We start from the raw sequence: 65,729 nt of genomic DNA, 5'->3' as shown, positions 1-65,729 counted from the left end.
ATCACTGTATAGTGAGACTTGTACATTAAATGGCTAATACATTGAATGGCTTTGCAGTGAGCATTCACCAGCAAGGTTAATGAAGTTCATTCAAACCGTGATAAGGAATGTCTTAGCTGTGCATAATTCAGCAGTGTTTAATGTTTTGCCTCCCAAGTAAACATCTGCAGGGTGATGCTGCTGTTTGCCCAGCTCCATGAACAACAGTCACGGTGACTGGAATTCTTCGAGGAAAATCTTACATGTTGCTGCAGCACTCACCACCGTCCATCAATGAATCTTCTGAATATTGTCGGATCCGATTTAACGGATCCATTCTAGTTGGACAATAAAATCCCAATGCTAACAAACTTGACACTTTGTCAAGTGCTATTTTGCTTACAAGAAAAGCAATACACTTTACCTGTGTTGTAAGCCTTCTTTGCCTATTTGGATGCTTTTCATTTTCTTTGTAATTTATTTTTATGTGCAATAAAATGATCAAATGTAGAGACTTGTCTTTGTTGGCTTATGAGGATCAGTAGAACTGAACACTCATTTGGGAAAATTACTAAACAATAATATGAAAGGCTCCTTAAATTATTGAAACCTCTTTATCCATATTTATTTATCCAGCTTGACAATCACATGAATTTGTTCAGTGTTGAAAGAGAAACAATGCAAATGAAAATAATTCAAGCTCACCTTAATACACCTCCATATTCAATATACTGAATACTGAATGTAATGTAATAAAGTTGTGTAGCAATAACAATTCATTGATGCAATGTACTTTGAAGTGTTTTGGCTCCATCCCTCAATCCTGATTGCTCTTTATGTAATAGAACATCAAATAAGGACAGAGAGCATTTTACACAGCCAGCTCAATATGCTGAAATGTGCTGGATGCTGTGAAAGAGTTGCCTTTAGGCTTCTACAGTATCACCCCTGGACTAAGGATAAAATTACTTCGAAGTTGTAAATTTAAGTGAAATTAACTATGAGGTACAAATGTGCAATCTCAGATAACATTTACATAAGACATAACCCAAATTTGTGAATCGAAATTCACAACCAAACATTTGGCAATTACAAAGTGATGCAAGTCTCAGCATGTTTGATTACATTAGCATATGTTCTCCAAGTAAATGCTTTGAAAATATTGTATTCGTTGCTTTGTTTCCAAAAGTCAAACAAGCGCATTGAACTTGCTGAAACCTTTAGCACTATTGCATGCATTCAAACACAACAAAACTGAAAAACAGTAAACAGAAATACAACACATAACTGCCCCTGAAATGACCTTTGAAACACAGCAGCCCCACAATGGTGGTTCTGTACTGTAAGGGACAATGATAGAAAAAAAGAAAGGTTTTCTATTGCAGTAGCTTTTGTATCCATCTGGGCTGTGCTCAAGTACCCAAACAACATCGACACACTACGTCTCCAGTTTGGTAGCTAGACCGTAGTTTAAACAAAGAAAAGCAGTAATATCAGCCCTAATGCACAGCACAATAGTTCCAAATCCATGGTGTAGCACTGTCGGTAATGCTGGTGTCAGCTTTTGGTTCTTATAGTTTCTTCAGGGTAATTACACCAGAATTATAAGGATGGTGACATTCTCTAGCCATAGAAATGTTTACCTTAATCACGTAATTCACTCACTGCCTGAACACTAAGTAGTCAGAAAATAAAGCTGTGTGTAAGGTTGGAAATGATTAAATAACACAGTGCCACTTAGGCAGCAGACTTTTGCTGGCATTTTGCAAAGTAAGCAGTGTAATCAAGTGGCACACATCCAGTAATGTCTTTTGCTGAAACTTCTACAAGATACTATAATAACAATGCACAACGTTTGAATTTATTAGTCATAAAAATAAAAATAAATCTTCTTTAAATAACTCATGAGTTAAAGCTTTGTGAATAAAGTGCTCATTGTGTCTTTTTCTACATCAGTATTAAAGGGATCATCTCAGAGTTCATAGTGATTTCTTGTAACATCTTTAACATGTCTATAAGGCATGGTTAACCCTCATTGGATAGTAATTAGGTAGTTTGTTGGTAGTTACATGACAACAGTTACATGACAACAGACAAGTTTTCATAAAAAAAATACAAGCTCACAATAATATCCCTAAGCTATCTTAAACAGCTCTAAAATAAGCAATGTAATGGTTTATTACAAAGAGAGAATAATTCCAAAATGGCAAACTGATAGTAGAAAGCAAAATATTCACTTTTAGCATATCAATAGTATTGCAAACCAACACACAAACCAATGCACCCATTGCAATACCATAGTATCGTATCAGTACTACTATGGAATTGTTGTTGCCATACTGCTCGTGCTGTTGTCAGCCAAACTTACTTGACCAATAGCACAAGTGCATGATGTCATATCTCGTTGTATACTAATTAGGTGAAGTCATTTGAACAGGATTTGCCTTGAGCTTCAATATTCCTTTTCTGAGTACATTCTTCACGTCCACGTGTGTAGTGCTTGCTGCAAATTGCCTCTCTTATAAAATGCACAATTACCATCCCAGTCATAGATTATAAGGTAAAAAAGTAAAATAAATCAATAATATGAATATCAAGCTGCTAACTGTATTGCTGCTTTAGGTAGATGAACCCACTTTGTTAGAGCAGCAGTCATTGTTTGTACTACCTGTGCCACACTTCTGTTGAAGCACATCAAGGTTCCTGAACAGCCAGTCTCTACACTTTCTTCATTTTATTAACAAGCCACCCTGCTGCTCCAGTTCGCAGTTTCAATATAACTGACTAGCCTGAGCCAGCTGGCAGAACTTATGGATGAAATTACTTTTATTTATGTATTAGTTTCGCTTGGCAGTTTGTTGAATATGCTTTTTCCCAGTCTGTGGCAGTTTGTATAATAAAAAGAAAGAACTGGCATGTGTTCTGTCTTTGGTACACACTACTTGAGAAATGTTGGCAGCAACACATATGTGTTTATTTCTCTTTGTGATCTTGCAATGTGTTAGTTTGGTAACCCTCTTTGGCACCTCACTGTCCAGCCTTGTATTATCATGTCACATTTCCAAAATACTGATTTTAACTCATTAGCACAATGGCAATGAGTACTGTAGCAGATTTTATGCAAAAGTAAAACTACTTTAGAGATGCCCATGGAAATTATTGCATATGCCCCAATTTCCATTCTGCATACTGTATGTTTCCATAGCTACAGAACAGAGCAGGTTTGAGTCCCAGTTGTTGTCTCATAAATAATGGTTCACTATGAACCCCAATAGATCTTGCTTGAGAGGTAAGTAATGTTAATTGCGCTTCCAGAGTAATTATACAGTGACACTAAGTACAGCTGGTCTTTAGATCACTTTTACTGAGGCAGCTCAGTGTGGCTTGTCTGCCATCAGCTTGATTGGCGATCTAACTTTATGTGCATTTTAAGCTGTCCAAAAGCTTCTAATCGTTTTAATTACTATTCAAATGAATATCCTCTAATTATGACCTGAGACAGCCATCGAATTTCACTGTGGACAAAATATCCAGTCCAGTGAGGCTAAACAAGATATTCTGTGATATTTTGTGTTGCACCAGGTTTTCTAACCTTTGTAATAGTGTACCAAAAAACATGATTTATCATTTCTCAAATTTGAAAGTGTCTCAGGTGACACATTAAGTATCCCTAACTACATTGTAATTAATTGTAATAACCCATTAACTATGCACACTGTTTCGTTGATAAATGCAACATGCTAAATTACAAAATGAAAAATGTTGGCAGTTGTTAGCTCCTTTTGTATGTACACTGTATGGTTGTGTATTAACAATATCATTACTATGTAATTATGCACTGTAATTACATTGTAGTTACACACTCTTAATGTATGATAAGCCAAGTTCCCTGACATACATTTATGGCCAAAAGTTGTGCATCACCCTATAGAATCAATTTTACTAATTTTACTTCATAAAGTCAAATTGAACCTGCTGAATAATGGTACGTTAACATATTAAATTACACATCGCTTTGTAGTTTTCCATATAAAAAAATGACAAAACTGAAATACAGTACTACTATTATGGCTTCCGGTAGACTTTTGTGATATCATTTTGTAGTTTCTTTGATTACATGATATTAAATAAAGGATCTAAATTATGTTTATATAGTTTTGTTTAATTATGTCTCAATCCTAAAATTCTAGGTGATGCAAAACTTTTGGCCGTAGTTGCAGTGTTACTAGACAATTGATTTTGTGAGAGGATTAAGATCTGTTAAAAACATTTATTAATTTAAGTACATTCTGAAGTGAACATCTTAAATGCAGGGCTAAAATTCCTACTGGTTGGAATGTTAAATCCCTCGATATATTAAGAAGGAAATTCCAAGCAAGTTCAAGACAAAAATTTTGATATTTAAAATGAACACAAATCTACCGATCTGTACTGGTCAACAATAGAGTTTTGAATGATGAAGTTAACCTATAGCAAATGTGTTCCTAAATGTGTGCTTAATATCCTTAAAACAGGTGTTCTTAGTTATTACAGACTTCTTTTACTCAAAGAATCCTCTGTTGGTTAATATTTCAGTGTGATCTCCATATACTGATTTTGCTTAATGGGAAGTGCTCTTCTCAATACAGGGGAAATATTTAATTTTCTTTTAGGTTGCTGTTTCCCTTAAGTTTTTGTATTTTATTGTATTTTTTTGTTTCATGTATCCTGAATGTTTTTGTATACATAATGAACTCTTCCTCCTTTACAAAATCTGATTCCAAGGCCTTTCAAGATAACTGTACCCCCTGAGTAATTAGTTTCAGGTCAGCAAAACAAATCTCTGCCGCTTTAGGAACACACTCAAGATGTGACACAGCCATTACTTTTGACTGGCTTTGGCAGGAGGAAACCTAAAAGAACGTAAGAGCTAACGCTGGTTGTGGTTAATATGGTTTCACCTGAGAGCATGATGTCATCCAGCATCTGCTTTAGCTGACCCAGAACAGCCTAAACAACTGTTTATGATAGATATTCTGGTAATCAGATACCCCTCACTGTAATAATAACATGCTTTTATTCATAACAACTAACTTACATTTTAATGTGCCAATGTGGAGTGTTTATAAGGAACATAGGTGCCATTAAATCAAAGGCTACAGAGCTGCGATAGCTTAATTTGGAAATAGTTAAGCACCACCATCATTTTGATTTATGCCCTGTACATGCTGTAACGTATTTGTGAGGACAGATTTGGTATCTCCCGACCTGACCTGAATAATTGCGTAAGATCCCTGCTTTCATTTTATTTAAGATTTGAGTGTAGCTTATTGCAGTGTGGCTTTCTTTCTTTCTTTCTTTCTTTCTTTCTTTCTTTCTTTCTTTCTTTCTTTCTTTCTTTCTTTCTTTCTTTCTTTCTTTCTTTCTTTCTTTCTTTCAGGAAAAGAATCTGGCTTTTCTTGCTCAAACATAACTACTGAAACTGTTTTATCTCTGCATCTTTAATTTGTTTGTTGCCACAAACACTAGCCAGTCTAGAGTTATACCAGCTTGAAATCAGAATATTATAGTGCATTCGTTACTGCCTTTGGTGTAACCTCTGACATTTGAGTAGAAAAATATATTTATTCATTTTGGAGTAAACGATTCAATTATAAACTAATTTATGAGCAACTATTATTTTAAAGTGTGAACACCATAAATGTATAACATGTAGTATAAATCCTCTGTCTAAACTGAGGTCAGTAAATAATGCATCAGTATCTCTACAGCATGATCACAATGCTGGGGTGGTCTTCCCTCCTAATGCATTCTCTAATTTTAGTGTGACTAAAATGAGCAGAGAAATGAGTTGAGTAACGAGATAGCTATGGAGCTGCTGGCTCTAAAAATGTCCATCAAACAAGGGAAAACAAAAGTAAATCAGGCTCTACCCATAGCCTGTGGGTAGGAATGAAATGACTTCCCACAGTTAAATTTCCCAGCCCTTCAAGCTAACAAGGGGATTTTAAAAACAGGTAAAATTATGCAAGTGTCAGATGCTGGAAACATATCTTCTGATCGGTTGCTATCCTCTAACTAAACAGTCAATTAAAATATTATACTAGTATACACAGAGTGCTGTCCTGCTAGTACCCCATAATAATGAAACCAGCATAAACTTGTATATTTCAGTTATTATGTTTAATATGGAGATACCTTTAGACTCAAGGCAGCATAGGAATCCTAATGATTTTGATATGTTCTGTGATAGCATTTTCAGTAGCTCTAGTGTAATGTTTATTAGATTAGGTTTTGTATGCGCTTGTGGTTTTCAGGTTGAAACATAGATGGAGAAAATATTCCATTATTGCAACCAATTTGAGCCTTATAACCATGTTGAATCCAGCATACCTCTTAGACCCTGCAATATAAAACAGCAGCTTTCAACTTCATTAGTGCAGAAACAGTCACGTGAGAACTAGTGCCAGAAATATGGATTCTCTCCAAGTGAAATTACTTTAAACATTTACAGCCTAGAGTTGCAAAAATGTGACACTGCAAAGAGGTACAAGTGGTTTTCAGTAGTGTGTTTAATATTTTGAAATGTTTTGAAGCTTATCGTACCAAGTAACCCTCACAGTAAAGTAGTGAGGTCACACCATTTATTTTATGTTATACAGGTTCTACTTTGAAGTTTCTTTATTTAAGAACTTGTTATTTAATGTATGGTATGTCTAGTAAATATGCCAGCTATTAACAGTCCTGGTTGGTTTAATGGTGTGTAATCTGAGTTTTGAGGGTTTATTTTACTACAAAGACCAGCTGACACAGATACAAGTTTGCATCAAAAGCAGGTTAAATAGCTGGTGACAGGGACTGACACGAGAGGGGATTTGTGTTGTTTCTTTAAAGACTATCTGTCATGAGCAGCTGTTATATACATGTAACAAGATTTCATCATGCTGCTTGAAATAAAATGGACAGGCTGCTTGCTGTTTTAAACATGTTTTTGTTATTCACTGGGGGAGGGGGGATGGAAGGTCCTCTGCTCTTTATGATGCAAACTAAATGTAATTTTGACATTTCTTTATACTAAAAAAAATAAATAAAAAAAAGCACATCTGTTATTTAAATTAGAATGTAGTGTGTATACAGTACCTGTACACAAAAAAACATGTTTTCATTGTATACCGTTTTCGGTTGAACTGTTTATTAAATAGACAGCCAATTGTAAAATGGAAATCTTGAAGTTCTATAGAAAAGTGCTGTGTTATACATATAACCTTTTTGAGAAGTATTTCTAGTCAGTTAATTATTTTTAGATTAGTCTCCTTTTTAACCTTTCTATTACCAGAGTGGAAATGCTGTTAACATTTCACTGAATATGTATTCTTGAATTGATAAATGTTTATGGGTATTAAATTATATTGAGTTATACTGGACCAAAATGTGAGGCAGTTTATATACATAAGTTATAATGTAATTCTTACTTAATAAGGGAAAGCACTCTGCCACAGAGCAGTGGAGCACATTGGTGATGTCACAAAGGAGCAGCTACCTGAGGCAGCCTGGCTTGCAATTGCTCTGGGTAACTGTCACTGTATAACCACTGACCTCTAATAAAAAAAATAAATAAATAAATAAAAAACTAACTAACAATAGTGTTGTCTGTTAGTTCTCAGAATTTAAAGAAAGGCTGGAATGGTTAAAATAAGTTACCTTGACGGTCAAGTTTTTACAAGTGTGGACCATTTTTAATATATGAATATCTGGTTGATTCTAGATAGACTTTTGACTTCCATATAAATGAAATACCAGTGTCATCATACCATACTTGTAAAATCGGATTACTGTAAAGAAACAGGTTCCATTCATCACAATTTACCATTTTAAATGTACTGTTTGTATTATGGACATTAAAATAAAGTGTGCAGGTTTGTATTAATCTTGTGATACCCACCATTGTTTCCTATATCTGGGTTGGATTGATATTGTATGTAATCCAGATAAGAAAAGGAATGGACTGGTACCCATTTCTTGTGCTCTCCTTAACTGCTAAACAAGTTAGAGGGTGATATGTTTTCCAGTACCTACTGTATCCCATTGTATCATAACCAGGCACTTATTCATACATTTAGAGGTAAAACTGAGTAGATAAGCGCTTTAGCTACTGTATTTTTATGCCCCAGTGCTATAGTTTATATCTGCAATAGAGCATGCCATGTAGCCAGTGATTCTTGCAGCATTAAGTAGCACAGCCAGCTGATAGACAAGAACTCACCCTACATACTAAACTGGTGTCTGCATGACAAGACTTGAGTAGGTCTTCTCCTTGTCTTACATTCACTGACATCCAGACAATCTTGGCCTGGTATTGGGTCAATAGGCACACCATTCATATCTCCCACATGACCTACAAATAGAAAAAAAGGGAAACAATGAAACAAGGAATAGATATGGAATTCTCATTGTATCCGTAATATTAACAGAATTCTCTGAATCTCACAAATTTTAGAAGAATATCTTCGAGTTATGTACAAAGTAGCAATTGACTTTAAAAGAAGTGCACATTATATAAGGAGGTATTAATCTATAGGCTGCTCAGTCATGCCCGTTATACACATATATTCAAAACATTACAGTATATGTAATATTCATACCGATGCAGCCACTAAATGCCACAGGCGTAGGGATGACATGTCATTGTATAAATGATTATATATATATATATAACCAGAGAGAGAATTGGGTACTGGCAGTGGCAATAAATTTAGCACCACCTGAAGCAAAATATCTAGAAAAAAATAGAATACCAACAATACTAAGAACATCTAGAGCAAAACGTCCCGATAAATAATAAAGGAAACTAAGATATGTTTCAATTAGAAGACCTTTAGGCTTTTATTTTATTTTGTTTTTTTTAGTATTTCAAAATTTAGCAATATTGAGTATTTTATAGTGATGGAAATATGAGCCAACATATGTAGACATCTAATCAAAATATGTGTTTTTTTTTTTTTTTATATATACTTTGTAAGAACATTGCTATCTAATTAAGTGGTCTTTTAGCTGGTAAATTATATTTGGAAATTATATACAAGAAATAAGTCACTCGGGGTATATCCACACAAGCTACATCTTACCTATCTGACACACAGTACAATGGGAAACAAAACAACGCAATTAAATAAACTGAATTGATTATGCCCTGAGTTATAATGTACCTATTCAGAATGTTACTTTTAGCCGAATAACATTTTGGATAAACTGAATACAGCTCGGCAGATCAAAGTGTCCTCTTATAAACATGGTCTGCTGGTCGTGTCAAAGTTATTTCCATTGTAGTTTCTTTGCAGTTGCTGCTCGACCTGCAGCTCAAAGCTGCTTCCACAGCCTTGGTATAATGCCAAGTCCTGTTCACAGCCACAGCTTGAATCTGAATTTGGGTGACAGCCACAAAGCTTTTTAGTGGTAGCCTCTGCCTCTTCTCTAATGTATCCTTCGGACTGACCTCATTTATCTTGTTGACAGTTCTGAGGTGTTTTGTCACCTACACAGCTGACCAAAATGAGCAAATATCGGGTAGCTTAAAAAAGACACTATGGAGGACTGTAATAAAGCACTGCCGTGGAGAAAATAAGACAGACTTGCATAACCCTTAGCGACAGCCAGATAAAACACAACCATACCAACTAAAATATTTCACATATTACAAAAGAGTTCTTTTCTTTTGAAGACCATGCTTCCTATTCTCCCTCTCAGGCCTTATCCGTCCCCAGATTTCATTTTAAATTCCAGCTCTCAGAAGTAACCTTCTTTACCCACAGTCCCTCTGAAAACCATGTACATCCCTTGTTCCAAAATAGATAGTATGATGTGACAGAAATACAATGGTTCTTGGTGGTAAATCTCCCTCCCGACCTGTGAAGGCTCTAAGTAACGGGAATTAAGTACTCTGGACTGCTTGGCCTGACACTTTGTTCCGAGGGTTAAAAGGAAGTCGGTCATGTAGAAAAGAGACGGAGCTTCAGTACAGTAATTCAGTGACCCGGAAGGGAAATGATGTGGCAGCCGCGGATAACAGGAGCGGCTGCAATCGTTTACCAAAGGGTCATGAGTAACGGTATAAATAGCGGTCAAAGCGATGCATCTGTTCCTTTGTTTGGTTTAAAAATATTTGAACTGTAAGGACTGTGAGAGACCATGTGAGAAATAAAAACATTTGCGAGTGTTTTGTTTTGTTTGTCTGCAATTGTTTTGTGTTATATATTACTAGACGGCTAAATACGATTCCAGAGCTGTCGCCAAGGGCCAGCACTATCCCAGAACAGCACTGCACGATTGTCATGAATAAACTGTATCATCCACCACAAGCACTACTGCACGCACCCAGGACTGGTGACCGTGTCAGTATTATTGTGGGGCAGATATTTCTGTTTATTATTTGGAACTGCAACCCGTTATTATTTACTTCACATAGTACACATTGTTGTTTATTGTCAGGGTCTTATTATTTGGTCACCAGACCTGGATACAATAAAATACCTTTGCAACTGGATTATAACTTTCCTTGTTTGTTTATTGTGCACTGCATCACTCCTGTACTTGTACTCAATCAACGACTTTGCCACAGATGGTCAATGCTTTTTTTTTTTTTTTTTTTTTTTTTTTTTTTACTCTGAATGGAGTAAATAGCAATTCAAATTCTAAAATGAAAAGAAACCACTTTGATTAGAATTATCTAGTAAAATATTCAGTTAGTACATGAATGTAGAGAAACAGATTAAGATTAAGTACATAGATAATTAATACAAAATTGTAAATTAAATATATAACAGGAAACAAGACACACTACCATGAAATAGTTCCTTGGAGAATATCACCCATAAAAATCCTTAATTTGTACACTTTGGGATCATGTTGTCCTGGTGTCGCCATTTCTATCATTACTTACAACTGTCAGTAAAAATGTAAGTCCAATATCACCATTCTATATGCACTGCCAACCATGCCACCTTCTTCCCAGTGGTCTACTGCTGCTATCTGCCAAGTGTTACTGCTCTTTGGTGCACAGCTCTGGCATCTATGTGCACTGGTCCAGTAAAGACATCGATGAGTAATGCTTTATGGCCATGTGTGTGCTATTTGCATGAAATGGACAAGTGGCAGTAAAAGTGCCAATTAAACTTTCCTTTGTTTCTCCAGGACTTTTTCCAAGATAATTATTGTACAGTATTTTTCTATCATAATTGTTTTTCCATTTCTGCAATGAGTGGGACAAAAAAAAAAATCCAACATTTTAAACCATCATTGTGGTTTAAATGACATGCATCCAGTTCACGTCAGGCTTAGCGGTTATAAAAGTAATGCATATTCCTTGTTTAGTTAGGTATTCCCAGTCAATCCCATTTACAGTTTTCATTTTGGAAGGGGAAATATTGACATTTACAGTCAAAAATTCTCTATAACCATTGGCTCAAGCACAATATATAGTAGGAAGGCTTCCATTCAGATCCTACCAGTTTGTTGAAATTCCTCCTCTGTCTGTCAGTGATTGGTCTCACATTGGAACTGGTCATTTTCATTAGCTCAGTCTTTCTGACTCAAAGTTGTGCTTTGTATCCACTACTTTAAACACACAACCATGACATATTCAGTAAAGCTTTCTTCAAATAATACTTTCCATAATTACATTTGACAATAGATATATTATAAGTAGCACAGAACCTCATATAACTCAAACATATATAGAATAATAGATGGGCTTCAGTGAGTTACCCACACAGGTGGTCCCATAGGTTATAAAAACAAATAGATTATACCAGGAGAAGTCACTCGATGTCCTTTTATTAAGGTAGATGTGTGAAAGACACTACTAAAGGATTTGACGGTGTCTTTTGATACTCCCTTTACCTTGTTTTAGGTGTCCGTTCACCTCTCCCAGTTTTTATATTACATTGTTAATCATAATAACACGCGTCTGTACTCTGGTGACCCCGGAGACATTTAATTTATTAAAGAAGACGAGGTTCAGCAGTACAGTTGGGTTTTTTTAAACATAGTTTTTTTTAGGCGTTCTATGTCGTTATCCATTACTGCTTCAGCTTTATTTGAATGATTGCCTTTACCTTGTTTTATTTTCCTGTTCCTCTCCAGTCACCCTGAGATTCTCATTGTTAATCATTAATGAACATTTCTGTACTGTGTGTTGTCGAGTGAAAACGAGACATTTTGCTTTTGAATTTAAGTGACGGTCTCGAGGAGCCAAATAGGTCAAATGGGTCAAGTATATTTTCGTCTAGAGGAATTATTACTTTTTTTATGGCAATTCTGTGGTATTATCCATTTTTTTAGGATGGCTCAGGATGCAAATATAGCCTTCATCCATGTATTATAACTGGATATATACATAGTATTTAATACAATTTTAGATATATACCACATGGTCGCCAAGAGAACAATGGCAAGTAGCTTGAAATGTGAAAATATAAAAGTGTCTGATGTAAAACATCAGCCTGTGCCATATGAGATGGGTTTGTTTACAACAGGGGGGTCTTTCATGTGCCCCTGAACCAGATTTACAATAAACAAATGTATCTACTATGCTGAGATGTTAATAGGTGCTCAACTGCCAAGTTGGGTTTACAGGATGCCAAATTGGAAGACAGTAGGAAACAAGTGCTCCAGATAGTGATTAAAAAAAAAAAAATGTCTGATGTATAAAGTAATGATTACCTGCTATTAACTCACTTTTAAATATTAGACTTGTGAGGGACAGTTACACAAGTCCCCTGTAATAACCAAATAATGATTACAAATATAAATACATTTTATTATTTTATTCTGCATGCTTCTCACAAAAGAGTATTTTTAATGCAGGTATAATAAATTCCCCAGTATAATAACAAATTATTTGTTCCTGTTTAGATCCACTTTGTACACGGTTTCATGTTCCCTCTCAGTCACCTCAATATTGCTTTTACACCAGAGTGTAAGAATGCATTAGTTCAAGAGAAAGAGGCTTTAAAATACATATGTTCTTATTTTTAATTTCTGTGTTAAGGTGCTTTGACTATGAGTTCAGGAGCAGCTCTTCAGTTCCCATTGCCTGCCATAGACAAATGTACAGCAATATAGGTTAGATGACTGCAAGTCTCTTTATATTAGTAATCAAGCACCAGTACCTAAATTAAAAGAAAACTTGTTTCAAAAGTGGCGCTAGCTCTTCTTTCTACAAAGATAGTTTGGCTAATCTAGCCTAGGTTACATGTATCTGTGGTAGGCAAATAGAACTGAAGAGAAGTGTCTGAACTTAGGTGGAAGTTACTCAGATTTATCAAAAATAAAAGAAAGAAAGAAAGAAATATGTGGGCAATTAGAACCATTTGCAATAATTGCAAACATCATGAAAAGGTTAGGAGGAGTAAGAGTAAGCTCTGGAAAGATTCTGGTTGGGGGATCTCAAGCACAGTAGAAAGAAAGTTGATGTAAAGGAAGGTAAGTAAGCTAGTCTTAGCTGAGTGGAGGACAGAGAGGGGATGATGCTGGGAATCCAGAATTACTGTCGAGCCCTCTAAGGTGTTGTGGGCCAGTCGATGAAACACCAAGGATGGAAGGTGCCCACTTGAAGACCCCAGAGAAGTACACTGCTCAGTCCAGATGGTTTTCATGCTGATGCACGAGGGAGGTCGCACTGTGGTTGATCCCTGGAGCCAGCATTACACTTCAGCCATCAACACCAGGCAGAAGGACATCTACATCATCAGATGAAAGGAAACGCAGATGGATCACATTAGTTTACAGTAAAAGAAGCTACGCCTTAGTTGGTACTTATCTTGGTGAGAGCTGAGTCCAATATTAGCAGGAAGTTTTAACACCTACTGTCATATAATGGAAATAAATAATCAAAGAACATTTGCATGTGTGCTGTACACTCATTAAATAGTTGTATTTTACTATGATTTAACAGGTAATTTTCATGAAAACAGTTAATTTATTACTTAATACTTATTTTTTGTATCATGGAATTAAGAAAAATTCTAAGCAACAGTTAAGAAGGATTTATTTAGCTTTCATGAGCGCTTTCTTTAAATTGTACTCTTCTAATCAGTTTTTTAGATAAAAAAAATGTGCTAAATAAATTCAAGCGCCATAGAACAGATACATTTATCTCATGAAGCATTGAAGTTAGCCTTTTGAAATAACATCAGCAGTAAAGCATAAATTATCAAAGCAGAATGGCTACCAGCATTTGTATGGCTTTCTATCTGTAAACATTTCAAACTGAGTCTGTGAAAAATATCCCTGACCTCAGTAGAAACCCACTGTGCATTGTATTGGTTCTTCTATTCACTGAATACATCCTTATGTTCAGACCTACTCCCAGTGGGAATGAATATTATATTGTGTGTGTGTGTGTGTGTGTGTGTGTGTGTGTGTGTGTGTGTGTGTGTGTGTATAGATTAACACATTTTTAAATAATTTGATCGCAGGGAACATAGAGATACCTGGTGGTTGCATGCTATCATGCCATGTATTATTGCCATCTTGAGATATTCATCTTCTATTGTGTATCTATTTTTAAAACACAGATGACAAAACCTACCAGGATCCTTTCTGGTTTTTTTTAACCCCTCCAAATTCATATTTGTTACTGTTAGCATAGCTTAAAGATGATTGCCCTTAATGTCTATTAATTTTGGATACAAAAGACATTTACTTTTTGAATGCTCTTTTGTGATGCATGTGCTGTATGTGTTTTCCATCACTGTTTACTATAGTAACCAAAGCAACAGATTGTAGACCCAGTGCGAAAAAGAAGTGTCAACAAATTGCTTCTAATAAAATAGATTTTCCTTTAGAATGCAGTAGTTTAAAATGTTTGCTGATTTAGAAGTATACAGACAAAGTCTGAACATTGAAAAACTAAAATTAAAGGTCAATTTGAGCAATGTAATCATGCAATTGTGGCTCACTGTAGGAAATACAGCTTTATGTGACAAAGGTAAGAAATCCTTTACTTTATTCCCACCATCCCCTCTCATTCTTTTGCTGATCATTGCTTCCCTACATGTTCCTGTACTACAGCCCTTTCTGTTTGATTTTGTGGGTTATTAATGGAATTTTCCTAACTTCTGCATTCTCTTTTTTATAGCTTTTAATTTGGTTCTCCCTGAACACTCCCTAGATGCTCAGGCCTCCACACTTGTGGTCGTCTTAGGCCTCCAGATTGCAATTTTGACACCAGAGATCACGACTACGGGCCGAATGCATTTTCAATTATACAGACCACTTAGGGCAGTGAGGATCATTTGGAATGACATGTATTACTAAGTATACAAAATACCCAGCTCACCTGTGAAAAACCGAACAAATAGTTACTTCCTTTTCAATTAACCAACTTTGTGTGCTCAATACCTGTTGCTGGCAGAAAAGGTGTAGCTACTGTAAGAGCAAAATGGAAGAGCATTGTTCTAATCAAGCTCTGCTGAATAACATTGTATTTCCTGCAGGGGGACTCAAAAAGAAAAGCACCAGAAAGTAATAATCCAATGCAATAAACGAACCTGGTTGTAAACTTCCAAGAAACCATCTACAGCTAGGATTATTTAATGCTGACAGCATGAGCAATTTCGAGTTGGAAGGTGCCATTGCCATCTGAGACACCTGCTGAGCCAGCCTAAGCGACTCATTGGATTCCCTGTGGAGACCTATATGGTAAAAGCAAGCGCTCACAATGCACCCAGTGCCCTGTCAAGCCTGTCCTCCAAGTAATTAATCATCATGTCAGGATTCGGAACATGAAGTCACATGCAACATAAACACTGAATCATGCTTATTGTCGCTCAGATATGTCCTGGTGACATCGTCATTATTTTTAACTGTGTGTCAGATGGTGAAAAGCATTTATTAGACACAAGCTCGAGACACCAGACCCAGCACTGGGTAACTTTTTGCAGGGGTTGTTATGATATAGCCCATCATTAACCCACCAGCCTGTGTGGATAGGTTTTAAAACTATAAACGGCTGTTACTTTTTCAATGCTAACTCGAAGACATGGCTTCATGAAAGCGATCAGTATGGGTTGTAACTCTTTGCTGCAATATATTAACTGAATGTTGCATTACTAAGGTTGGACAAATTAAAAATAAATAAATAAATAAAAACACCTGCAATTTGTAGCTCACACTTTTTGTATAGTTGCGCTGTCCTTTACAGCATATATACCTACAACTGTTACATAAACAGTTTTTTTTAACTCCCTTTACACACATTTGTACCTATTGATCATTTTAACTGGCTACCATTTTGCATGCAGGCCTGTGAGGTTTTTCCATTACCTCTTATTCCTGACTCTTGAGAGATCGTGACCTTTAAAAACTGTTGACTCCATCAGCTGCAGGGTAAAGCACAGCATCAGGTGGAGTCAGTAGAACAGAGCTGCAAGTTATTGCAAACATGAAAAGTTAAAGGAAATGAAAACAATGAAATGGCCTCCAAGCCAGGTAGACATCTATTTTGTAGTCCAGTCCAGTTGTCACCTATACAGTTTAATATAGGGTCTAGGACCTTTGCTGAAACCAGACACTTTAAATTTAATTTTTAGCTACTGTTAGGGTGCTTCTACTTGTGTGCTGACCACTATCGCCATCTGTTGGCAGTGTACTGAAATTAATTGTATTTGGAAAAGGTAATATTTTGAGTCAACAGGAGAACATATGGTAAGTCCTACAATAATATATGCATTTTCTTGATACTTGGGGGTAGATGTAAGGATACATGCAAAGTAATTTGCGGGTGCAAACTCCCCATTTTGCAGCCACAATTATTTGCACTGCGCCTATATTTACATCTACTCCTTGATGTTTTACACATACAGTATATAGGTAATGCCGTAGATGAGCCTGTACTGGATATGTAGACACAGATATTTGTTTTTAAATGAGTACACATAGTGGTAGATGTAGACATAGTGCAAATAATTGCTGATGCAAACTTCAAATTGTGGAGCACGAAAATACAAACCAAAAAAATAATATCTCGCTCAATCCGGGTCAAAGTGCTTCGACCCACGTAATGAGGTTGGTCGGAATTGTGACCTGGGTAGCCAGAACCCGGGTCAGGACCCGGGTAGGAGTGCCAGTGAAAAAGGTGCTTAAGTAGTGCAGACAGCAGCACTTTCACATGTGCAGGGATAGCAGTCCCTAGATTGACGCTGGGGCCTAGCTCATCCCTCAATTCAGCTATTAGGTAAAGGATGAGCTGCTGAGTGAGATGCTAATGCTTTAGCATCGCTTCCTTCAGCACTGGGGGTAGTGCAACTATACGGGTATCCTTACATCTACCCCATAACTGTATTCTTATTAATTGTTAAAAAGTACTTTTTTCGATGTTTGTTGATTAAGCAACAAGAATGAAAAAAATAAGTGATACTAATGTAATATTGATATATTGCTTTGTTGCTATACTATGAGTATACTTAAGACATCATCAGACCTAATGTAAACTATAAGAAATTTCAGACGCACCAAAACATGTGTTTCAACATAAATAGACAATTGTTTCAGGCCGTGCACTGATGAAGAGGGAATATCTGTCTACCCACATAAAAATAATTTTCCCATAGAGGCTAAAACTGTGGGTGCAGTATTGAGAGTAGCACTGAACCACCACCTTCACATACTACTTTAACTGCCTCTCATTCCAAACAGCAGCCTGCAATTGCTGCTGTTGCCCAGAGGGGGAAAAGCAAGAGAAGGAAATACAGTACAGTACAGAAGGCATCCCTAGAACTATTTCCAGTGAAGGTTCTAGAGAAATGACCATGCAATTAACTGCATTCCTAATAGGTCTGTTGTGTGGAGAACTCTAAAACAAGGAACACCATCATTCAAGATGTTCTTGCATGCATCTACTCTTTTCTAGGAGTAGACGTAGAGGCATTTTATCTAGTTTGAATTAATCAAAAACACTGAATCTGAAAATCTGAAAACACAGACAATCTGGTGAATGTGCTAGGGGCTGCCTTCTCTCAGAAGAGTGAAGTCTGGCCTGGGTGTGACAGCCCTGCTCAGACCGGTGCTCGTAGCACGGGACTAAAGGTTCAATTAAAAACAGCAATACAGCCAAGCAAAATACAGAACATATCCTGTTCTGTATTACCTGGAAACAGAACATTGAACTGGGAACTCTATTGAATACTTGAAGAGAAAGTAGAGTGGTTCTGAAACATGTAGCGTTATACATCCCCACGTGTTGCTACAACTGTTTAAATAACATACCTGTCATTTTTTTTCCTTGTTAACCTCCTGACAACTTTATACACTATAACTTTAAAATCTGTTTTAAAGCTCTTTTCAAAATGGCCTCTGTAGCGCACTGATGATAGTGTAAGGATTACTGCCCACATTGTCAAACAGATAACACAGCAATAATCATCCATGATGTGGTACGGAATAGACAAGCCACAGTACTTGTTATTTTATTTTTTTAATTGCTCTTCCTGCAGCCCATCTAAATCTCAACCACAAAGCACACCATTTGTGGCTGCAGGTTTGTAAGCCAGGCAGTTATGAGGTCCACAGAGGATGGGTGTTGTATCTGGTTATGTTGGGGCTTGAATAAATTTCTTTATTGTGCAGGCTAAAAATGATTTGGCATTTATATAACATTGAAAAATATATGTATTGTTCACAAAGTAGTTGGTGTAGAACTACTGGTATAAATGTACAACTGCTCTTATTATAACGTGTACACTTCACACATCTGTGCATACATCTGGAGAGAGGCTTCTCCAACTGTAATGAAACTTAGTTTAAGTTACTGAGAGCATCAGATTCAGGTATATAGAGATGTCTGTCTGCTCATCAATCTACTGTTACACATTTTTATATGTATCTGGAGAGTCGCTTATCAAATTGTGATTAAACATTTCATTGGTAAGTCTTATTCTGTACAATTGTGTTCATGTTGTTGATATACCTGATGGCCACCACCCTTATCATCATACTGACAGCTCTAACTAGGAATTTAAAGCTGGTGGGTTTGATGGCTGTTTATGAAAATATTAAAACCATCGAGGAAGATTGTTTTGTATTTGTTACAAAGATGCATTTAAGTGAAAAGTTTTTTTTTTTTTTTTTTTTTTTTTTAAACGGAATGGTGTTCTGCTGTGTGTAACGGTACAGTTCTAGTGAGTAATCCATTCTCAGTAGCAAGCCAACGCAAATTTTTTGTTTGCTTGTTTTTTTTTTTTTGTTTGGTTTTTTTTGTATGTTTTAATACTAAAACTAAACCAAACAAATGTATAAAGCCTATACAAAAAGGCATAGAGAGAGCATTGTATTTTAGTTGTGTTCGTGAGGCATATAACTTTCATTGGTTTCATGTTTGTAATGTTGGTGAAAATTATTCAAATAGAAATGATGTCTCTTCTCATGAACAAAGACATGAAAGCAACGGCAACTACAAAGCAAACACAGCTGCAAACTTGTACCAAAGAAGTCCCGTGTACTCTCTAATAATAAATCACAGCCTCACTGGCGGCGCTACGACGTCTACTGTTATTCACGAAACACTGGTAGGCAAAGTGGTTCAAATTCACTACACAGAAAGTACGCAGCGACCCTTTGCGCACAGACATCTTACCGTACCGTATGCAAGACAGTTTCTATGAACCTCCTCTAAACAACATGGCGCCACGGTTTGCAGCTGTAGGGGGATAGAGACTAGAAAAAAAAACATATAAAGCAGAGCAGTAGTTATTTTATTTTATTTATTATTTATTTCTTTTTTTTACTCTTTCAGACTGCAATGTAAGATAACCGGGCATTCTGCATAGCATCATTCTCCAAGCACTCTTAGTTGTAGTGTGTAAACACGCGGCGATGCAGTCGAAGCTTTAGCACAGAGACTTGCGATGACAGGTTGCGTATAGGGTACTCACCTGTTATGACAAGGAAGTTATTCTGATGATAGAGCTGTCTGACTCCTAGGGAAAAGAGCGAATAACTTGATGTCTAGAGAGGAAATTAACTCCAGATACAACAGATGCTATGGGGAACAAAACGTGCGTTACCATTAGGCATAGTTTCCAATAACGCATGTCCTCTGGGACACATAAAGCAAGATATCTAATTTATTACAGTCAGGGTTAGAGAAATAAGTTCCAAAATGAATGAAGACAGTTTTTCTTCCCATCCTCAAGAAGAGAAAGAAAGAAAAAAACTTCCACCAATATTGACTCCTGCATCTCGAGTAAGTGATAAAAACGTATTTATGTGTTGCCTCATTATTTTTTTCTACTAGCTTAACTAAGTAACTTAGCAATGGATTACATTGTGAGTCATGTTTGTGTAATATCTGGAAGGCTACGGAGTACAGCCCATGTTAATTTATGGGGAATTGAAAAAGAGCAACAGCCGTCGAGCTTATTGTCTGTTAGTTTGTTTGCAGTTAACAAATTGTAGTAATTACATAATATTATACTTTGCTATTGATAAACAATGTATTTATGTATTTATTTATTTAAAAGGTGATTAACGGTGAGTGTTATGTATCAAATCGTTGTCTCGAGGGGACAAACAGGATGTAAAATGTAAAAATTGCAAAGTACAAAAACAGTGACACAAAGTTTGAAACAAAGTATATATATATATATATATATATATATATATATATATATATATATATATATATATATATATATATATATATATATATATATAGTGACATACAAAAAAAAAAAAATTGGAGGGAACGTGCTTGTTAAAAAGACTACTAAAATGTACAAAAACCAACCTACAATGCTGTGTTGCGTTCAGTTTATAGGAACAATTACTTTTAGTTTTGGATTATACCATTTTAACACAAAAATAAATACATAAGATTCAGTTTGAATTTTTTATAATACAACATTTTCTTGATTAGTGTTTTGTTTCTTCTTTTGAATAAAACAAATGTCTTAGAAAGTGTGATAAGCAAGGGGTATGTTAGCGTCTGTATGCCTGTGTCGATTATTCTTTAATGTTATTAACTGAAGCATGTCACTCCCAATGTCATGTGTTTTGTATGCTTTTCAAATGCGTACACTTGGAAACATTTTATTGAACCACCAGATCTCTTTCTTTTAGATCTATTTCCAGCATGCGTTGTTTTTCACGTTCACCGTTGTGAGAAAGCCCTTTCCACCATCCCCATTTTGTCCTACAGCAGTTTATCACGTCACACAAAGAACTGTCACTGCATCAGCTGAAAAAATCAGTTTGAATTGGGCAAGTTCCATCTTCTCAAAACCAGACTCATTACTGACAGAAGGAGTGTCTGAACCCGAGGTATCTGGTATGGGGTTAAATAAAAATACGCACAGTAGGGACGTCTAACTTTTTTAAAAATTATATATATATATATATATATATATATATATATATATATATATATATATATATATATATATATATATATATATACTATACGCTTTTTTTAAGAGTGTCTACAAGCCGGTGCTGGGTCAGTATTTATAGCGTTTTCTTTGTCAGATGTCTGAAACTGAAAAGGGCAAAGGAAATTTAAAACCATTTTAGCACAGACATTTTGTGTAATTAGCTGTAATGTCCAGGCTTCTTGCATATTTACCAGTACCTTCTATATTATGCAATTCAGAATCTCAAAGGTTTTCACAGAAGCCTGCAAAGATAATTGTTGGCATTCAACTGCAAACAGATGTTGTTTCTTAGGCTCCTCCCCTTTGGTTTCCTTGGTTTCTAAGGGCATACAAAACATGTTTAAAAACAAATTGCATTATCAAATACCTATTTTCAGTGAAAATCGGATGTTGTTTTTTCATGTTGTTCCCACTGATTTTGTTTCAAGTACATGTTATATGAAAAATATAAGGTGGTAGACCTCCAGTTTCTCCTCTTCTTTATACATGCTACTTTAAACTCTTTCAGCACAAAGTATCTCATTTATCGTTTCAGTGTATTGTTTAAAAAGGCAAAACAAAAAAAAAGCAAGCAATGTTAAAAGAGTTAAAAAAGTGTCTTGCACAAAAAGGACCATCCTCCTGCGAGAAGTGTTTAGTTTATTTTATTTTTAGCTGGTATAATATTACCTCATCTTCCACCCAGGATTCAACAGTGTTTGTAACATCATTATGGGGGGCTGTTGATTAAGGTAACTGAGTGTGCTTAAAGCTACAAAGTAAGATGATTCAGGACAGGACAGTCAATTTTCTTTGAGTGGTTGTTAATTCCTGATAAAAATGAGAGTAGATTAGCAGCCCCCGTACAGCGTATCATTTTTCTTTAAAGGAAATGCTGTAACTTTTAGTTTCCACTTGTGCTTGTTTAGCCTACTATCTTGCTGTAGTTACCAGTTTAATTTTGGAGATGTCTCTCAGAATGCATTTTAAAAAGGAAAGTGTAAGTGTGAGCTACTTTTTTCCAAGAATAGAGGCAGGCAGTTACATTCAAGCAAATTGCTAGTTTTGGCAAGCATTTCGCCTTTTACAAGACCAATGAAAAGGAGAGTTGTAATGCTGATTTGAGCCAACAGAAAGGAAATGGTGTAATCCCAGAGCATAACAGCCACACCAAACCCAGTAATTCAGAACATTGACAAACCAAGGAGACAGTGTGCTGCAGTATGGATCAGTGTAGAAAACCGGAGCAGAAAACGTATGTTTTTTAATGAATTGAATATGCTTTTTTCTGACGAGAACTGATCTTTAATATTGTTAATCAACCCATTGCAGCAAACAGAAATGTTACAAACTGATAAAGTAAATAATGTTGGAAAATACAGTTTTAATGTGCTGTGCAGAAACACTTGACCCCTTCAAAATGACAGAGGCATTGTTGTGAATTTCTCAGAAATCCTTGACGTGGCAGTTTAAGTGGCCTTATTATATATTAAGTGGCCTTAATATATAATTGTCAAAATGATGCCTTAACCAATTCTGGCATCTTATAATATGCACTAAAATGAATGTTTATATTGTCTAGATTTTCAGATATTAATATCTGTTTAATATTCTGTTACTAGTGTTATGTAACACATATATATATTATATATATATATATATATTATATATATATATCATATATATATATTATATATATATATATGTGTGTGTGTGTGTGTGTGTGTGTGTGTGTGTGTGTGTGTGTGTGTGTGTGTGTGTGTGTGTGTGTGTGTGTGTGTATATATATATATATATATATATATATATATATATATATATATATATATATATAGATGATTGCATTAGATTACCATTATAGTTAAAGTTAAGGAGTCATTTTATCTCAGAGAGCATTTTCCATTGGACAATGACCACTCTGCTTGGATTCTGAGTGGCTAAGACATCTCTCAGGTTCATGAAAAAATAAAGAAATAAAGCCTTTTATTTTCATGTCAGCTGTTAAGCATATGCTTACTGTGACTTTGCTTTCCACTCTCCTTTTTAGCTTCCTTTTGTCAAGATGTCAAAGCCTGCTGTCTAAAACGTGGCACTCAGATTACAGTCTATAGTGGTTAGAAAGCCTTTTCTGGACAATCAGCGAAAAAAAAAAGATTGTCGAACACACACCACAGCAATATTGGAAAGCTTTCAAGCTTCAGTTCTTTTTTTGGCATTCTTGTAATTGGCCAATTTTCTATATCCCAGTAACCTGCCACTCACTCTCCGGGCTGACATATCTTAGTCTTCGTATATATTGTACTGTATTGTAAAATGATTTACCACACCAAGAAGCCGTCAAAGACAGTAATCTTTGAGAGCAATTTTGGACAATTGCAGGGTTGGAAATTGTAGGATTTATAGGCTGTAAGTAAATAAAAAAAATTTTCTGACTCTTAAAAGAATGTGCGATAGCAGGTTGAAGGCTTACAGCAAAATGTAGTTGTATAGTATAAGTGTAGCCAAATATATGCAAGCAAGGAGTTACTTGGTCAAGCAACTACTGTACATATGCTGTTGCAAACTTATTTGTATCAATATAGAATCATTGGCTATAATAGTTAAATAAAGTGCCACTATAGGTTTAAACCATATGGCATTGTAGATCAAACATTACTAAAGTGAGTCAGAGATCTTCCAGTGTTTACCTGCCATGAAAGCTTTCTGCATCATTACTCAGCTCTATAACAGCTATCACACAAAACAATGACATAGCTATTTACAGGACCTATACCGGGTGTACTAATTACTTCATTCATGTGACATGTTTTTGATGTAGGTGCATATTAGAAGAACAATATGAAATATCGTATACCTGAAATGGAAACTTTAGTAGGATGGTCTTTATTGACAATAGACTGCTGGTGGTTTTTAACACAGGCCCTCTCAGGCAAAAATTGCTGAGCAAATACATTAATAAACAAAATTGTAATTCATATTTGTGTACCCAGATTAGACTGAAGTAACCGGACACCTTTGTTATAGACTAATAAATCATTCACACTGTGTGGAACAATGGCAGATGCTTAAAGGGGTTTTATTGTTGTGGACCGTAGTGACCTTAGTGATATAATTGTATTTGTTAAAGAGCCTGGGGAAAGCCTCCCTCGACTACATTTTCAACAACCCCTCTTGAGATTAAGGACTTCTGTGTGTAGAAAAAAGTAGCATAAATATAACCTATATTTAATATACAGTTTAAGTAGTATTTTTCACTGAAGAAAAAGCTGTCCAAATGTGCAAGGTGCATGAACAGTAATATTTAACTAGGTGCAGTGTTAATCTGCACATACACTGCATTTCCAGCGTTGAACAGGTCTTTGGAGGGTTGTTTTTTTTTTTTTAATTAAAAGCTAACCTCAATATCCTGCAATATTTGATGCATGTGATTAGGGAATGTTTGTTCAAAATGGTTTTTAGGTGATGTTGTTTGTGTTGGATAAAGCCAATCCCCACTGCATTTACAACAACATAAAAGGAACACATGTTGGTGTGCCACTAATGTGCATGTTTGTAATTAAATGTTTGATTTTTGCATGGCAGGGCACAGACAGAGCGACAAAAAGCCACTTCACCTTCAGTAGTTTCATCTCAACCATCAACCAGAAGAAAGAAGCAGCTAGCAGGCCAAATCTGACAGCACACCTTGTCAAACAAAATAGCAAAAGTGGTAAGAAAATGTACCTTATTGTCTTACGTTTGATGGACAGCAGCTGATTCTTATAACGATGAATCCAAGGTCTATACTGATGATTTGTATACGGTGTATTTTTTAATCTTATTGTGAGCACTACTGTTTTTGGTGATGTGCTGGATTGACAACACCGGAAACTGAAGTCTGTTTAACATAAAACTTATAACAAACGTTTCAGCTAATGTCTTTAGCATAATTAAGCTGGAGGTCACCCCCTTCTTGAGGATAAAGGAGCCATTCAGTCTCTATGTCCAAACCGGGGTCCATCTTTTCAGATTGCCAAGGTCCTCATTGCTACAGTAGTTGTGCCAAATTGTCTGGTTGTTTTGAGAGGAGGACTACTGGCTGGAACAAGCTCTTTATGTGTGATTCTTTACCTTAAAGGTTTCTGTTGGGAAAGGCTCTTCTCTTTTGAGAATAGTAAGCTTGCCACTCGCCATGAGTACCATTAGGCACAAGAAGCTGGATTATTTTCTTACCAATTCAACACTTTGAGTTGTTTATGCCATTTAAAACATTTCTTCCTAATTGATACTTGTTTGATAATGAGATTGTTAAGCTTAATTCAAACAGTTAACATGTTTGTCTCTCATATTGTGAGAATGTTGTCATGAGTTCCTCTGAGTACTGTGTTTTAGATGTGGAACATGAAAGTGGCATTAGAAAAAATAAATAAATAAATAAGGAATGTGAACAAGGAACGAAGAGTAAATTTATTGATCATTTTGCCGAACCTAAAGTAGATGCAGACCTAAATATCATTGCCAGTGATTGGTTTTCAGGAAGTACTCAGGCAAAATGTAAGTGGGCAGGAAGCTTGTTTGAACAAAGGAGATGCAAAAGCTGGGTTTAAATCTAACGTCCGTGTAATCGATGGAGATTTACTAAGAGATAATGAAATTGCTATTGTTGTTGAACTTGTCCAGAAGATATGTGAAATAAAAAGGGGGTGTTTATGTGGAAATTAATTTGTAATTATGAAAACTGTTTTTTTTTTTTAAAAAAAACATTATGTTAATGTATAATTGTTACTTTTAGAAAACAATATGAAGTGCTGAATTGAAATCGCAAGCCCTTTTCTAAGTGTTAAGTTTGAAATGTGTAATACTGTAATGAACTAATTGTTGAAGTGATTGTTGCATACTAATATGGTATTCACTTTTCTGTTGAACAGTATATCTGCCCTGCACTCCCCTTCTTTTCAAAGCCACACAGCCACGTTTAGTTAAAAGATTCATAGATTAAATCAATTGAAAGATCACAAGGTGTCGTCACAGAAATGTTTTAAACATTGAAAAGCACTCTGCTCACCCATGTACAAAAGCCACTAGTATACAGAATTATATCAAGCATAAAAAATGTAAATGCTCAGATCTTAAAAAAAGACTTGCATTACCTCCCTTTCAAGAACTTCAAAGCAAGGCTTTTTAGCAACTTATTTGAATTTCAAACTGACACCATTCAGCTTCTTTGAATTCATTAGGCTCTCTTTCTGCTTTTTGCTTTTCTCTACAGACAAAATGAAACACCTATAATGAACAAATTGTAATAAAACTGGCATAAGGCTGTTCGAGTCACAGGCTTCAAGCCTTTCATCAGATCTTTAGTATATACTAACACATCTGTATGGTTTAAAGATGCCCTAAATGTTTTAATGGTAAAACCCCCAGTGCGTTGTGCATTACCATGATCAATGTATATAGTGCAGGTCACTGGAGTTCTTCTTTCAATACAGCCTTAATTGTCCTGCGATATTTGCTAAGTGTATTTAAAGGATTGTTTTCAGAAGGGTTTTAATCAGGTGGTTTAGTTTGTGTTGGACGCAGATGTTCCAGACTGTATTGAAGAGCTGGAGTTTCCATGGCAACATATGTATGTCATTCTTATAGGAACTGTAATTTGAAAAGCATTTCTGTTTGTATTTGTTTATATAGTCCATACATTGGTATGGCAAAATGCAAACACTGCTTTATTATTTAGTATAATCTGGCAAAGATGTCCCTAACAAAGAAATATATTTTAAACATGTATATATGATGCTTATTGTAGACTTCTGGTGATATAGCAGATTATTTTTCATGTTATGCTTTTGCTTTATTTTTATCTTATGCCAGTGAGAGAGCTGCCTCCCATCGTTCCTGATGTCCGACAAAAACAGCGGCTCTCCATCGAGACTCTCCCCCCAGAGATGAAGGCTCCTATCCCCCCAGAGCCTGTCATTCCAATCCGCACAAAGACAGTCAAAGAGTTTCAGTAAGCCCATTCTATGCTCAATACCTCTTTCACTAATAAGGTATTGTAGGTTTAATACCATTGTACAACTTAGAGTCATGCAAATTGAAGCAATAACTCTTATCATAAGTGTCTGTTTATATTGTTAATTCTAGTAGCCTGGATGTACTAATATTACTTTTTTTTTTTTTTTTTAATTATTACCATAGGTTTTGTAATCTCTGACATGGTGTGCTCTTTATTGTACTGTATCTCACATTCTTTGACAAGCACCATCTTGACACTCTGGCCATCGCTGGACTCTCTGCACTGAAGCGTAATCTCCGAACACAAACAGGCTTCGAAACGTACTGCCCAGGCTTTAATATGTACTACCCAGAGACATAAGACACGCTAACTTACTTTTGTTGTTTAAGTTCTTAGCTTAAAACCTGTTTATTCATGCCTATGACTAACGGTGTTGAGGTTGTGTGCAGAGCTTCTTTTGCATGAAAGTCTGAACTGGTTTGGTTGTAATATTAACTTATTAGACAACATCATTTCTGCATGTCATTTTGTTCAGGAGAATTCGCTGAAGAGTTTTAGTTCAGTGTAGTCATAATGGCGTAATTGCTGAACTGACAGGAAGTAGAATTTTTGTAGTTTTTTTTTTCTATAGATACTAAAAAGTCAATATAAAAAACACTGCTATTTTGTTAAAGACGTTATTATACATGCATGGCCTTTTGGGGGGCGCGGGGTTCACTGTAGTTAAAAAGAAAAGTTAAAAGAAAGTAATTTCCTTCTCTGAATAGTGTTGGTGATGATGTCACCAATGTGACAGACTAAGTAAGTGCTGTATTTGTAAAAAAAAAAAAAAAAAAAAAAAAAAAGATGCTTGTTTTATAAGCTGTGATAACCTAAATATTCAATTCATTATGTTCTGTGTTCCAGGGAGGATATGGAAAAAGCAAAGACATCAGGGGACTGGAAATCTGTGCATGATTTCTACCTCACTACATTCGACTCTTTTCTGGAATTGAACGCAGCGTTTAAGGTATGGACAATCAGAGTGACAGTAGGTGTTTTCAGCATCCATTTGATGTTTTTTTGTTTTCTAGTTTTTATTGAGGTCTTCTATGTGATTGAATATTTACATTTAATCAGCTGAAAGTGTACAATTAATTACACATTTGAGGTACACTGAGTTTTCTTGGGTTAGAGATGATGTGTACTACATTCCATTTAAAACCAGTGTCAGGCATTTTTAAAGCCAGCTTGCTTTAAAATCTAAACAAAGCCATATAAGCAGCTAAATCTTGGTTGCATAGCTGCCCACAGAATATGACCTAATGACTGGCAGTGATTCACTGTTAATTCCAGTCTGCGCCAATAAAAAATGCAAAAAATCAAATAGGATTTATCGGTCAAAAATAAGTCTAGAGAAAATAGCTTTTATCATTCACCACCACCTGTATTAAAAATAACAAAAATATGTTTATCTTTCAGAAAGATGCAAATGCTCCATTTAACACCATTGAAGATTCAGGGATTAATGCCAAATTTCTAAATGCTGTTTATGATTCCATACTTAGTACCGTAAGTAAAGAAAAAAATCAACATATACAATATATTTCATGCAAACTTACACCAATGAGCTATATTTGTGTGTAGAAAGTGATATTGTATTGCTTCATTATTGCTGTGTGGATTGCATTTTTAATTATAATGTGTTAAGGAGGTTCTCTCGTTACAGGAAGGTTTTAAAAATCGATAACCAATATAAATAGGGAGATATTTTCATGTGTATTTAAATAAATGTGTAATGGAACAGAGAAACAGACTTATGTATTTAAATAGTATATTTTTTGAAGCTATCCCAAACAATGTAATGAACACTACACGTAAAGGTAAGATTTTATCGAGGAATACAATTATTTTATAAAATAACATAAAACTAACAAGAAAATACAGTCATTTTGCCACCTGCAACTAAACAGTTGCTTGGTTTTATTCCTCTCAGAAATGTTGCCCTTACATTGCTGTCCTTAGAAATATGAATCTCTTAGTTTAAAATGATGCATCTTTGTTTTCCATTTGTAGCCACCGGACACACAAAAAGCTGTGCTGAAGGGCATCATTAACAGTTTATTAAGAGAATGGAAAGGGTATGTATCAATTCTGAATATGTACCTGCTGTTGTTAAGTTAGTGCTCTGGTATAAAGTAGAAAATAGTAAAGATTCAGCAACAAGCAGCACCAGCCATTTTCAACCACGCTATACGAGAAAGGGAACTCATGCTTAAGCTTTTAAAAATACAGTGCTCCCTCGCTATAACAATATATAGGATATATAGGAGCGTTATATCCGAAGAGCGTTATAAACGGGAGAGGGGATGGGGAGGCGTCGCGGGACACGTATTAACACACATCTGACTAAAATACAAAATAAAATAACTCCCTGTCTATGGTGCACATATAGTGAAGCAAAAATGTAAGTTTCTGTGAATTAACCATGCATAAAGCACCATGTAATCAACACTACATTTTTTTCCAAAAAGGTAACATTCCCACTCATGAATAATTTTAATTAGCAGTTTTTAAACTATAAATAGCCTGGCTAAATGGCAGTTTGAAATGACAGACAAGCAAACCAAGTGCGAGAAGGAGAGCGGGTCGGGCGAGGGGAAGAGGGAATGGGCTCGTGCCAGGTTCGGCTGCCGGAGCGGGGGCTGAAGCGAAGCTGAAGCGTCTCATCTCCCTAGAGAAAGCTGCAGCTCCTCTCATAGCAAAAAAGTAAATGCAGTAGGAAAGATAACCATGTCATAGGCCTAATATTTATTTAGTTATAAAACGAATGCTGAATAAGAAGTCTGTGTTATAAAGTGCCAGCGCAGCTTTTCTTCAGTTCAGATACAGTATCAAAAGGGAGAGACAGAAACAGAAGAGACTGAGAAGTTGCTTGTAGTTTGAACAACACCGGTACTGTATTTACTGTAGAAATATTGCATGAATCACTAGTATTGGGTATTGGGGGGGACATGCTGTAGTAGCATTATATCCAAGGCACATTATAACATTATAAGCCTTATAGCGAGGGAGCACTGTATATCATTATGTTGTGTGCGTTAAATAAATTGGCCAGGCAATGTGATGTTCCGTATTCTGTCTTTAAGCTATAAGTTATTGAAATACAATTGTCTTGATGTTTTCTGTGGATATGCAGAGACCCAGACCCAGCATGTAATAAAAGGCAAAAGCTTGGCACATAGGCTTTTGTGGTTTACTGAGACTAAAATAGCTAATAATTAATGTCTGAAGGGCATGACTCAGCCCAGACAAACCTTAATGAGTAACTTTCCCTATTTGCCAGTCTATCAGAGCGGACAGGAGGGAAGTCAAAAAAGGACTAACTGTGACAGAAAGCTAGGTACCATAATGGGTAATTTCAGTTGATTTTATGCCACTAGAAACTTATATTATAGTAGCTGGGGAGGGCTCTGCTTATTCACAGAACAAAGGCACCATTTAATTTAACTTTCTTTTCAAACGCATGTTGTCACTGTAAAAGAACCAGGGTTCTCAATGACCATCATATTTTATTTAAATGTATTTGTTTGGGAACGTATAAATAATTCCTTACTTATTACCACCATATTGAGGATTAAAAAGGCCTATACAGCCTGGAACAGGGTTGGAGGAATATCGTCAGACGCCTGTCTGATAATATAAACAGTAATACTGCCAGTCTTTAACTCTGTACATGTAGAACCCCTCTTGTGCCTTTCCCCCCATATTATAACCATTGTAAAGACATGGTGAATCCGGTTAAACCATGCCCACTGCACGAAATCAAAGTAAACTACAAAACTACTGTAGTAAGCTTCATTAGGGTAGGTCCACAATGGTTTTAGCTCATCGTTTGCTTTATTTAGATTTCAAGGGCCATGTACTTTCTTGGCAGTTGTCTGATTCTACCACATTGTATAATTGCATTTTTTTTTTTTTCAGTGCTCGGACTAAAGATGACCTTAGAGCCTACTTTACACTTGTACAGGTAATGAGAAATAGTTTTAAAATAAAATGTTATGTGGAGATACTACCTGAGGTGGGTGGTAAAATGTTGGCTGACTACCTCTTACTTTAGTCATAAGTGTGCCGTTGCTAAAAAGACATACATACTACTTCTATAAGCCTATAATAACCAGAGGACACATCTTGTGTCAGACAGCTCCAATGTGAGCAAAGTACATGTACCAGTGGTTTTAAGAGTAAATACTAGTTTATTATTATTATTATTATTATTATTATTATTTATTATTATTATTATTATTATTTACCTTTTGCGGTAATACATATATTTATACAAAACATCAGAAGATATTAAAATGAAAACAGGATAAAACAGAATACTGATGTTTTTTAATCCATGGTGAATGATGACAGCAGTGGAAGTTTTCTACACAAGGCCAAAGTTTAGCGAGTTTTATAACAATTCTTAACTAGCCAAGCTCTGCTGATTATTTTCTGCATCAGCCTGGTAACTCAGTTCTTCTGTATTAGGCTTCTAGATATAGAGTCTTATGTTAAATCAAGTGCTTAGTATGGAATTATAGGCTGACCCTGTTAGCATAGCGGTACGCATATCTGCATACACAAGGCATTTAAAGTTCACAAAGCATAAATCTGTATCTAATATGTGATATATTTCAGCAGTAGTAGTGTAATAAAGGGGCATAGTAGTTTTGGTTGCATTACAAAAAAATTGTATATATTGTCCATATTGTCCATATTGTTGCCCCAGCCGGGATAGACAGTGATTTTCTCTGTGGGACAGAAAAAGAACAGATAATCATTAAAGAGCTTTACCATATACAGTATATAGAGGGCATTTTCCAAGAAATTAAACAAATACAGGTTGTATAAGTGAAATTAAATGCACCTGTATGTCTGGACTGTGCTTGACATTGCTTCACGTTTCACTTGTGACTGTCCAGACTGAGTTATTTAACTAAATGCTGTGCTTTCATTTTGTAGAATCCTCAGTACACAAGCACGTCAACGTATGTCATCTTCGCTCACTTGCTGAGACAAATAGCCACCTTGGCTGAAGCTGACCACCATTTCTTAGTTCACTGGTTTAAAAAGTAAGTTGTTTTTACACTATTCACCTCTCCAGTACTACAGTAATATCTGTGTCATACTCATTGTCAAACTAAACTGATTGGTCCTATTCAAAAAGCTTTACAGGACTGCTTGTTTGGGAATGTTTTTTGAAGAGTATTTATAAACATCCTACGTTGAAGTGCTTCAAAATTAAAACAATCCTCTCTGAAACCCTCTTTTGAATATGACCCAATGTTTGTAGCACACAAAACCCCTTTCACCTTTAACAGAGAGGGCTTATTGGTTTATTGTCATTTTTCAATGCACTGTTTAACTCGAAAGTAAACCTCAAAAAACATTCCTTTAAGTTCTGTGAATAGGGCCTTGTCATCTTGTGATATGAACCAGTGAACAAAACTTGTTCAATTACTTTTTAAAGCCCAATTCAATTCCTTCAGTTAAGTTTACAGTTCATGAAACCTCTTTCAGTTGTTTTAGAGAGGGTCTGGTGTGTTCTCAACAAAGCACTGCTTAACACAAGAACATTTTTATGAGTACTGTTTTGTCCTAGGGCGGCACAGTGGTGTAGTGGATAGCACTGCTGTGTCACAACACCAGGGGTCTAGATTCGGATCCAGCCTAGGGGGTCTGTCTGTGTGCATGTTTTCTCTGGGTACTCTCATTTCCTCCCACAGTCCAAAGATTGGTTGATTGGTCACTCTAAATTGCTGTGTGTGTGGTGCCCTGCAATGGACTGAGGTGTGGTCCCGCCTTGCACCCTGTGCCTGCTGGATTAGGCTCTGGCTCACCACAACCCTGTAAAAAGAAAAAGCAGTTATTAATAATGAATGTTTTGTCTTAGATCCTAAATACCTAAGCTTATATGCGTTTGACAATGTTAATTAAAATATACCAGTATTCCCACACTTTAGTAACATTTATTTATTTTTTTTTAGATAGGTTGAACTAAATGTAAAAATTTGAAATTATGTGTTTGATTATGTGAACATAGAAAAAACTGTATGACTTTTACATCAGTTTTAGTGCCTGTATGTATTAAACTTTTGTATTTGGTTTCTTTTTTCACATTCCTGCCAGCTAAGCACCATGAAATTGATGTTTTATTTGTTCCTCAACATTCTGTGACATTTTTTTGTGCACAGTAATGGTTTGTTTCTACTGGTGCTCAAAACATCTTTTACAAAAAAAAAGTAAAAAAGAATGCGCAGTTTTCAAAGAAGAACTTTTATAATACAGTATATCTTGCCTGTTTGTCAGGTGGGCTGAGTAATTGCATTGCTGACTGCTTTGTTTCCTAGGCTTTCTCAGAGGAGGTTCAAACAGCTGGTTGACAGATTGCTTCAGTTCATATCCCTGCGACTCTTTCCAGCAAAATCTGAGGAGCTTCCACCAATGGGGAAATGCACCTGGTGGAATCCTTCCGCAACCAAAGTCCTTGCTTTACTCAGTGAGTGTTTACCGTATTTAAATTATTTTATTGCATTTGCAATTTAGAAAGTAACCACATTCATTTATAGATGTTTTTCCGGTTAACATTTAGCTGTAAGTAACATTTAGGGCCATATTCATAAAGTAAGGATTGGGAATTGCATATAGTCTCTTGCCATTGTTTTTTTTTTTTCTCTAGTCCACATTAACATATGATTGTGTCTTATTTATCGGTTCTTTTTTATAGGCTGGTGAAGTTTGAATCACACATGTATTTATTGTGTTGCTTGTATTTGTAATTGTTTTATTGTCTACCAGGACCCCGTTGTAAATGAGGCCTTGTCTCAATGGACAGATCTGTATAAATAAATACATTTGTTTTTGTTAAACAATCTACCAACTGCCAATGTGACAGAAATAGCACAAAACAACAAATATGCGATGAGTACCTCTTAAATTGACCTTGTTATTCATTTAGAGCATTTGCATGTTCTTTTCAGAAAGAAATGGTATAAAGTTATCACAGTGATAAATGCTTTGTCAATATGGCCCTTGACATTGTGACTGCCGTGCAAAAAGTAAATTTGTGTAAAAATGGCACTTTAACACCGTTCTGTATATCAGTATTGGAAAGAGAACTGGAAATGTGAACGGCTTACAGTGGATCAATACGATGATGGGTAACACATTTAAGACATCTGCAAACAGTTTCTGAGCTTTCATCATACATTTCCTTACTAACCATTATTATTCGGATGCATTTCTTCTGTGTCGTACAGAATACAGAATATTATGCTGAGATTCTGAAAGAAAGGTGATATAATTGATTACACAGATAAAATACTTAATTATACTAATTTAAATGGGATACATGTTTCCAAGCTCCAAGTAATTCCTAAAGGAGATATGCACCAATGATTTCAATTGACAGTTCTTAATTGCGTTTGACAGAGCCATGCACATAAAGGAACATGATATACATTGTGTCCCATGGCCTCGTCCATTGGAGCTCTATAGACGTGCCATGAGCTGGCTGAATAATCATTGATTGATGACAGCTATAGCCAGCGGGCTGGACAAATGGCACTCTGGGCCACCTTCCTCCTGGACAAGGCACGCTGCAAGGTGGAGGCAGGGGAGGAGGAGAGGCAAACAGAAGGAGGCATAGGCAAAAGGCTATTTATAGGAACAGTTCGATTACATGTGATTAGAGGGAGGATCCTCCATTCAGAAACACAACATCGTTTCCAATGGATTTTATTACAAACCTCTCTGCCAGAAGTGTATAGAGTAAATTATTTGTGTGCAATGAGATCAGCAAATTAACAGGTGTTTTTTTTTTTTTTAACCTGTTTTTGTTAAGAATCCCCAAAACGCTAAATATGGATAACAGATACACCTCAATTGCCAATTGTTTTTTTGTTGTTGTTGTTTGTTTGTTTGTTTTGCAGACGCAGCCAATAGCATTTCAAATCCTCCAATTATCCCTTTCACTGATTTCTATAACTTTACACTGGATCACATTGACATCATGGAAGAGTATAACACTTGGCATTCCTGTGGGAATTCACACAGGTAAGGGACTAAGACCAGGTGTGTCATAAAGGCTCTCATCCTAAAAAGAAAAGATGAATTTACATGACAACAGTGACTTCTGTTTAGCTTGAATTTTTTCATTAAATTGTGTGAGTTTATTATTTGTTTGTGCTTTTAAGTAATTCCATACAAAACTGAAGTCCTTACCCAGGAGGCAATGTACACTCTGTCAGTAAACAACTTTCCTTTCTGTTTTACTGAATACGTGTCGTTGACAGAGACGGAAAATACCCACTGGGAAACAACGGCTTGAGAAGGAAATATTTCCCTCTCAGGCTGCTGTTTCCCAGTGGGTATTTTTGTATTACTCCTAGCAATGTATACTGTAAATATACCATCATTCTGTGAATGCTGTTTTCAGTAATTAATTACCACTTCAAAACCAAAGAGAAACAAGCAGCTTGTGTTCCATCAGGCTTATTAAATTGTATTATGGGATGCTCCTCCTACTGTATGTTCATTAGCTGTGGGGTTCATTCTGCTTACACCTGATGTTTTTCATTGTGGAAATGGCATTGGCTGTATTACAGTGACATCTAGTGGTGTAAAGGTAAAGTGCTGTCTGATGTTTTTGTTTTGTTTTTATTTACACTGATAGCTTCATCTTCACCAAACAACCTGTAAAGGATTATCATATGAATACTTCAGAAATCATTTTAAGAAATTCAGAAAGGGAGGGATTCTAAAGTGCGCTCATTACAACCGTACAAAAGGATCGATTTTCACTAAGTGCTTACATCCCAGTACCACTGCCATACCAAGCTTGCATTGGCTTTTACTCCGAAGTCTAAATTACTCTACATTTTTGGAAGATAAGAAAACACCCTTACAAGGTATCAAAAGAAACAAAAAATATATATCTAGTTTTATAACTCAACAGGTATTTTCTACATTCTGTAGTTTGGAGTAAAAAGCTTTGACTGTCATTGTGTCACTCCACCTATTTCCAAGAAGCCCAAAGAGAAGGATGCACAGATACATTTAAATGTAGAGATCATAGAAAAACAGTACATTGAAAATAAAACCAGAAACATGTTAACACTCACATTATTTGGTTCTCAATTTGGACACAGATCGTTTTCCTTCATGCCAGCTCCATCCTGTGTTTAAAATGTGAACTGTCAAAGGTAATATTGAGCCTTAGGCTTATTTGACTATTTGTGAATAGCGTTGTTGTTCTTAATTCAAATTGATACAGTTTATGAAGTATACCTGCACCATGTAATGAGGTATTTCTGTTCAAAACACTTCAGAGTTATTGCCTTGAAACCATGATGTTTGGCTCTCTAGTGCATTGCAGTGCAATGAGATAGCTCTGTGTTGCTGAATCTTAAACAGGTAATTTAAGATTGTTTTATGTTTAACATGTTTTCATCACCTAGTTTTAGCTAATGACTTTCTCTTGTTGTTTTCAGGTTCTCTTTCTGCCAGTTCCCTTTTATTCTTTCAATTGCAGCAAAGAAAACCATAACCCAAAGAGACTCTGAGCAGCAGATGATCAGTATCGCCAGAGTGAGTGTTCTGTCTCATCATGTGTCAATGGCAAGACCCCTGAACAGTGTTATCTCCCTAAAAACACTATTTGAATAGAACAATGTAAAATTGCCATTTTTTAGAAAACTGTAATTTCACCTGGCAGCAAAAATATTAACTCTTCCACACGGTGACCTCATATGGGGACATAAGGTATACAAAAGGTACAAAGACGTATGGAAGGCTCAAATGCATAACGACCTCATAAGAAAATGCAATTTTTTTTCCCTCATATAAAGCAATGGGGGGGGGATCCCTTGAAAAATATATTTATTATCTGTTCAAAACTACTTTTTTCCCCAACTATTTTTAATATTTAATCCATGAAAGGGCTAAGAATTCCGAATACTTTGAGCTGGTGGTAATGAGCTGATCAGTAAGAGCTCCTTGTCTATATACTATGCATGTCCTACAGGTTCTGCTACAGTAAGGGGCTCATTAAGTGTAAGGAATTGGAACCCAGGTACTGTGAGGTTAAAATAAAACAAAAAAAAAAAAAAAAAAAACACTTCCTGCTGCATACACTATATTAAATGACTAAACAACATAAACATGCTGTTAAGACATTTTCACTCTATTTTAGCAAAGCCTTGTGGACAAGGTTTCTCGCAGACAGAGACCTGACATGACCCTGCTGTTCCTCAACATTCAAGTAAGAAGGCTGCATCTTGTTAGCGATTCCCTGGAAGAGGTAACTTCTGTTTTTAAACAGTGGCCCAGAATATCAAAGCTTTTCCGACCATCGGGGAGGGCTTTTGTGGCAGGGTTTAAATTTTCCGACTTTTTTTCGTGTTCTGAGCAAACATCAAAATATGGCCAGGAAGGAGGAATGTTATGCAGATTAAGTGGGTACCTAATTAACATACTGCCCTTGCAACAATCAAAAGGGTGCTGTTCCTCAACATTCAAGTAAGAAGGCTGCATCTTGTTAGCGATTCCCTGGAAGAGGTAACTTCTGTTTTTAAACAGTGGCCCAGAATATCAAAGCTTTTCCGACCATCGGGGAGGGCTTTTGTGGCAGGGTTTAAATTTTCCGACTTTTTTTCGTGTTCTGAGCAAACATCAAAATATGGCCAGGAAGGAGGAATGTTATGCAGATTAAGTGGGTACCTAATTAACATACTGCCCTTGCAACAATCAAAAGGGTTGTTGTGGTCGGATTGAGTATTTTCCGTCAAAAATGGTTCCACCTGCTTCAATGAGACCTAGTGGAGATGGGAACCTATTTCAAACAGGCTCTGTGCTTAAAAAAAAAAATATTGATAGTTCTGATGTGGGTGCAATGATTCTGACTGGTGATGAATCTCCGTGTGCTGCTAGAGGTTGCTGCGATTTTAGAGGATGAAAGGGATAATGTAGCTAATCCCCAGTAAGTAATCTCAGATGATGTTGAGTGGACCTTGCAGAGGAGCAAGTGCTACGAAGATATCAAATGCATAAGGCTAGGATATTGTATTTAGGAGGGTTTAGGTCCTGCATTGCCAGTATCACTCTCAGCCTTGTCATTCTTTACCACCGGTTGTTTATTTGATATCCTATTATACACTCAAGTATTATTAATTTATATAAAGTTCATGTAACTATAGTTTAATAAATACAGAACATACATTTACAAAATTACACTATTTTTTGCTCTAACTACTTTTTTCTTCCTTTTTCTTTGTCCTGATGTACTTGCTTTATATGTTCTATTGTATCTTCTCTTTCTCCACATCTCCTGAAACACCTGTTTTGTTTTTCTCTGCCTTTTCCTACCTTTCAGTCCCACCTGTCCATTGATTGAAATCCTGAACTGACGTAACCTATAGGTTTCTCATTTAAACCCTGAATAGTTATTCCGCTACCTTTATGCAGATTGCACCCATTCCACCTGTCGGAAAACAGCAGAAAAGCATTTCATTTTGTGATGGAAAAAACGTTCGGGATAAGAGTCTGGTTAAAAGTTAAGAGTTTTGGACTGTTGGAAGACACTTTTGATATTCTGTGCCTGTGTGTCTGCTGTTTGTACTAAAATCAGAGCGTGGCCTCACATCATACAGCAGGGGGAGCCACACATGCTGGTATATTGAACATAACAGCAATCTCACTGAGGCTGTTACAATTGTGCGTTGTCCCTTTGCAGTTGACAAGAAAGAGAGCAGATTTAAAGAAGAAACTGAAGGTCACCTTTGTTGGGGAAGCAGGGTTAGACATGGGCGGCCTGACGAAGGAGTGGTTTCTACTCCTGATTCGACAGATTTTTCACACTGACTACGGTGAGACAGCTGAGGAAACAGTTATAAATACATGATTCAAACAACAACACTATTTATATCCACTGCCATTCAGATCCGTTGAATTGATCAATATATTACATTATTGGAACAAAGTACATTGGACTGACAGCTGGATCACCAAATTCATAGCACTTCAGTCTCCAGTGCTATCAGCACAAAAAAACACCCAAATAAAACTTCATGATAGAGAAACATTAATGAATGAGTAAACCTACTCTTTTTGGTATCTTTTTTCACTAACCATTTCTGTGTTATTATTATTTAATTACGTTTAATTAAGTTTAAGTTTGGTTCTCGCTGTAGAAATAAATGTTTATTTCATAATTTGTCACTTTGCAGGTATGTTTGCATATCAGATGGATTCACAATGCCATTGGTTTAGTAGCTTGAAATGTGACAACTACTCTGAATTTCGATTGGTTGGAACTGTATCCTTTTTAATACAAAATCAATGGCTTGATGTTGCTGAATTAAAAAAAAAAAAAAGAGTAGCTGAGCATTGTTTACATTGGCTGGCTGAAGTTATGTGGGTGGATCTTGGATGACAAGAAGCCTATTGCTTTTTTCACAGAATACAGCTTTTTGGTATAAAGTAAATTATCCTTCTCTTTTTCTATTATAAAAACACAATGATATGAACATTCTCAGATGCACAAGCACTCAGTGGTCATTTTGCATCTATTATTCGGGCATGTTGGCCAAGTCTTGAAACAACTACTATATTAATAAGTTATATTAACATTTGTTAAATACTTGTTAAAGTGATAGCAGTTAGAAATGTGACAGTGTGAAGCAATGCACATTCACTGTCTAAAACTCCTCAGAGGAATAGATAGACACAACACCAAAGGCAAAAATGATTTGAACATGAGTCAAATAAGGCAAGTCAGCACCAGTGAAGCTTGGCAACAGGGAGAAATGTGGAACAGTTTTGACTACACTTTCCAATACATTGCCAGGTCTTATAGACTGCATAAACAGGGCTTGCCACAACTGAATAGACCACGACTAACAAAAGCAACGACTTGCTGAAGCATCCCTTCTAGGGGAGCCGGTATGAATTTGCAATTCTACAATTTGTAACATTTCATAAATTATTTCTAACCCTAAAAGCTAAGCCTCTCCAAAACTGTAGAAAAATGATTATTGAACTACAAACTTGATTTATTTAATCAAAATAAATAAAAAAAAAAAACAGTTCTTAGCAAAACATTTCTTAAAACAGCCTCTACATTTTGTAAATAGGGCACGTTGACTCCATACTCAATTATATTCTGTGCTTTTCTCTGTCAAGTACGTCTTTGCGTAAGAAAAATGGTTTTGTACATGCAGGCCATGGTGATGTACTTTTTCATGTTTTTACCTTTCATTTTAAAGCCATGGCAGGGTATGTTACTGACATACTGTACACTGGTGAGTGATGAGACAGCATTGCACCATTTTGGGCAGGATGTCAGTGAGTGGTGATGTAATAGTGTCGATGTAATAGTAATTGCTTTGCAAGCCACTGTAGTTTATTTCACCTTCCTGTCAAATCACAAGTGCCACTTAACAAATAAATGTGACAGTCTGTATATTAGGTGTGACATGATATCAAAGACACACTGCTGTTAAAGACTTCTTACTTATCAAATTCCTTCAGATTTTTTAAAAAATGATTATTGACATGTGCTATTAATAGGTCTTTCTTTTGATATTTGCGCATGTGGATTTTCCCACTGAGTGCACCATCACAGGGCACCACTGTTTTAAAAGGGGCTCCAATGAACAGTTGAAGTAGCGGCACACCGGAAGCATTAGCCTGTTAGATTATGAATTGTCCCATATGGAACTGTATGTAGGTCACAGCGGCTGTTTGCATTTACATAGGGGCCATATCAGAACGGGAAGAATGTAACCAAGCAAAATAGCTCTATACCTGCTGTGTGCAAAGGTGCCTTTTCATTTCTATAATCCAGATCAAGCCTAATAAGAAATAAGATTAACATGGTCACCATGACAGGGTTTAATAAACACAATACATGCTTTGTGTAACTTAATCTAAAGCAAATACCTCAAAGGTTTGTATACAGTAGGAAACATCGGAGTTATTTGAACTTTTCTTATTGTTTATAAGATTAGTTTGGCGTCATTTTCTGCTATAGTCATCACATCCAGGTAACTTTTTAAAGAGAAGTTTGAATCATCCTCGTTCTCAGAATCATGTCCAAACACTAAATACACCAGGCAGACCAGTGTAACCAATAACCTGTCCCCCTGCATTCTGCACCTAGTGGAAGTAAGAAATGCTACATTTGCTTGACTTGGGTTGTCTTAGTTCTAGAGTAAATGTGTGCTGTCTTGCTTTTAAAAGTTCCCCAGGATGTTATGACGAAACAGAAAACGTGAATCTAAACAACAATATATTAGCTAAAATAAATGAAATATTGTCCTTACTATACCAAGTTGTCCTTTAACATGTAGATACATCTATAGACTTTATTTATAAAATACCCTCGACAAACCAAGCACATTCATTGGCTGAGTCTCATGCCACATCTGTTGGTTAATAATGCTGAGAATTTGATATGATGTGCTCTTTGAATGTGATATTACAGTACTGAAGGCAACACACTGCAAAATGAGGCTCTACTCCCATGCAGCACTGCAGCTGAAATCTGCTATACAGAGGAAGGGAGCTTTTATCGTACTCTTAGATTTGTTTTCATATGAGAAATGTAACCTTTATTTGACCAGAATGGTGAGTTGTATACAAGAAGTAGGGTTGCCAAAAATGTTGGAAGTTTCTCTTATGAAAGTATAGCACAATACATTTCTCCAGTAATTGTTTTGCAGTCATGTGATGCTTTCATGTGCTTACCATGATTCCCTCTGTTCTTACTACACTCTGCTATGCTTGTTTACCATGGTAGACCACAGTTAACATTAATATGCCATTCTTCGCCTTGCACTGTACTTAACTAACTGTAGCTGATGGGCCTGGCTGTGTATAATAGCATCACCCTGGACATTCGGTTTCCACCTTGCTGTTATAAGAAGCTGTTGAGTCCCCCCATAGTTCCATGTGACCAGAGCACTCCTGTTGGGATCGCAGCTGTCAGCCTGGATGACTTGCAGTTAGTCATGCCTGTAAGTACAGAAACAAAAACTCAAGCCTTTCACCACACACTCTGTATACCAACCTTTTTCCATCATATGGGTTGTCTTTGTCAATGCAGGAAGCAACCAATCATAATGGCATTTAAAACTGCAAAATCCACAATTCCCTAATAGAAACTTTTTTTTTTTTTCTAAAGGGAGCATATTTGGTTTGTAGTGACTAAAATGCGTAATGCTATATTCGTAAAGCTGTAGCATGTTGATCAATGCATACAGTGTGACTGCAATGTACTTTGCAGTATGGTTCAAAATTTCGAAAGTTGTCAAAACTGTTACAAAATGTGACTTTTGAGTTGTTGCCAAGAGCTGTGGCACATTTCATGTGTATCATATCATACAATGCTGGTTAAGCTTAGTATTCCTCTGGTCACCAATACTCTGGTCACCAATGGTTACTTACATCAACTCATTTCAATCTTTAAAATAGACAAAAAGCTATTAATGATTGTGGGGTCTTTTTAAATATTCTCAACAGCAGCAGATTTAAACCGTACAACTCATTTATCCTGTTGCTTTTTAAGAGCATTTATATAAAGAGCAATACTATTTACCCTGTACCCTAGTTTATAACTGTATGCTTCTAACTGAATGATATCTGTGTATGTAAAACTGTTTAAATCATGTCATGATGCTCTTTACTGTATTTGTATTTGTTTCAATGCTTTGTTTCTGAAAGAATGGGTTTACAGATATTAAACACAATATTTTATATTGACATCCCTTTCGAATAATTGTATTTCAAAATGCAGTCATTTCTAGTAAAATGTCTGTTTTACATCCGTCTTCACACATGTAATATAAATCTAATTGGTTGCATTTAAAGCAATATCATATCGACCCCACAGGGCCCCCCTGGTTTACCCTTTTTCTTGGCAGGCATGCTGTATTTTAGGGGAAAGAAATCAGATTGTTGTGGGGCAGTGGATGTTGTCAAAGCTGCCTACTCATGGATACTGTTAACTTGCAGTTAATATTTGGGCATTCCAGGGGAGTCTTCTTCTGAAATCTTTATTTTTATTTTTTTTAGCTATCTGTATTTGTAATTGTACAGGGAAATTGTGAAATGTTTCTTATATTTTGAAACCAACACCTTCATACAGAGCTATTACTGTAGTTAAGACAGTACTTCAGATAGTGCCATTTGGTCATTGGAAATTATGGGTGCATCATAAAGCAATTATTTTCAGATGGCAATTATGCTGAGTCTTATGTTGTGGTCTGCAGTATCCCAATAAAACTCTCATGTTCAGAAAATCAATTTCTGTGCAAAGCAATCTTTAGTAAATGCAGTTTCAGCAGGTGTCCAAGGTTGAGAAGGAGATTATCAAACTTTAACCGACTCATGAAATCTAGAATCAGGCTTCCAACGGCTTATAAACCACATGCCCATTCATAAGAATGATGAGAACTCATATTTTAGTAAAACATCTCTTCATACAGTAGTTAAATACTGTGCATTCTTTATAGAGCAGATATAAGAATTCAGGCAATGCGTAGCTGAACATCAAAGTATCTCAATGACTGAAGAGGAGAATTTGCAGATAATTAAAGTGTAGAAAAATATATATTGCTATTCTTTAAGTTAACTCACAAGTTAATTAAGGGAATCCCATTATTGCCTCATAACAAGCTACAGCTATGCCATTATTGAGTAATAACAGAATGGCTGACCTCCATAGAAAATAATGGGATAGAAGTCCAGTTGTAAAATGTATGAAAATGTTGAATTTGAGCCCTGTTACTGTGACTAACACCGTAGTCCTTTTCCTAAAAAGCCCCCCGAATTGCTCTTTAAGTTCCACCTGTTGTGTTCTTGAATCTACAGGAACTGGCACACGGGCTCAATGAACTCTTAGCTTACGAAGGCAATGTGGAAGAAGACTTTTATTCAACTTTTCAGGTGAGAAAAAAAAGAACAGCACGCATAACTATTTAATATGAAAAAGGAAAGTTATTACATGTAAACAGGTGTTCTGTTGAATTAAAATGTGTGTAATGTTGAGGTACTGAACAGTGATACTTCTAAACTTATGCCCATTAATTCATTCTTCATCACTGTGATTCTCTTGTTCTGCCAACCATTTAAAAAAACTGTAAAACTAACGGGCCAGTACCACACAGCGCTAATTGTCACATTTATCAAAAAGGAGTTAGGACATCTGTTGCAAAGTGGTTTGCACCGCACAGGTGTAGTGGTGATGTGATTATATAACAGAAGACAAACAGCAAAGTTCACGGTCCAAACAATATGTTTATTTGAAATCTTGGTCTCGCGACCACAAAGATTAATCCCAGACAAAACACAGCAATGTGTTTGCACTGTTCCAAAACACCAGGTTGCAGTCCCGAAATAATAAGACACAGTTGGTAAATAATAAACACAGCAGAACACACACAAAGAGACACGTTCACAAGTCCAGAGTGATTATTATTAAACTAGATTTTTCTACATTTACCGACTTCCACCTAAACCTGGGAATGAATTGTCAGGCCATCCAGTCCAGGACACTCTGTTCCATTTACACTGCAACGTCAAAGGTCGGGAGGGAGATTTATCACCAAGAATCATTCTATCTCTGTTACAACATCATTCTCACTTGACTGTACCCTGTCTTAGCCTGTATTCCATACGAAATGTTGTCACAGTCTTGAATTATCCAGTGGTTCGTATAGCTGTGCCCAACTTCAACTTGACTTATTTCAAAATCACAAAGCAACCCCTACAATTTTTATGCTCATTTCAGGTTTTCCAGGAGGAATTTGGAGTCCTAAAATCCTATAACCTCAAACCAGGTGGTGACAGAATCCCTGTTACCAATCAGAACAGAAAAGGTAAGTGTGTTACCTGCTGGTACGAATCCACCCGGTCAACTTGGCAAAGAGCTGCTTCAATGCTAGTATCATGCATATGCTTCTTACATAGAATAGTTCCTTTAGAACACCAGTTGGTTTGGCAGTGTTGTTGTTTCTCCGTCCTGTATTTTCACTTCAATAAAAGATTCAGTCAGAACTACAGACAGAGTTGTACTCTTGATCTTTAACCAGTGGGTGTTTATGTAGGACAAATAGGGAACTCTTTTATAGTTCCTTTTTTGTTGCTTTTGTAGTATAATAATGTGTCCAAGTCAAAAAGAGGAGTTAAGTTTCTGATGTTTTAATAAATGTTATTTACAAATTAGTAATTCTCGCTACAAGATTAACCATTATGGTTTCATCTTTGTTTGCAGAATATGTTCAACTGTATGTAGACTTCCTCCTCAACAAATCTATGTACAAACAGTTTGCAGCTTTCTATTATGGATTCCATAGCGTCTGTGCTTCAAATGCACTGATGGTAAGTATCATTTAAATATCTGAAAAATAAGTGTCAGCAGCATTTGGAATAGAAACAGCAGAGATATTATGTCATTGAACTAGATTTTCTAAACAAAATGGGTGACACATTAAAACAGCGTCCTGTGTGTTCTCTTTGTTGACTTAAAAGATCCCATTGCACTTTTCTAACTAGCTACTGTACATTTTGCCATTTTCTCACATGTTTCTCAATCAGAAATGTGCCAATATTATCAGCAAATAGAAACACATGGTGCAGAAATGCCCTGCCATGTTCCCACCCCATCAGTAGTTTCTCAGTAACTTATTATATTGAAAGCCTCTTATAATTTTACAGCAGAAGCTAACAATTCAGCTCCATCTTTTGAAGACTCATAGTTATAACATAAATCCTTAAATATTTCCGTTTATTGTTTGTGTACAGTCTGACATGATTCACTCTAGTCTTTCACTGGCCTTGACATCATGGTGGCCTCAGAAAGGTTCCAATACGACGGTGCCCTGCTTTTCAATTTGACCCAGAAAGCTGACAAGAAGGAAACTAAATCATGGCAAAACGCTTGTTGTTTTCCCCAAATAGGCACAGTGAGCCGTATATTTGTTACGTATGTAGAGCATTTAGAGAGCCTTGTTATTTTTGAGTACAAGTACCCTTTAATCCTGTTCAGTAAACCTGAATAGTTTTTTCAAAGTATATTGATGTTACAAAATGCACATAATGTTATCTAGTCTAGTTAAGGTAAGTAAGAAGTACATATAAATAAGAATATATAAAGCACTGATCGATGACTTGATTGCATTCAGTTAATGTTGTAGTGGCCAATGGAAGGCAGAAAGGAGAGTTCTGTTGATTTTGTGGTTTGTTAAATACTGTAATACCTAAAGAGAATATCTAAAGTATGTATTAAAAATAAACAGTGCGGCAGAGCGTTTCTGTGCTGTAAGTTTGGAAGCTCTGTGATTGGATCTCTCTGTGTACCTCTAACTTCAATGCAAGTTTATACACTTACTGCAGTTTGTTTTTGGCCATGTTTCTTCTAAACATCTAGGTTGGAGGCCTGAATTTGTTTCAAACTCCTATAGAAATAGTAGGCTTTTCTCCAAGGAAATACTTAGGCAGAACCCCTCCTGAATTTTAAGCAGCCTTCACAAAAAGATTTCAGTGTGCATATCTACCTAAATTGTGATTGGATTTGCCAGATTACTGTTGTATTTTTTGTCTGCATTTGATAGCATTTTTTTCTACCTCGCTCAATAATGAGAATTCTACTTCCTCAGTCACTTGGTAGTTCTGAGACATTCTTTAGCCATAACAGATCATGGTCTGTTGCCGTGCTGTTTGTCATTGGAAACAGATCATGGCAAAACTTTTATGGATCAGGCCTCTGATGCAGCCTCGGTTCTCTAACACATACTCATTCAAGTTACAGTAGTGTTTTGTGCTGTTTTAAATATATCTGCATTTTATTGCAGATTTTTTTTTTTTTTTTTACATATCAAAATAAAACATTTGCTGCTTTTTTTTTTATATTGTGGAAGCTTGCTTCATATTGCAGTTACTCTTTCAAATTGCAGTTAGTCATTTCAAATGCCATTCTTATATGGTCATGAATGAGTTTCAGAACACTTAACTGGGTTAATCAATGGGTTAGGCATTCTGTACAATGACTTGTTTCAGATCTTATCTCTCTTTCAAAATTCCCCTTCTGACTATCACCCATTATACAGTGGAACCTGTCTTTCCGTGGAATTTGTGACTATAGACAAGTTAGGGCAATGCAGGTGTTGCGTAGTAGGAAACCAAGTGTAAAATTGCCTCAGGCACTCCTTGTTCTTCTGAAAAGTTCTCTAAAGGTTAACACAGGTATTCGCCAAATGCTTTACTTTTCTTAAAACACATTTAATTGATTAAAAATCATTGACAAAGTGGTTCACGTTAAATGTGTCCAAACCAAAATAATTTCGGATGGTTAAACCATAAGTTTGTCCAGTCTTTACGGATTTTGGCAGGCAACAGTAACAGGGGAGCTGAGTCTCTGAAATAGCAGCACATCTTTATTGAAGTAACTTAGTGTTCATTGGACTACTTCACATGGGCTGGGATTTTTAAGGCCCAAGTCACATGCTTTAGAAGGATAACCTCTGTGTAAATACTTTCACAGGCTGTAACTATTCTCCTGGGGATAAATATACTAACAGGGATTGTAGACTCAGTAAATGTATATTGAAGGATTGAGTAAATTGTATCTTCTAAAGATAACATACTATAAGAGTTACTAGAATCTGGTATTTCAGGAAAGAAGCATTGCTCATTAAGAACCACATCTTAATGTTTGTTTGTTCTTTGCTTTTGTTTATGGGTAAGTAAGGAAGCGTCATCATTGTAATTGCATGCAACTTACAGTTTTAAGCTGTGATTGAGAGAGTCTTTTACACTGCACAGCAACCTACAGCTACTAGTGTCTAAACAGTATTGTAGTATTTGTTTGAGGAGGGATAAAAAAATACAATTTGGTAATTAACGATGATCTGTCAAGTCTAAACTTAGCGGACAACACGCAACAAAAAAAATGGTAGACAAAAACAGCCTTTACCGATTGATCTTTCTGCACTGCAATTCAGGGATAACTTAAAATATTTAGTATTATCACACAATGACAAACCATTGTAGTACCACGATCCCATTGTATACTGTATTAGAAGGACCATACAACATCTAAGGTATAACTCTATAAGGAAAAAGGTGGCAACACAGAGGTACATTTCTTAAAGGTATAGATACCTCAGATAGTTAATGGAAAATGTTACCAAATTAAAAGGGGATATAAAGGGAATGTAGAGGATATCCAGTAAAGGCAATATGCTATGGGAAACACTTCTCTACTGAGCCATTTTCATTATTGTTCCAAAACCATTGTGTTTCCATTTCAGCCTACTAATTGCAAAATGTGATCTAACCTTCACATACACATTCTCCCTTAACAGCTTGATAGTGTTTGTTTTGTACAAAAGCATTGTCTTTTTCCTCATAGCTGCTCCGGCCAGAGGAGATTGAGATCCTGGTGTGTGGCTGTCCTGAACTTGACATGCATGCGCTACAGAAAGTAACCCAGTATGAAGGATACACCAAGACAGACCCAACCATCCGGTAAGCATGCTTTCATCAGTATTCATGGGGAGGCTCACTAATCTAATAACGTAAAACCTCTTTACAGTCAGCAGAACTAAACCAGCCAGTAAACCCACAAAAATAATGGGTACCAATCAAGACCCCCTCTCTTAAGCAGTCACAAATGTTTAATTCAGGTTGAATTTTATACTGTATGTAGTACTTTATCAAAGAGAACGAGGTAACACATTGGGTGAAAGAGATTGTGATATGAGGTGGAAAAAAAAATAATAACCAATAAAACAGGTGTTAAGACAAATAACTAGAACCTACAGTGTTGACAGTGTTATGACAAGCGCTTCTATTTGTTATACATGGCTAGTCGTTTCTAGTTAGATACTCATTCTAAAGATTTAAGATGTCTAGCAGAAAACTGTAATATATATATACATTTTTTCATTTTCTTTCAGATATTTCTGGGATGTGGTTTTAGGATTCCCTCTGGAACTCCAGAAGAAGTTGTTACATTTTACCACAGGAAGTGACAGGGTACCAGTTGGGGGAATGGTAGACCTGAACTTCAAAATTGCAAAGCATGAAGTCTCGACTGAGTGGTATGTTATTTTATACAATTGGCTCCTTATAATCATTATAAAAATGTAGGAAATGTAAATGTAAGGCTGGGTGTGCATACTGTACATGATCTAAGTGTATTTTTGTAAATGTTTTTACACAGTCAGCGCCTCCTAATCAGGATACTGATGATCAGGATTGCTGCTTAAATGGGATATAACTGTGGGAGACGGCTCTTCCCAATGCTGTTTATGTCGTTTAATTGGGATGTCACTTCATTTAATTGGGATACAGTATTTTCACATGATGAATGGAGATCACTTTTCAGAGCAAGACAGGTCCTGTAGCACAGTGCAGCGAGTAGATGATTACACAGTGACTTGAGAGAATTGCGTAAACCATGTTGAACTCGAATGAGGAGTCTCCTGTGGTTTCTCAGTCTGCCATTTCAAAGAAAGTCAGACTGCGCGTCAACATGGCAGGTGCGATTAATTTTGTTTGGGAATAAAAAAAACACTGACTCGTATTTGAAATGATTCTTTTTTTTTTTTCCTTAATCTAAAAAGTGTGACTAAGGTCGTCTCAACTGCCTCTCGTTTAATAGTGAAAGCCGCTTAATTGGGATATTTTTCCTTCTCCCGAGGTGTCCCGAAAAAGCGCAGCTGACTGTAATCTTTTTTAATGTTTTACCGGATTGACCATCCATTACAAACAATACGGAATAATAAAATATTCATTAATATTAAAATATTCTGCTAAACAGACTACAATGCCTTATACAGACTTTGGTCATAAGCACCTAGATAAGCCTTTATTTTAGACCTTATCGTATTGAGGTTGTGAGTCTTTGCCAACACCTATTCCATTAACTTGGACCAAAAGTTGAATTTACATTACATAAAAAAAATGCTTTATCAAATTTAAGTTTGTCATTAATGTTTATCTGGTGTGTGATATTTAAACTGCAATAAAGCAAATATTTGCTTGGTTCCCAGTTGTTGACAAAGCACTCTATTTGGAAATATCTCATATTTGATTAGCTGCGGATTCTATAAATGTATAATAGAATCATTCATTACAGTGGGGAACCTTTGCAGGTAAAAAGAAAATCTGTGGTTTATAACTTGTTATAAAATGCCTTATCAATACATAATCTATCAAGCATCTATAGCTGACACCTTGTTTATAAATGACACCTTGAGTGGAGATTGCAGTGGGGTTAAGGCGTTTGGGACACTACATAGCTGCAATTTGCACAACAAATGAATCTGTATCTGAGGGGCTCCCCATCTACATCAGAGTACTACTGTACATATAGCAGGTGTCTCCTGTAGTCTTGTCAAATCCTTTTGTTATCGTAATGGATTTAAACTGTAATGCATAAACTCTCATTCTTTCTACTTTTTTTGTAGGTTGCCAATATCCCATACCTGTTTCAACCAGCTTTGCCTGCCTCAGTACAAGAGCAAGAAAGAACTTAAGCAAAAGTTAACTATTGCCATTTCGAATGCAGAAGGGTTTGGTATGGAATAGAGGCACAAAATGAAATATTAAACTGTAGACTGATTCACTCTGTTTTTACTGGGTCACCAACTTCTAATGTAAATTTATAACTGTTTGTGAATATAGGGCTGTAATGAAAAAAAAAAAAATCACAAAGGTCCTTGATGACCAAAATAAGGCTTTTGATCAGGGAAACTGTTTTAAAAGGCAGGTTATAATGGCAGCCTCCTCTCAGGATTGCAAGAGTTAGTGGTACGATTGTGTTATATATTTTCTGTTTTAATAAGGGGTTATAGCATGGCTTTAGCAGATATCAAACATTAACAAATGCAAGTCATTTTTGGATACGAATGATAGCAGAAAAGTTGTGTGAAAAAGTTACTAGTAGAAGACTGGCATGGGCAGGAGGCCAGTTGGCCAGTATTTTACCTGCAGATTTACTTTACAATTTGCATTTCTTGCATTATCCAGCTGTAGAAGCAGTTCCTTCAAACAAACAAATAGCAGAAGACCAGTCTAAAATAGTTCAATGTGGCTTATAGCTCAAATGGTTTTAGTACTGTATACATTATAGCTTGTTTGGCCTTGTTATTTGTATTCTGCTGTCTTTTCTGATGGATATACTGATAGACAGACTGAATTAAACCACACAACTTTGCTTTGTAATGAAATATCATCAAGTTACAATAACTGTATTTATAATACTTTTCTGTATATACAAAGGCACACAGTTCCAAGCAAAGGAGATCTCATTACAGCCCTACTGTAAGCTTTTTTAAATGTTTGTAAAATGTTTTTGTGTATATTCTTATTTTTCACAAGGCAATATTGGTAATGCTCCATAGGGGATATATTGTTGAAGAGGGTCTTTTTTTTAATGATTTAATAGAGGCATATTTAACTCTGTGCTGGTGTTTTCCTCAGGGGTGATTTATTGAGCCACTTATTAACACTTAATAAAAATTAAATTCAATAAATATACAGTGGAATGAGGTTCATGAACGATCAGGTTTATAAATTGTAATGCAAATGTATGGATCTGCTTTATAGATAATTAAATAAAGACCCCAGTAACTTAAAAGTTTACTCCTACAAGTGAAAAGCATATAACAAGTAAAGGCTTGTGCCACATCAATTAATCTTTCGTAGTGGACCACCATCAACAAAGCACTTTACAAGATGCAATAACAACAAGAAAATCCATAATACTTTAAATACAGAGAAATGCATAACACATGCTATACAGTAGAAAAAAAAAATATAATAATAAAAAAATAAAGTAATAATTGATGTACAATGGTATCTGTATCGCGAGGGAGAGGTTTGAGAATGTTGCTCTTTGTAAAAGTTGCCATCAAATACTTGCCTTAAAATGAAGCTGTCTTGGTGGAATCAAACAAAACACCAAAAATGGAAAACAAAATGGAAACACGTGATGTCAGTAACTTTTATGTACATCTGTCCTAAATCGTTTGAAGTAGCACAGCGAAGGTGTAAACATATTTTACCATTTGTTGAATCAGATGAGACAATCTTGGTCAAAGTAACATGTTTGGTTCTTTGCTACAGTAGCTTGGCTGTTAGCTTGGCAGACCTTTGTACTGTAGTAACCTTTTACTTAGAGCCATACCATTCAAGACTCCTGGATGCCAGAATACTGATCCAGATTTTACTGAAATACAAAATGTACTGGGCGTAGCTGTAGTATGATGGATTAATACAGTTGTGACTGCAGTAAATCTCTTTCTAGGAATTTCAGACAAACAGCCTTATGCTGAGATGTGTAACATACATTTTATAAATGGAATGTTTCAAACGTGTAAATTGACTTTGCCTACCGGTTTTACATGAACAAATGTTGACTTTGAAATTGGGTCATTTAAATGTTAGCCTGCATAGTTCAAGGGGCGTGCAGCAAGGGGCTTCCAATTTCCTGTCAGTTAGTACCTATTCTCTATTTAAGCCCTGATCACTTGCACCTTCGCTGTCTAGTGTTTCGTTTTCCTCCTGCTCCCCTCCTCCACCTTCTCTTACATGCCTTTGCATCGGTCGTATCTGGGGGGCAAGTGAATCTCACTTCCCCGACCTCAGGGCTAGGCATCAGCCTTCCTTTACCTTCAGGGGGGTTCTCACCATGTGAGTCAGAGCGGACCCCCGGGCAACACTCTGTTCTTTCGCAGCTCCTGCGCTTATCTTGCCTCACTCAAGGCTCTGTTACTGAGCCATACTGTGCCTCAATTCAGGACGTGGCTACTCTGTACTCGAGTCCCATACTAACCTCTATGCCTTGTTCTTATTTCAGGTCCCAGGCAGCGTGAAGTCTCGGCCAATTGGGGGTCTAAAGAGCGCCCCTTTACAGAAGTCTCAGACCCTGGGTACCTCTCCCTCTCTATCTCCTTTCGTGTCCCGGTCTTCCGGGACCGTCTTTCTCCCGAGGGGCGGCTCCCCGAGTCATAACCCTCGTATGTGTTTTCAATTGCTGGGTCCTTTGTCCCTGGGTTGTGACGGCATCACCGCCCTCAGTCAGTGACCACTTTCTGTATCCTGTCTTCGGTTGCTGGAACCTTCGCCCCTGGGTTGTGTTGGCGTCGCCGCCCTCAGTCAGTGACCACCTTCTATCCTAGCTTCCATGTCCAGCTTTGCTGGTTTGCTACGAGAGTGGGCCTCGCCTGCTCTTCTATCCTAGGTCCGGTCCTTTCTAGCCGGCACTCTGTCCTACTTACCGCTCCCTTCTGCTTCTTCTGCCCTATCCTTACACCCCCAGCTCACGCCCCGTGAAATAGCATATTGAGAGCATGTTGTTTGCTGTCTTGTCTAAGCATTTAGCGTGTAATCCTGTTTTGTATATTTTGGTATTCAAGTCTAATTTAGCTGTAAATATGTATTGCTATGTTCGCATGTGAGCAACATGAAATAGAATCATGAAACAGAAGACTCTTTGTTTTTACTATTTTGCCATACTACTGCACAAAAACTGCCATAAAGCTGCCTACTGACAGTTAACCCCTGGGCGGCCCTGAACCATTAACTACCAGTAAAAGTACCTGGCCTAATTTCCTGGACATTTTGTCATGCATCTGGAACTAATGAAGGTGAAACAGCAATTTAAAAGTTGCTTACTGGGTCACACTTGGGATCACTTGTCTTGGGCACCACAAGAGTTACCCTGTTCACCTCAAGAAAGCAACAGCAAGCTTTTTATTAATAAACTGCTACTGTGTTTGTTGATATTTTTCTGTTTAAATAAAACACTTCAAATTTAATGTATTGATTTATTGTGGTAATTTAAAGACTATACTATATTTTAGATAGCTGGGATCTTGTGAATGGGGTATGAATTCCTATCTGGTACAAAACAAATATACTCTACTGTGTACAATGACTCTATTTGCAATAATCTAGATGTACAGTAAGGAAAATTATATATATATATTATATATATATATATATATATATATATATATATATATATATATATATATATATATATATATATATATATATATAAAATATTATAGGTAATCAGTCTTTTTATGGTTTTGATAGAGACTTCACTGTATTTTGAGAGATTTGTTTTTCCTGTGTTAAGAATAAGATTTACCATATATTTTTAATGTATTATGTTTATTTACAGAAGTTCATAAATACTGACACATTCTGTTGAAAGTTTATGCAAAAAAATTATTTCATACAAAAACTAGACTTGCTAAAAAATAATGTTTTGGTTTGTTTGGTTTTAAAAGTGTGAAATAATTGTACACAATTTCAGACTTTGCAAACATGTATTTATGCATGTCTTTCCTGCCGGAGATATTTCATTCTGAATTTGGCACCACTGCGGTTTGTCAGTTATACGTTATTAATAGTGGCATCTGCATTGGATATGGTAGTTTGGAAATCGAGTACAGTAATGTTGCAATCCCATTGCAACTTATTGTCTGGAAAACAATACTGCTTTGTACAGTGGCTTGCGAAAGTTTTGACCCCCCCTTGGCATTTTTCCTATTTTGTTGCCTTACAACCTGGAATTAAAATGGATTTTTATTTGGATGTCATGTGATGGACATACACAAAATAGTCCAAATTGGTGAAGTGAAATGAAAAAAATAACTTGTTTCAAAAAATTCTAAAAAATAAATAACGGAAAAGTGGTGCATGCATATGTATTCACCCCCTTTGCTATTAAGCCTCTAAATAAGATCTGGTGCAACCAATTACCTTCAGAAGTCACATAATTAGTTAAATAAAGTCCACGTGTGTGCAATCTAAGTGTCACATGATCTCAGTATATATACACCTGTTCTGAAAGGCCCCAGAGCCTGCAACACCACTAAGCAAGGGGCACCACCAAACAAGCGGCACCATGAAGACCAAGGAGCTCTCCAAACAGGTCAGGGACAAAGTTGTGGAGAAGTACAAATCAGGGTTGGGTTATAGAAAAATATCCGAAACTTCGAACATCCCACGGAGCACCATTAAAGCCATTATTAAAAAATGGAAAGAACAAACCTGGCAAGAGAGGGCCACCCACTAAAACTCACGGACCAGGCAAGGAGGGCATTAATCAGAGAGGCAACAAAGAGACCAAAGATAACCCTGAAGGAGCTGCAAAGCTCCACAGCGGAGAATGGAGTATCTGTCCATAGGACCACTTTAAGCCGTACACTCCACAGAGCTGGGCTTTACGGAAGAGTGGCCAGAAAAAAGCCATTGCTTAAAGAAAAAAATAAGCAAACATGTTTGGTGTTTGCCAAAAGGCATGTGGGAGACTCCCCAAACATATGGAAGAAGGTACTCTGGTCAGATGAGACTAAAATTGAGCTTTTTGGCCATCGAGGAAAACGCTATGTCTGGCGCAAACCCAACACCTCTCATCACCCCGAGAACACCATCCCCACAGTGAAGCATGGTGGTGGCAACATCATGCTGTGGGGATGTTTTTCATCGGCAGGGACTGGGAAATTGGTCAGAATTGAAGGAATGATGAATAGCGCTAAATACAGGGAAATTCTTGAGGGAAACCTGTTTCAGTCTTCCAGAGATTTGAGACTGGGACGGAGGTTCACCTTCCAGCAGGACAATGACCCTAAGCATACTGCTAAAGCAACACTCAAGTGGTTTAAGGGGAAACATTTAAATGTCTTGGAATGGCCTAGTCAAAGCCCAGACCTCAATCCAATTGAGAATCTGTGGTATGACTTAAAGATTGCTGTACACCAGCAGAACCCATCCAACTTGAAGGAGCTGGAGCAGTTTTGCCTTGAAGAATGGGCAAAAATCCCAGTGGCTAGATGTGCCAAGCTTATAGATACATACCCCAAGAGACTTGCAGCTGTAATTGCTGCAAAAGGTGGCTCTACAAAGTATTGACTTTGGGGGGGTGAATACTTATGCACGCTCAAGTTTTCTGTTTTTTTGTCTTATCTCTTGTTTGTTTCACAATAAAAGATATTTTGCATCTTCAACGTGGTAGGCATGTTCTGTAAATTAAATGATACAAACCCCCCAAAAATCCATTTTAATTCCAGGTTGTAAGGCAACAAAATAGGAAAAATGCCAAGGGGGGTCAATACTTTCGCAAGCCACTGTAACTATTACTCGTAACTAAAATGTCATCAGTATATTAACTTACATTTTATTGTGGCAGGAATAGGTTTTACATATTCAATCAAAATGGAGGACATAATAGCTAACAGCATAATAATAATGATGTTTGTAAATATTCTGAATGGTCCTGAGATATTTTGCTCCAGTATTAAGATTTGGTTTTCTCAGTCTTACAGATTACAATCTTGGTTTATTTTATGGCATGGCGCAGGTGGCGTCAGGTCAAAATGTCACAATAATACATGATTAGTAAAGAACTGGTAATGAAAAAAATGATTAGTGATGAACCGTTAAATTCTGGAAGTGATAGGGGTATAGAATGCTGATGTTTTGTTGAGTCAGGATTTATAATTATGGGGTCAGGAGAATGATGTCTTGTACAGTTGTCTCAGAATCCATTCTTGGGTTGCTTAACTGCCTCTTTGTCCATGAGTCACAGCACTTGACTTAAATCGAAATCTTACAATGTCATCCCTATTCCTCAAATATTGATTTAAATAAACAATCCATCATCTTGAGCACATTGACGGGGCACGTAAGTACAACAGCCTGTTTCCCGTTCCTGCTGTTAAGCAACCACAATCGATATTGAAACATAAGCTACTGAAATATGTATTCGATCTCTGCTGGTGTCCTTAACTTTTTATAATATTGTATCAGCTAAAATACTGTCAACACATAGAGAACTAAAAAAAGGCCCCCAAGAACTCAAAAAAGAGTGAAATTTGCATAGTGCGCAAACAGAATTCTTTATCACAAGGATTCAGTATTTAATAATATTATGATGTTACATGATTCCTGTTGATTGGACCAAACTGACAAAATGTTCAATATCCAAAGGCAATTGATAAATAATGCATGTCTTGGATCACGTCTTTATGTCTGCTCACTTTTCTTGCCAGTCTATAAACCCCCAAGCCAGGTATTGTGAAACACAGGTGGTGATGTATCTCAGCAACCTGTAAGTCTGTATTATTTCACAACGATTGCAATTCTGGCATTAGGTCAAGGAAGGACATGGTTGCACTTTTTATACAATAAATACATATATTTTGATGTAGAATTATGTACGTAAAACATTAAAACTTAGGTTGTGTTCACATTTGCCATTGGACGTTGCTAGGATCCAAAGAGTTTGGGTCAAGCAATTCAGTGTTACATTTTAGAGTTCATGAAGGGCTTGGAGCCCTGACTTAGCTCTTTGCTTTTTAAATGGCTGGGGGTATACATCAGACAGTGACTAAAAACAAAACATGCAAGTAGTTAATGCATTCTTAATATCTAAAAGTAAGGAAGGAAAATAACTAAACTGCAAAAAGCCCCAACCCCCATGCAGTAATGGAGTTTATCTACTACCTAATTCTACTGTATTAAATAGCATGTCCAATCCCAGCCTCAGTCTTTCAAACATTGCTTCTAGCTTGAGTCAGCCCAGACAGCCCAGCCTGGTTGCTCTGCAATACAATAAACTATCAAAATCTGAATCAGTTCTACAGCACAGTGAATTAACATGAATTGTATGGGTCAGTGAATTTGAGCGGCACAGGTATTAATTTTTTTATTTTTTGTCATAAATTTAATAAAAGGATATAATTAGCCAGGCTTCAGCAAGTTAACAGTCAATACTAATAAGTGAAAAGGTCTTTAAAGCACGTTCTCTGGCTGCCTTTGTCAGAAATGCAATGCTGTGGAAAGGATATGACTTGTATATAAAGATTGATAGATGTGATGCAAGATCAGTGACTAAGCACTGACAGTCTGCAATTTCTAAACTAAGATATGGAGGAATCTTTGGCTGGTGTATGATGCTATGACATTGCTAGCATTTGATATCAAAGTTATAAAGCTAACACATGAAATCTGGAGGTCATTGTTTTTAAAGTGTGAGCAACCTTTCCAATAGAATGACATATACAGGTAGACCTGTGTTAATGAATAATACAAGAATTGGTCAGTTTTGAAGTAACCAATTTTAATCCCAAACGGATTACCTGCGGTAAAGTAAAATTATTATATTTTGTTGTGGTAGTTGGGACCCAGTAGTTTCATACTAAACTGGAACGCCAATGAAGGATGAGTTGTGGTGGTCTTTCTTTTTCTCTTGTTATTGCTCAGCCTGTTCAATTCTAAATGCAAGTTTCATTATTCAGCTGTCAATTCTTTTAAAGTCGGCTCTTGCCAGATATTGGTTGATGACTACATGAAAGAACAGGGGAGTCACTGTAGATTGCTTTCAGTATTTTCTGGAAGAACTCCATCTCCCAACCGCTTTAAGACTTTTCAAGTGCTCATATGAGTAGCCAAATCAAATACAGGTTTATCATTAAGTGTGGTTCTTTTCACACATTTGAGTATGACCACACTCAAGATAAGATTTACTTAATATGTTTTTTAGCTTGAATTCCATTTTTAGTGATTCATTTGCATAGACAGTGTTCTTGTTATTCAATTAGGAAAGTAGCCAAGGGTTTAAAGGGTCACAAAGGCAAAGACCTCTGGTTATGCAGTGGGCAGATAAGCAGGTGGTTTCTATGTGTTTTGGCAGCACTTTCCATTACAAAAAAAGCACAGTCAGTTATTACTCATGAGGACCTTCTGTGAATGTTCCAACAGCCCTGAAAGACAAGCAGCTTGTTTACAAAATTGATCAGGGCGCAAACGATTTCAAATAACCCCCAGAAACAAAAAAAATGAATCTTTACAACTGTCAAGTAGATAATTATTCAACAAAAATACATGGCTTTATTGGTTCGTTTAAAGTATCATAATTATTGTACCTACTGCATTTCAATGTCTGCGTAACATATATCTGGTTAGTTCCATATGGTTTTGCCTCAGGGTTTAGTCATCATTAAACATTTAGTCAAATTTTCAAAAGCATGTACAAAATGATGAAGAAGCCAATTACTATAGTTAGAATGAATGGGCAGAGTAAATTTGATATTTGGAGCACGAAAGAGAACATGTTTTTTGCCTTTTCCCCTGGGAGACTTTCTCTAACTCCCTTCATTGCAGAGGCAGCAGTTTAAATTAATTTTGTAGTGGAACCCCACTCGCCTTCTCCTTTGTTTATTGCAATAGCATCCAGTAAGATGGTATGATTATTACCTCATGATTCCAAGCATGCTCAAATTAATGTATTACAGTTTGATTTCAATAACCAGGACCTTTATTTCTCAACTCTTAAACTGGAATTATGACAATTATTGCTGCAAGATAATTTGCCAGTGTTTGATGGGAAGGATTACAACTGCAAGCAGATAGATAAGCAGTTGCTGAAGTCTGGATAAGCCCCTTTGCTCAATGATAGATACTGTACATACCGCTCAGCTATGATGACTGTGAATTATGCAAGTTAATAGTTCTCTTCAACCACAATAATTATGTGAAGTGAAGCAGCACTCAAGCGCTGGACGAGGAGAACATGGTATCCTTCCAGATGCAACATATTTCTGGATGTTCTTAGAAGAAGGCCAGTGCTTAAACCATTAAAATAGGCTGCATTATCTTAAACCAACATCAACAGCATGATTGTAGCAGAGTTCCTTGTTTATGCCTTCTTTGTATCACATTAAATAAAATCAAGGGGCAATCAGACGTTTTCCATTAATAATAAATGCATTGGATTTGCATTGCATTACTGGAGGCTTTGAAGGGTCTCCTTCCATTGCATGAATTTTAACTGATCAAGACTACCGTGTTTCTGAAGCTAAATCTATGTATATTGATTCTGCAATGTGTCTTCTGCCTATGGGGTAAATCACTTAAATGCAAATGAACTGCAGAAGTCGTTAGTTAAGTCAAGTTTAATTCAGCTCAGTACTAGCTCGACCTTGCATGGCCTTTGTGAATAAACTAGTGTTTCTTGTAATTGTTATCTGATTTCTCAGTTAACTGATATATGACCTAGCCTATTTTAATTCAATTTTTACCTTGCACAATTCTTTTACTATATACATATTATTTATAGATACAGTGTATCTTTGAAAGTATGTGTTTTTTTGAAATCAAGTAATTTATAATTCCTCTTCTGAAGCATACTGTGATTCAGGTGGCAGCAGTTGTCAATGTACAAGAAATCAATGATGTTACAACAGAGAGCAAATATGATTTGGTCTTTCCAGTGATGTGCTCTTGTCCCCTGCCAGTGATTTGTTGAGAATCTCAACAAATAGACCTTCTGTGTCACCAGGACAACGTGGCATTCTCCTATCATCATCGCCATGTGAAAAGTGTTGACTAAGTCTAAATACATTCCTACATGGTTAGTCTACAGAACTGTTTATGCAGACCTGCCCATTGTGTTGCTTATCCTACATCTTCATTTCAGCTAATATTCATACTAAATGCTATTGATCAATGGTATTGCTTGTCCACCCCTTCTTATGGTTTTCTTTGAGTAAACCAGCTTTCAGTTGAACTGGAAAAAGAATCACTGAAGTGATCAAATGGTGACATCATAGAAAATGTGTGGCTGGTTTCACAGACCCCGATTAGCATTAGTCTTGGACTAATTTATCTAAAATTATATCAGTTAGTCCAAGATAAGTGATCATCAGGGTATGTGAAACCGGCCTTGTACGTTTGATTATGGGAAGTATTTTACCCAATCCACACTACCTAAATAGTGCACAAGCAATTTGCATTATTTAGGTTGTGTGATTAAGGTATTACTGAGATGGATTGGCATTTTTTCCAGGGTGTAGTCCTGCCTTGCGCCCTGTGTCTGCCGGGTTAGGCTCCACTCACCGCAACCCTTTATAGGATTAAACGGTTACAGATAATGGATGGATGGATGGATTAATGTATTAGACTTTCTTTATTGATGGGAGCACAACTTTGAATAAAAATAATATAATCAGTTTAGCTGTGATGTCATTTGGAAAGTGTTTCATTGGCTTTATAAGGAACTTATTGTAGTCTCCTTTTCCAGAGCTAGTTTGGTCTGTCACTGTCCTCTGCCAGGTGAACAGACTGGATCACTGACAGTCTCCTCACATTATGTATGCAGTTGCTGTTGTTTTCATGAATCAGATAAACATTCTTTCCTTTGTACACACCTCAGATTTTTTTTGTCGATTCCTAGTAGAGACTCCTTTAAAATACCAGCGATGCAGGCATGTGAGGGAACTAAATGCCACAAACACAAATTTGTAATTCACCTGTCAAATACATTTAATTTAAACCACCTTTCATCATTTCAACCTGAGGCAGGTGTTCATATTGGTACGTTTCTGTTCTGTGGATCCGAATTAAATCTAATTTAGTGCAGTTACATGCAACAGGAATATGACAATCAGTCTGGTTAATAGTATCCAACAAATGTTGGCCAGTATATGGAGTGTGGTCATTATTCCATTAAACAGAACATGTAACAGTAAACACACAATTTGGTTTATATGTAAGATGTATCACAAACATGGAAATAGTTCCTGAGGCAGAGGATGTTCAGATGCTAGGAGAGAATGGAAATGCCAGAACTAATGTTCATCACATGCCTGATTGAATGGGAACTGTTTATAGCGTGGCATGTTCTTTTAAGATATGCATTAAGTGTGAAACTAGTTATATCACAAGCATAGAAATAATATGGTACATATGCAGTTAATGTTCCTTCAGTTAAGGGGACACCATATTTTTGTATAAAATTAAATTAGAAATATATTTATAAATATGTCACCCACCCAGCAATTTTGATCCTTTATTGTTTGTTTGTCTTCCCAGTTCTTTATTTGTTTTCTTTGATTTTTAAGCTTTATGGAAATGATAAACTATAGCATTTTGTGAGATCTATATTAAATATTTCTGGTTTAGGTACTGCAATTACTTATCTCTAGGATGCCTCTCTTGAGTGCTCAATCAGCCCCTTGCAGGAACATGGCTTCTCACACATAGACTGTAATCATATCAGCCTTGCTTCCCTCCCAGCTCACAGAAGACGTCTACTGAAGCTTTCATGATGACAGGACGGGATCTTGGGTGTCTGCAGTTTATGCGATTATACAGTAACCAAGACATATTCATGGCTTCTAACCACACTTCTCATATCCTGGTCTTCTGCACAGTTTAAGTGATACATTTGGACATTACTACTTGGACTTTCAATTGGTCCCAAAATGACCCACTTGCAGATTATAAGCATGGTAAACATTGTTACAAAATTAACGCTTTCTTTTTTTTTTTTTTTTTGCTCAACCTTTATAAAAACCTAGAATAATGTATTTGTCCTTTTTTTTCTAATGTACTGTACTAGCCAGATTTACTTTTAAAAGTCTGTTTCAGTTTGTTGCTAATTAAACAGAATCTAAATGTAGATCCATTGCCAGACTTAGGTTGAGTAGGAAACTGCAGAATTGGAGTGTGGAATATTGGGAACCCTCTTAAAATGAATTGAAAATGCAGTGCATGTGCAGGATGGCTGTCCCATAGACAATACATGCCAGATGATGCAGGACTTGTATTCCTGTTTGGTGAATATTTGTTTGAAGTACTACTTGTTAAGCTCAAAGCTAGTGCTGGCTCTTTTTATCCGAGTTGGGAGAAAATGCAAGTGAAATGGTTATACTAGAATTCATTGCATAATAAAATGTAGCTCTAAATAATTGTGTGCCAGTTAAATGAATGAATAAATATATAATATCTATTATAATATCTCCTTATTATCTTGGCAGCACATAACAAATGTTAAACAGATTGAATAGACTTGAACAAAACATGAAGTGAAAATGTCAAAAAATAAAACATCTCAATTTAAGAAATTTGGACCACAGTGACAGAGACAAAATGATTATTTGTGATAAATCTCTCTTTGTTTTTCTTGGACGAAAAGTGGGGGAAAACATTTCAGTTATAAAGGGTATCTAGGCTGCCATTAATTTCACCGATTGCTTATAGTTTGGCCAGTCCCGGCCCAGAATTCCTGGGTGTGGTAGCCTTTCCACCACCCCAACTACCAGATGACGTTTAATCGGGCCTACCAACAAATACACTTTTAGTACGGGGTATGTCATCATGTCTCCATAGATACAGGAGCTATCCATCTTGCCTTGTGGCCACTACAACATACTGTTGAAATTAAGGTCTGCTTACCCCCTGTGTCCACTAATGCGTGAGTTTTCACATTCTCTAAAACAACATCAACCATACAAGGCCCCTCCCTACCATTTTCCCCTCGCTTACCTGCTTCTGATGCCCAATTACAAGTTGCCATATCACACTCCATCGCAGACTGGCATGACCTGACCTGGTGTCCCAATTGGTGGCATCTAAAATAGGTAGGGGGGACAGAGGAGTGGTTAAATATCTGTCCTGTTGCTGGTATGGCAACGGTGTGTATTGCTCAGTTAAATCCATGGGTTCAGTCCCAAAAAAATAAACACAGTATTTAAACACACACACAGTTAACACAAACACGGGTCACAAGTCCAAAGTGAGTGCTGTAGTGCTCGTGGAAAAAATACAGTTTATCATGAACAAGTGCAGTGTTGTCCGGGTTTAGTGCTGGCCTGTAGTGACAGCTACAGATTGTGTCAGTAATCTAATAACAACAAACAAAACAAACAAAACACTCACAATAACAATATTTTTCTCTTTCTGGTTCAGCATTTAACCATACAAAGGAACAGATGATCTAGCCACGCCCCCTTGGTTAGCGAGTGCATCTGTTTCTCCTCCAATCCACGGTTGCATATGGCTTTCAATCTAGAGCGATGAGCCCCCTTTCTAGATGGTTGACTTCCACCTAAACCTGGGACTGAATTATCAGGCCATCCAGTCAGAACTCTGTTCCCTTTCTACAGTGCCCTCACAGGTCAGGAGAGAGATTTATCACCAAGAATCATTCTATCTTTGTCATAACCACCTACTTAAATTTCCTTTGGGCTGAATGCAATATAACACAGGGTTGAATTCCCAGAACCCAGTTTACTATCACTGCTAAGAATTCATAAGGAAATGCCTTATTGTACCTTGTTCCTCAGAATGTGTCAGCTTTTTGATGCAACATCTCATTGGCAGAACACTGAGTTGTCCTCTACTTGTGAAATATTGCCCCAAAGCATAAAAAGGCTGGGGTTGACTGTCCTCTCTCAACACACTAGATAGTCATCATTTATATGAGGAGTTAACAAGAGACCCAGACCAAAGCAGATATAGTCCAACAAACACGTAATAATATTACAGCACACTCTATTTACAGCATGAAAACATGCACATGAGGTACTATCTGAAGAACACCAAGGCACAGAATATCATTTTTTATATAGTCTTTTTTTGCTGCTGCAGGATTTAGTCCAGATTATTGCAGATTATTTTATATGTAAAGCGTATACATGTGTAACATGCAATAAAGATTGAATCTACCTAGATTTCACTTGTGCTGTCTTTCTCCTTCACTCTTTTACATTTTGGTCCTGATTAAAAACTATTTCAAGATGTTATGATGAGCAGCTTTAACTATTGACTTCTTGCAATTTCATTTGCTCTCTCACAGTTATTTTTTTTTTTATATGTATTAATAACATTTCCAAATGTATGTGCAAATGAATATACATCGATCCATTATCACAACATACAATATATGACATAGAGGACATTATTTTAAGTTCCAACAACAATGCATGATATATATATATATATATATATATATATATATATATATATATATATATATATATATATATATATATATATATATATATATATATATATATATATAATATCTATTCAAGTTACTTATTCATATATTACCATATTAGTTACCTTGTGTTTGTGATAATGTTGTCCTTGGCAGTGAGGAATTCATGTTTTGGTTTGGAGTTTTAATATGTGTGTAATGTATAATTATTTAAAACTTTCATTATATTAATTCTAATGTAATAGCCATAGCCCCTGTGATTCTGCAACATCCATCATTGCTATGGAACCTCTAATTGATCACTGGCATTCTCTCTCTAAAAGTTAAAGAAGAGGCGTGACTTTGGCACAGAGGTTCCCATAGCAACAATCAAGGTTGGTCATGATAATACTAGTGATAATGAGCCATTCTTAGCATGCTATAGGTTATTTGCTCTCACATTCTTTATATTCTCCTTGAAAACATTGCTAGAGCTGAGTACTATATCATATGAACACAATATCGACATACTGCCTTTATTATGCTAATTTTAGCAAGTGAATGC

General features: G+C 36.4%; 1 protein-coding gene and 1 long non-coding RNA gene across 2 annotated transcripts; one reads left to right on the top strand and one right to left on the bottom strand.

Moving 5' to 3' along the window:
* Positions 1–19,620: 19,620 nt before the first annotated feature.
* LOC121326049 (probable E3 ubiquitin-protein ligase HECTD2) lies at positions 19,621–51,744 on the top strand. Its single transcript, XM_041269199.1, has 21 exons — positions 19,621–20,197; positions 24,945–25,071; positions 27,210–27,348; positions 28,261–28,363; positions 28,816–28,905; positions 29,410–29,474; positions 31,318–31,363; positions 32,344–32,453; positions 33,732–33,880; positions 35,313–35,436; positions 36,873–36,969; positions 37,574–37,681; positions 39,113–39,245; positions 39,606–39,694; positions 42,237–42,395; positions 44,251–44,325; positions 45,170–45,257; positions 45,653–45,759; positions 48,791–48,906; positions 49,338–49,481; positions 50,853–51,744. Exons 1-21 carry the CDS (start codon positions 20,114–20,116, stop codon positions 50,971–50,973), a joined length of 2,274 nt encoding a protein of 757 aa, XP_041125133.1. The 5' UTR covers positions 19,621–20,113; the 3' UTR covers positions 50,974–51,744.
* LOC121326050 lies at positions 42,317–65,459 on the bottom strand. Its single transcript, XR_005951414.1, has 3 exons — positions 65,311–65,459; positions 63,730–63,815; positions 42,317–42,393 (listed from the first exon to the last, which is right to left on the bottom strand). It is a non-coding gene; the product is annotated as an uncharacterized LOC121326050 (long non-coding RNA).
* Between the last annotated feature and the right edge of the window lie 270 nt (positions 65,460–65,729).

Source organism: Polyodon spathula, chromosome 13, assembly GCF_017654505.1.
Source record: "Polyodon spathula isolate WHYD16114869_AA chromosome 13, ASM1765450v1, whole genome shotgun sequence".
NCBI lineage: Eukaryota > Metazoa > Chordata > Actinopteri > Acipenseriformes > Polyodontidae > Polyodon > Polyodon spathula.
Note: the sequence above shows the minus strand (reverse complement) of the source record. Positions and strands in the feature narration are given on the sequence as shown.

Excerpts from the sequence above, each read along its gene's own strand:
- LOC121326049 (XM_041269199.1), top strand. The coding sequence starts at position 20,114 with ATGAATGAAGACAGTTTTTCTTCCCATCCTCAAGAAGAGAAAGAAAGA. Across the intron at positions 28,364-28,815 it reads AATTGAACGCAGCGTTTAAG|AAAGATGCAAATGCTCCATT; the intron begins GTATGGACAATC and ends TTTATCTTTCAG. Across the intron at positions 39,695-42,236 it reads AATTTCGATTGGTTGGAACT|CTGATGGGCCTGGCTGTGTA; the intron begins GTATCCTTTTTA and ends AACTAACTGTAG.